General features: G+C 42.4%; 1 protein-coding gene and 2 pseudogenes across 1 annotated transcript; 1 reads left to right on the top strand and 2 right to left on the bottom strand.

The window, feature by feature from the left end:
- Window positions 1-7,212: 7,212 nt before the first annotated feature.
- On the bottom strand, window positions 7,213-17,869 carry mad2l2 (mitotic arrest deficient 2 like 2). The gene is made up of 10 exons (XM_064957080.1): window positions 17,620-17,869; window positions 13,310-13,467; window positions 13,103-13,152; window positions 12,872-12,990; window positions 12,707-12,778; window positions 12,465-12,565; window positions 9,233-9,327; window positions 8,873-8,946; window positions 8,627-8,719; window positions 7,213-8,488 (listed from the first exon to the last, which is right to left on the bottom strand). Exons 1-10 carry the CDS (start codon window positions 17,644-17,646, stop codon window positions 8,447-8,449), a joined length of 831 nt encoding a protein of 276 aa, XP_064813152.1. The 5' UTR covers window positions 17,647-17,869; the 3' UTR covers window positions 7,213-8,446.
- Window positions 17,870-23,714: 5,845 nt separating this feature from the next.
- On the bottom strand, window positions 23,715-38,882 carry LOC135527456 (leucine-rich repeat-containing protein 47-like; annotated as a pseudogene).
- Window positions 38,883-39,707: 825 nt separating this feature from the next.
- LOC135528179 (centrosomal protein of 104 kDa-like) lies at window positions 39,708-46,988 on the top strand (annotated as a pseudogene).
- The last annotated feature ends 20,951 nt before the right edge of the window (window positions 46,989-67,939 follow it).

Raw genomic sequence — 67,939 nt, 5'->3', positions numbered from 1 at the left:
ACACCTGGACAGTCTACCACTGACCTGCCTTCAGAGCCCTGCTCCTCACACCTGGACAGTCTACCACTGACCTGCCTTCAGAGCCCTGCTCCTCACACCTGGACAGTCCACAACTGTCCTTCAGAGCCCTGCTCCTCACACTTGGTCAGTCCACAACTGTCCTTCAGAGCCCTGCTCCTCACACCTGGACAGTCTACCACTGACCTGCCTTCAGAGCCCTGCTCCTCACACCTGGACAGTCTACCACTGACCTGCCTTCAGAGCCCTGCTCCTCACACCTGGACAGTCCACAACTGTCCTTCGGTGCCCTGCTCCTCACACCTGGACAGTCTACCACTGACCTGCCTTCAGAGCCCTGCTCCTCACACCTGGACAGTCTACCACTGACCTGCCTTCAGAGCCCTGCTCCTCACACCTGGAAAGTCCACAACTGTCCTTCAGAGCCCTGCTCCTCACACTTGGTCAGTCCACAACTGTCCTTCGGTGCCCTGCTCCTCACACCTGGACAGTCTACCACTGACCTGCCTTCAGAGCCCTGCTCCTCACACCTGGACAGTCTACCACTGACCTGCCTTCAGAGCCCTGCTCCTCACACCTGGACAGTCCACAACTGTCCTTCGGAGCCCTGCTCCTCACACCTGGACAGTCTACCACTGACCTGCCTTCAGAGCCCTGCTCCTCACACCTGGACAGTCTACCACTGACCTGCCTTCAGAGCCCTGCTCCTCACACCTGGACAGTCCACAACTGTCCTTCAGAGCCCTGCTCCTCACTCCTGGACAGTCCACAACTGTCCTTCAGAGCCCTGCGCCTCACACCTGGACAGTCCACAACTGTCTTTCAGAGCCCTGCTCCTCACACCTAGAAGGTCTACCACTGACCTGCCTTCAGAGCCCTGCTCCTCACACCTGGACAGTCCACAACTGTCATTCAGAGCCCTGCTCCTCACACTTGGTCAGTCCACAACTGTCCTTCAGAGCCCTGCTCCTCACACCTGGACAGTCCACAACTGTCCTTCGGAGCCCTGCTCCTCACACCTGGACAGTCTACCACTGACCTGCCTTCAGAGCCCTGCTCCTCACACCTGGACAGTCTACCACTGACCTGCCTTCAGAGCCCTGCTCCTCACACCTGGACAGTCCACAACTGTCCTTCGGTGCCCTGCTCCTCACACCTGGACAGTCTACCACTGACCTGCCTTCAGAGCCCTGCTCCTCACACCTGGACAGTCTACCACTGACCTGCCTTCAGAGCCCTGCTCCTCACACCTGGACAGTCCACAACTGTCCTTCAGAGCCCTGCTCCTCACACCTGGTCAGTCCACAACTGTCCTTCAGAGCCCTGCTCCTCACACCTGGACAGTCTACCACTGACCTGCCTTCAGAGCCCTGCTCCTCACACCTGGACAGTCTACCACTGACCTGCCTTCAGAGCCCTGCTCCTCACACCTGGACAGTCCACAACTGTCCATCGGTGCCCTGCTCCTCACACCTGGACAGTCTACCACTGACCTGCCTTCAGAGCCCTGCTCCTCACACCTGGACAGTCTACCACTGACCTGCCTTCAGAGCCCTGCTCCTCACACCTGGACAGTCCACAACTGTCCTTCAGAGCCCTGCTCCTCACACCTGGACAGTTCACCACTGATCTCACACAGATTTAGATAGTGTTTTAAATATATCAGTACCAGACAAAAGTTAGGACACACCTACTAAGTTCATAATTTTTTCTTTATTTTGACTATTTTCTGCATTGTAGAATAATATTGAAGACATCAAAACTATGAAATAACACATATGGAATCATGCAGTAACCAAAAAAGTGTTAAACAAATCAAAATATTGTTTATATTTGAGATTCCTCAAAGTAGCCACCATTTGCTTTAATGACAGCTTTGCACTCCCTCAACTAGCTTCATGGGGGAGTCACCTGGAATGCATTTAAATTAAAAGGCGTGCATTGTTAAAAGTTAATTTGTGGAATTACTTATCTTCTGAATGTGTTGTGTTGTGACAAGGTAGGGTAGGGGTATACAGAAGACCAAGTCCATTTTATGACAAGAACAGCTCAAATCAGCAAAGAGAAATGACAGTCCATCATTACTTTAAGACATGGTCAGTCAATACGGAAATATTTCAAGAACTTTGAAAGTGCAGTCGCAAAAAACATCAAGCGCTATGATGAAACTGGCTCTCATAAGGATCACCACAGGAAAGGAAGAACCATAGTTTCTTCTGCTGCAGAGGTGAAGTTCATTAGAGTTACCAGCCTCAGAAATTGCAGCCCAAATAAATGCTTCACGGAGTTCAAATAACATACACATCGCAACATCAACTGTTCAGAGGAGACTGGGTGAATCAGGCCTTCATGGTCAAATATCTGCAAAGAAACCACTACTAAAGGACACCAGTAATAAGAAGAGACTTGCTTGGGCCAAGAAACACGGGCAATAAAAATTAGAATTAAAATTTAATGATCACGAAAATCCATCCTTTGGTATGATGATTCCAAATTTGCGATTTTTGTTCCAACCACCGTGATGCATGGAGAAGGAGGTGTGATGGTGTGGGGTGCTTTGCTGGTGACACTGCCTGTGATTTATTTAGAATTCAAGGCACACTTAACCAGCATGGCTACCACAGCATTCTGCAGCGTTACGCCATCCCATCTGGTTTGCTCTTAGTGGGACTATCATTTGTTTTTCAACAGGACAATGACCCAACACACCTCCAGGCTGTGTAAGGGCAATTTGACCAAGAAGGAGAGTGATGGAGTGCTGCAGCAGATGACCTGGCCTCCACCATCACCCGACCTCAACCCAATTGTGATGGTTTGGGATGAGTTGGACCATAGAGTGGAGGAAAAGCAGCCAACAAGTGCTCAGCATATGTGGGAACTCAAGACTGTTGAAAAAGCATTCCAGGTGAAATTGGTTGAGGGAATGCCAAGAGTGTGCAACGCTGTCATCAAGGTAAAGGGTGGCTACTTTGAAGAATCTAAAATCTAAAATCTATTTTGATTTGTTTAACACTTATTTGGGTTACTATATGATTCCATATATGCTATTTCATAGGTTTGTCTTCACTATGTTTCTATAATGTAGAAAATAATAAAAAATAAAGAAAAACCCTTGAATGAGTAGATGTGTCTAAACATTTGACTGGTACTGTATATCTATACTGACATGTAAAGTGTTGGTCCCATGTTTCATGAGCTGAAATAAAATATCCCAGAATTGTTCCATTCGCACAAAAAGCATATTTCCTACTTGCCAAGATAATCCATCCACCTGACAGGTGTGGCATATCAATAAGCTGATTAAACAGCATGATCATTACACAGGTGCACCTTATGCTGGGGACAGTGCAGTTTTGTCACACAATTACAATGCCACAGATGTCTCAAGTTTTGAGGGAGCGCACAATTGGCATGCTGACTATAGGAATGTCCATCCGAGCTGTTACCAGATAATTAAATGTTAATTTCTCTACCATAACTTGCCTCCAAAGTCATTTTAGAGAATTTGGTAGTACATCCAACCGGCCTCACAACCGCAGACTTTGTGTAACCACGTCAGCCCAGGACCTCCACATCTGGCTTCTTCACCTGCAGGATCGTCAGAGACCAGCCAACCGGACAGCTGATGAAACTGAGTATTTCTCTATAATAAAGCCCTTTTGTGGCAAAAAAAAATAATTCTGATTGGCGGGTCCTATGCCCTCCAAGGCTCACCCATAGCTGCACCCCTGCCCAGTTATGTGAAATCCGTAGATTAGGGCCTAATTAATATATTTCAATTGATTCATTTCCTTATATGAACTGTAACTCAGTAAAATCTTTGAAATTGTTTGTTGCATTTATATTTTTGTTCAGTGTACTATTTACTTTGTACTTTTCAGTAGATTATATAAAGGTACACTTTAAAGATGTGTTTCATGTTCAAACTATATTGTCAATCTATGGTTGTGCTCTCCGCTTATGAGTCGTAAAGGCATACTTTAATGATGCCTTAGCACTGATGTGGCACAGTAGAGTACCCAAAACATGAGCACCAACTCATTGCTGTTATCACAGTAAACATCTTCACAGACCTGATGTTGAGAAAGATAATGATGCTAATGAATCTTTGTTTTCCTGGGAGGTCCAATCAGAAATCCTACAGATGGCTGCTGCATGTAGCGTTCAATCAGAGTGCATTACAAGTAGAGCGACCAGATTCTAAGAAAGAGGAACAACCTCCCACATTCCTCCAATCACCAGTCACGGTACTAACGGTACTAACAGGATAATGACCAGTAGCCCTTTCCTGCAGTCAAATGACCTAGTGGACTCATGGGTGGAATGTTATTCATATTTTTCATAATATCATAATTAAACTTGCTTTTTTATGCACAAAATCTGGTGTTTCTGTTTTTTATATTTCAGTCTTCTGTGATGTCTGTATATAAAGTGTAATTTTGGGATGTAAACTGAACACATTTCATCTCCATATCTGACAATGTACAGTTGTCTTCTTTTCTTTAAGCCCATAACCATGTGTGGTGTATACTTTTGTTTCAAAGTAGATTTGTTAATGACTACCAAGAAACACTGTGTGTGACCCTGATTTAGCCCACTGCAGTTAAAGGTTAAACAAAAATATTCCTTAATGAAGGAGTGTTGTGTAATCAGATTTGGTATATTTATTTTACTCCATGTTACATTTCTTTGGCACGGTTAGATTGTTAGATCATAGCCTCAATGGCACTGGTCATTGTGTGGAACAGAGCTGAGGTAATGTTTGGCCTAACGTAGCACAACATTTGGCAGATATCGCCGCCAGCAGAAGCAGTGGAGCACATTTTGCTGATCTTTGTCCCGAAACGGCATCGTGAAGGAGCCGCCTGCCTTGCGCTTTGCCAACATCCTCATTACCTACCCCGACATTCCCAAACCCACCGTCACTAATAGGTTGCTGTCTGCCATCCTCTGTTTCAAGGCTGTCCATCAACATCGTCCTCAATGTTTTTTATTGCGAAACTGAAATCTCAACAATGGAGTCTTTGTTTGATCCCACAGATGTTCCCAGACCACCACCTCTTCATGCTCTAGCTCCTCCAGCTACAGAGCCCAGAAGCAGGACCCTGAGTCACAGGCTCCCCGCCCCTCCCTACAGAGGCCACGTACACAGCTGATGTCAGCTCCACACCCTGGCCCTTTGTTATGGCTATTACAGAGGCATTACGTGTATTCCTTATCATTGACATTGTGTTTAAGGGGGGTGGGGGGCTGTTTTCATGTCATCTAACCATAGCACTGCCTGGAGTTTGCTAAACAGCATTGGCACTTGGATTGAAACCAGTGCTGTGGTCATATGACACAAAAATAGAGGTCTTTGGCCACAGACACCACTTCTTGGTTTGGTCTTTGAAAGAGAAATGCGTATGCAGAAAATACCTCATCCCTCCTGTAAAATATGGTGGTGTATCTTTGATGTTATAGGGCTCGTTTGCTTCCACTGTACTTGGGGCTCTTGTTAATGTCAACGGGGGTGGCAGGTAGCCTAGTGGTTAGAGCGTTGGGCCTGTAACCGAAAGGTTGCTAGATTGAATCCCCGAGTTGACAAGGTAAAAATCTGTCGTTCTGCCCCTGAACAAGAAAGTTAACCCACTGTTCCCAGCCTGTCATTGTAAATAAGAATTTGTTCTTAACTGGCTTGCCTAGTTAAATATAAAAAAATAAAACAGCATCATGAACTTCAGCCAAAAACCTGTTTGCCTCTGCCAGGAGGCTAAAACTTGGTCAGAAGTGGATCATCCAGCAAGACTATAACACCAAGCACACATCAATGATCTGGAAAGATTATGTATGGAGGAATAGTCTAAGGGCTTCACAGGCAAAAAGGGCTTCACAGGCAAGGATATTGCTGCCAGTAAGATTGCACCTAAATCAACCATTTGTCGGATCATCAAGAACTTCAAGGAGAGCGGTTCAATTGTTCTGAAGGCTTCGGGGCGCCCAAGGAAGTCAAGCAAGCGCCAGAACCGTCTCCTAAAGTTGATTCAGCTGCGGAATTGGGGCACCACCAGTACAGAGCTTGCTCAGGAATGGCAGCAGGCAGGTGAGAGTCCAGTTAGGCAAAGACTTTTGGAGGATGGCCTGGTGTCAAGAAGGGCAGCAAAGAAAACATCAGGGACAGACTGATATTCTGCAAAAGGTACAGGGATTGGACTGCTGAGGACTGGGGTAAAATAATTTTCTCTGATGAATCCCCTTTCCAATTGTTTGGGGCATCCGGAAAAAGCTTGTCCGGAGAAGACTAGGTGAGCGCTACCATCAGTCCTGTGTCATGCCAACAGTAAAGCATCCTGAGACCATTCATGTATGGGGTGGCTTCTCAGCCAAGGGAGTGGGCTCACTCACAATTTTGCCTGAGAACACAGCCATGAATAAAGAATGGTACCAACACATCCTCCAAGAGCAACTTCTTCCAACCATCCAGGAACAGTTTGGTGACGAACAATGCATTTTCCAGCATGATGGAGCACCTTGCCATAAGGAAAAGGTGATAACTAAGTGGCTCAGGGAACAAAACTCCCCAGACCTTAATTCCATTGTGAACTTGTGGGCAATCCTCAAGAGGCGGGTGGACAAACAAAAACCCACAAATTCTGACAAACTCCAAGCATTGATTATGCAAGAATGGGCTGCCATCAGTCAGGATGTGGCCCAGAAGTTCATTGACACCATGCCTGGGCGGATTGCAGAGGTCTTCAAAAATACCTTTGAAAAAGCCTTTGACACTTATGAAATGCTTGTAATTATACTTCAGTATTCCATAGTAACATCTGACAAAAATATCTAAAGACACTGAAGCAGCAAACTTTGTGGAAATTAATATTTGTGTGATTCTCAAAACTTTTGGCCACGACTGTACACTAGATGCTTTAGACCCTAGCATGGGTAACACTTTATAATAAAGTTAATAAACCATTTATTAGGCATGCAGAGTTCTCATCAAATGTTAAGCTAGTTATTTACACAAACACGTTTAAATTACGTATTAATGATTCGTAACATAAGATCATTTATAAGATGTTTAATATAGGTCCTTATAAACCGTTCCCTAATCATTAGCAGTCTTTTTGCAGTCACTAATCGAAATAATTTAATCTACAGTGCATTTAATATCGTAACACACTACATAAAGTAGACAAAATATAGACACATGAATAAGAATTAACATTCATTTTAAATGAACAGGATGAAAAGCTAATACAATAAAATAGTAAAACCAAAGAACAATAAAATGAACAGAAGGTGTGTTTGATATACAACCCTCAATGGTATTGTAGATACCCCTACCTGCATTCTCCATCAAATAATAAACAGAGCAAGTGCACTTCTGTCAGGTCAAATGTTATTTGCATTGTACTCAGTCCATCCATTAGATTTACAAACCCTCCTTGTGTTAAGCAATTCTAATCAGTATCCGAGATTTAAGGAACTTTTTTGGTAAGGTGCATTACAGTGGAATGGAACATAACTTGACAAAAAAAGTATTACAGTCTCCTAAACACTTTATTTTCCAAAGTAGAATGCATTATGAAAAAACTAAACTCAAATATTAAAATCAAAAACGCTACATCCACATTTATTCACAAAGCATTTTTACAGTTTGGGTTGGGTACTTTCTTATGGACCATGTCAATGTTCAACACTTACAATATCAAACCATGCAACCTGTTTGGTCATCCCTGTTATCGACTGTCTAGAATCAAGGCTATCCAACTCTGTTCATCGAGAGCTGCCGTCCAAGAACAGGGTTAGAGAGCCCTGGTCTAGAACTTTAACCGTATCCACCTGAGACTGCCCCAACAAAACATGTTTTAGTGAACACAATAATTAACAACATAGTGTAAACATAGCTTCAGACAACACAAAAGGGCTGCATTTAGACAGGCAGCCAAATGCAGATCTTTTTGTCACTAATTGCTCTTTTGTTTAACCAGATCAGCTCTGAAAAAAGATCTGTCAAGAGATGTGATTGGTTAAAAAACCAATTAGGGGAAAAGATATCAGTATTGGGCTGCTTGTGTAAACGCAGCCTATGGTACATTTAAACATTGCTTTATACACCAACTGGAAACAAATAGAATGGGAACAAAAGTGCCCACTATACCACAGATCATTCCCCTTAGGCTTTGCTGTAATAACTATGTACATACTAAATGATTTTCATTGTGATGAGCAATGATACAGTGCTGAACCGATAACTGACTCTGCCTACCCCCTCTTGCCAAGTCAAGCTATGACAAAAAAAAAAGTTTTTTTCTCAAAGTTTTCACAGTTCAAGCATTAGAATGAAGATCCAGAGATCCCCACTTTCCCAAATGCACACCTCAACTAGTTGATTATTGTGGCAGCTGCAGTGCAGAGATTGCCATCTTTTTTAGTCAAGCTTGATCTATGAAGCCTTTTGTGCCCTCTCCTCCACATACAGTTGCATCTAAACAAAGAAAATATGTTGTTACATACAAATTTTACACAACATGAAATTATTCACATTCAAACAATATTACCGTCTATTAGTATGGTCTTTCATACAAGTGTCGTAATCTTCACAAAGAACCATGCCAATGCTTACTTTCACAATGTCTGATGTCATGGTCTTCAGGGGTATGAGTCTGGGCTCCTGCATGTGTACTTCCTGCTCATCTGCAACTATCCATGGAAAATCCTGGAGGGGAACATGACAACATCACATGTGGAGTGTACAGGCCCACACACTGGAATACAACATATATGATTGAATGTAGGGACACAAACAAGTCAGTGTATTACAATAAACACACATACAGTATTGAAACGTCATGTTTGTGACAACACTGACCTTGATGACCTGAACCTTCTCCATGTTGCGGGTGGCAGCCTCCCTGGTGTGGACCAGCACTGTAAACGTACATCCTGGGACAGTGGAAAGTAAATAGACATATTATACTACTATGACCGCTGCTAGACAACAACAGAAATTGTATACTGTATGTATAATGTGTATTTTTATATTGTATAATACAGGGCACATTTGGAAAAGAGATATATAAAGATATATAGATATATATATTCCTTGTCATGGACTCCACAAGGGAATTTGTTTGGGAACGCTAGACTTATATAGCAGCAGACCTCCAGCTATCGATTTTTACACAGAGATGTTTCTCAGAGTGTCTCTCCATTCTCTTTTCCATCTTACCCGGTGGGTTGTTTTCCAGAACTGCATCACATACACTGATCTTCAGGATAACCGCCCTCAGTAACTGTTCCACGTGTGACAGCAATGTATCAGAGCTGTAGAACCAGAAGAGTAACTCCTAAAAGCTCAAGGTATCGAAAAGGGCAATCTAACAACAAACCATATTAAATCAAATAAAATTGTATTCGGCGCATGTGACAAATACAACAGGTGTAGACTTCACCTCGAAATGCTTAATTACAAGCCCTAAAAAGTAAGAACATTTGAGAAAAAAAATACATAAAGGAAAATAGTAACACATTAAAATAACAAGGCTATATACAAGGAGTAACGATACAGAGTCAATGTGTTTGGGGTACAAGGTAGTTGGTGATTGAGGTAATATGTACATGTAGGTAGGGGTAAAAGTGACTCGGCAATCAGGATAGATAATAGCATTAGAGTGTGTGAAGAGTGTGAAAGTGTGTCTATGTGTGAGTATGTGGCGTCAATATGCATGTGTTTTGTGTGTGTGAGCATATGTAGTGCGTGTGTGTGTTTGTTGGAGTAGTGCGTGAGTAGATTCCAGTGAGTGTACATAGAGCCAGTGCCAGTGTAACAGAGTCAGTGCAACAAAAAAAGGGGACAATGCAAATAGTCCAGGTGGCCATTTGAATAACTGTTCAACAGTCTTATGGCTTGGGGGTAAAAGCTGTTCAGGATCCTTTTGGTCCCAGACTTGGCGCTCCAGTACTGCTGCCGTGCGGTAGCAGAGAGAACAGTCTATGACTTGGGTGGCTGGAGTCTTTGTAAAAGGTTTGGGCCTTTGTCTGAAACCGGCTGGTACAGAGGTCCTGGGCCGTACGCACTACCTTCTGTAGCGCATTACGGACGGAAGCCAAGACATTGCCATACCAAGCAGTGAAGCAGCCAGTCAAGATGGTCTCATTGGTGCAGCTGTACAACTTTTTGAGGATGTATTTCAGCCTTCAACCTTCTGAGGGGGAAGAGGTGTTGTCATGCCATCTTCACAACTGTGTTGGTGTGTATGGACCATGACAGGTCCTTAGTGATGTGGACACAGAGGAAATTGAAGCTCTCGACCCACTCCGCTACAGCCCTGTTGATGTGAATGGGGGTGTGCTCAGCCCCCCATTTCCTGTAGTCCATGATCAGCTCCTTTGTCTTGCTGACGTTGAGGGAGAGGTTGTTGTACTGCCACCACACTGCCAGGTCTCTGACCTCCTCCCTGTAGGCGGTCTCATCATTGTCAGTGATCAGGCCTACCACTGTCGTATCATCTGCAAACTGAATGATGGCGTTGGAGTTGTGCGCGGCCACAGTCGTGGGTGAACAGGGAGCACAGGAGGGGACTAAGCACGCACCCCTGAGGGACCCCTGTGTTCATGGTCAGCATAGCTGATGTGTTGTTGTCTACCCTCATCACCTGGGGGCTACACATCAGGGGCTGCCCATCCAGGTGCAGAGGTTCAGTCCCACGGTCCTGAGCTTAATGATGAGCTTAAAGGAGAACTATGGTGTTGAACGTGATGACATTGGTGTTCCTTTTGTCCAGGTGGGAAAAGGGCAATGTGGAGTGCAATATAGATTGCATCAGAGATTGCATCATCTGTGGATCTGTTGGGGCGGTATGCGAATTAGAGTAGGTCTAGGGTGATGGGATGATGGTGTTTATGTAAGCCATTACCAGCCTTTTAAAGTATTTCATGGCTACAGATTTTTTTATTTCACCTTTATTTAACCAGGTAGGCTAGTTGAGTACAAGTTGAGTACAATCGATGTTGGCTAGTTGAGTACAATCGATGTCGGTTATGATATTGTTTAGGACCTTGAGCGTGGCTGAGGTGCACCCATGACCAGCTCTGAAACCAGAATGCATATTGGAGAATGTACGGTGAGATTCAAAGTGGTTGGTAATCTGTTTGTTAACTTGGCTTTCAAAGACCTTAGAAAGGCAGGGTAGGATAGATATAGGTCTGTAGCAGTTTAGGTCTAGAGTGTCTCCCTCTTTGAAGAGGGGGATGACCGTGGCAGCTTTCCAATCTATGGGAATCTCAGACGATACGAAAGAGAGTTTGAACAGGCTAGTAATAGGGGTTGCAACAATTGCAGCAGATAATTTTAGAAAGAGAGGGTCCAGATTGTCTAGCCCAGCTGATTTGTAGGATCCAGATTTTGCAGCTCTTTCAGAACATCAGCTATCTGGATTTGGGTAAAGGGGAAGTGGGGAGGTTTGGGCAAGTTGCTGTGGGGAGCGCAGGGCTGTTGACCGGGGTAGGGGTAGCCAGGTGGAAAGCATGGCCAGTCGTAGAAAAATGCTTATTGAAATTCTCAATTATTGTGGATTTATCTGTAGTGACAGTGTCTCCTAGCCTCAGTGCAGTGGGTAGCTGGGAGAAGGTGCTCTTATTCTCCATGGACTTTATAGTGTCCCTGGAGTTTTTGGAGTTTGTACTACAGGATGCAAATTTCTGATTGAAAAAGCTAGCCTTAGCTTTCCTAACTGCCTGTGTATATTGGTTCCTAACTTTCCTGAAAAGTTGCATATCACGGGGGCAATTCGATGCTAATGCAGAACGCCACAGGATGTTTTCGTGCTGGTCAAGGGCAGACAGGTCTGGAGTGAACCAAGGGCTAGATCTATTCCTGGTTCCATTTTTTTTAATGGAACATGCTTATTGAAGATGGTGGGGAAGGCAATTTTAAAGAATAACCAGGCATCATCTACTGATGAGATGAGGTCAATGTCATTCCAGGATACCCCGGCCAGGTCGATTAGAAAGGCCTGTTCGCTGAAGTGTTGTAGGGAGATGTGAGTGCTACTGGACAAAAAGTAATTTAGACACATAACCTTGACGTTCTTGGGGACAGGGACTACGGTGGTCTGCTTGAAACACGTAGGTATTAAAGACTAGGGTTGTCATGATGCCAGTTTCGTGATACAACGATACCGGATTTTCCATGGCAAAAACAAAAACACAAATCAGACTAAACACTTTGGTCCCTTTAAAAAATCTACTGTACGTAAAATATTATGTTCTATATCTCAGAAAATTAATGTGATTCTGGGTGACAACATAAAGCTTTCCAACATTAAGACTGTTTTCCTCCGAAAATGTTGCCCGTTTCATGTTTTTTCCCCTTGCCATGACACATCGGAGTATCGCAATACTGGTATCATGTCAACCCTATCAGAGAAGTTGAAAATGTCAGTGAAGATATATACACTCACCTGATGGATAAAAGAGGAGGCTGTGAAATCTCAAAGACAAATCTCTCAACTGGATGATGCTCTTTGTCCATGATGACCACAACCACTTTTTCTGCATCATTCTGAGGGAGAAATGTAGAACGTCATGCGAGTAATATGTACTCAAAAAAAGGTGTGCCCTCGTGCAATAACATATTTAGCATGGTGAGCCATTGGGTTTGCAAAACTATGTCAATCATATGTAGGCTAATGTATTCTCTCACCTTCTCAATGAGGGGTTTTACACAGTGAAGAGTATCATGGATGTATTGGTTCAGCTCTGGGTGGCAAGACATCTAGAAGGTAATGCAACATGAGTGATGGATATTTTGCAGATAACCGTTAATAGTAGCTGAATAGTTACTACCCCAGTGATATTATAACCTTACCTGTACAGGTACATTGTATTTCTTTCTCTTCTGGAATATTCCAGATGGGTACACCTCTCGTACATAGAGGATGAGATGAATAGCCACTTCCAAAAACTCACACAAGATGTCAGCCACCACTGCAAAAGAAGACAGGCAGTAACGAAGCTTGAGTCTATATGAAAATGAAATTGTTAATTGAAATGCACATTTTACAGGTCGATAATAATAATAATTTATATAGCTAGCTACCTTGTCCAAAATTGAGGTCTTGTCTTGTTAGCGTTGTCATTTTCTGGTGGCTGAGAGACGAGAACACAAATAATGTCGAATGATATGAGGCGTCAAATAAAGGAATTGCAACATGGAAGAATTCAAACTCTGAAAAACGTAAGACTGTCGTTTGTAAATCTGTTCTCAGGATTTAATCATAATATACAGCAAAGATGCGAATAATACCTGCAACGTCTGTATATTTGTTTACATCCACTGCTTCTTGTCGTCGCTTGGTTATGACGTTTACATGGCGCACACTGATATCTTGAAAACCCACTAGTTGACGTAATGTGTGCGCTGTGTTGAAACCTCCGTTCCCCCATCTTGGCACTCCCCCACCACTGTAAAAACATATTTCGGAAGCTATAGAATACATGTATTAATTTCTACATTCGTTTTGCAACATTTATTATATTAAGATCCCTTAATGCATACCTTAAAAGTATAGTATGTGATCTAAGCATATGTATATGCTTAGCTCACATATATACAGTACCAGTCAAAAGTTTGAACACACCTACTTATTCAAGGGTTTTTCACTATTTTTTACATTGTAGAATGACAGTGAAGACACCAAAACCATGAAATAACACATATGGAATTATGCAGGAACCCAAAAAGTGTTAAACAAATCAAAATATATTTTATATGTGAGATTCTTCAAAGTAGCCACCCTTTGCATTGATGACAGCTTTGTACACTCTTGGCATTCTGTCAACCAGTTTCATGAGAAGTCACCTGGAATGCATTTCAATGAACAGGTGTGCCTTGTTAAAAGCTCAAATAAGCTAAGAGAAATCACAGGCCATCACAGCTTTTAGACATGAAGGTCAGTCAGTACGGAACATTTCAAGAACTTTGAACGTTTCTTCAAGTGCAAAAAACATCAAGCGTTAGGATGAAACTGGTTCTCGAAGGACCGCCACAGGAAAGGAAGACCCAGAGTTACCTCTGCTGCAGAGGAGAAGTTCATTAAGAGTTACCAGCCTCAGAAATTGCAGCCCAAATAAATGCTTCACAGAGTTCAAATAACAGACACATCTCAATATTAACTGTTCAGAGTAGGCTGCCCTTAATCAGGCCTTCATGGTTGAATTGCTGCAAAGAAACCACTACTAAAAAGACACCAATAAGAAGAAGATACTTGCTTGGGCCAAGAAATACGGTGGAAATCTGTCCTTTCGTCTGATAAGTCCAAATTTGAGATTTTTGGTTCCAACAGCCGTGACTTTGTGAGACGCAGAGTAGGTGGACAGATGATCTCCGCATGTGTGGTTCCCACCATGAAGCATGGAGAAGGAGGTGTGATGGTGCTTTGCTGGTGACACTGTCAGTGATTTATTTAGAATTCAAGGCACACTTAACCAGCATGGCTACCACAGCATAATGCGGCAATATGCCATCCCATCTGGTTTACGGTCAGTGGTACTATCATTTGTTTTTCAACAGGACAATGACCCAAAACACACCTCCAGGCTGTGTAAGGGCAATTTGACCAAGGAGAGTGATGGAGTGCCGCATTAGATGACCTGGCCTCCACAATCACCAGACCTCAACCCAATTGAGATGGTTTGGGATGAGTTGGACCATAGAGTGAAGGAAAAGCAGCCAACAAGTGCTCAGCATATGTGGGAACTCCTTCAAGACTGTTGGAAAAGAATTCCTCATGAAGCTAGTTGAGAGAATACCAAGAATGTGCAAAGCTGTCATCAAGGTGGCTATTTTGAAGAATCTAAAATCTAAAATATATTTTGATTTGTTTAACACTTTTTTGGTTACTACATGATTCCATATGTGTTATTTCATTTTTAAATGTATTTATTTAACCTTTATTTAACCAGGAAGGGCTCATTGAGATTTAAAATCTCTTTTTCAAGAGCGTCCTGGCCAAGATAGGCAGCACCAAGTCATTACAAAAATTACAGACAAACAACAAGAAAAACTACAAGTAATCTAGTAAAAACCATAGAATTCACAAGAGTATAACAAAATCAAAAATAGCAAATTAAAAACATTGACAGGTCAGGGAATCAGTCTCAAGATCATTCATCAGTGATTTAAAAATACCAATCAGGACAAGTTCTTCCAGTTTAAAAGTATTTTGTAAGGTGTTCCAAGACGATGGCGCAGAGTACATAAAAGCCCTTTTACCAAATTCAGTTCGGACATTTGGAACAGTTAGCAGGATAAAGTCCAGCGAACAAAGAGAGTACCCACCACATTTCTGAACAATAAAAATGCCCAAATAAAAAGGTAGGAAACCCAAAATGGCTTTGTAAATAAAAGTATACCAGTGCCTGAGCCTACGAGTGACTAGAGAAGGCCAGCCAACCCTGGTATACAAAGTGCAGTGGTGGGTAAGGGTTTTGCAGTTTAAAATAAATCTCAAAGTGCCATGGTAAAGGGTGTCAAGTGATCTCAAACACTGAGCGGAAGCATTCATATATAAAATATCTCCATAGTTGTCATGTCCTGGCCATAAAGAGGCTTTTATTCTCTATTTTGGTTAGGCCAGGGTATGACTAGGGTGGTCATTCTATGTTCCTTATTCTATGTTTTTGTATTGCTTTGTTTTTGGCCGGGTATGGTTCTCAATCAGGGACAGCTGTCTATCGTTGTCTCTGATTGAGAACCATACTTAGGTAGCTCTTGCCCACATGGGTTTTGTGGGTAGTTGCTTTCTGTTTTTTGTGTCTGCACCAGACAGAACTGTTTTGGTTGTTCTTGTTGTTTTGTTAATCAGTGTTCAGTTCCATTAATAAAGGATGAACACGTACCACGCTGCACCTTGGTCCTCACCTTCTTCATACGACGACCGTTACAATAGTCCTGTAAGGGTATTCATGTAGCTGATAATAGCTTCCTTCTGGCTCCAAATGAAAAACAGGCCTTATTCCTGAAATAAAATCCCAATTTCAGCTTCAATTTTTTTGTAAGTTGTTGAATATGCAATTTAAAAGAGAGGCCGCCATCAATTAAAATTCCAAGATATTTATATGAGGTTACAACCTCAATCTCCTTGCCCTGACAGGTAGTAATAGGTGAAAGGTTCAGAGGTCTATTTCTTGCTTTAGAAAACACCGTTAGTGTAGTTTTGTCAGTATTGAGGATAAGCTTCAATTGACACAAGGTATGTTGAACAGTATAAAATGCGGTTTGCAAGTTCTGGAAAGCTTTTGTAAGAGATGAGGCACAAAAGTAAATAACAGTATCATCAGCATAAAAATGAAGTTGCGCATTTTGGACATTTTTGTCTAAATCATTTATATAAATAGTGAATAAGAGAGGACCAAGTACAGAGCCTTGGGGCACACCATTAATGACAGACAATTTAACAGACATAAGCCCATCAAATTGAGTACACTGAGTTCTATCATACAGATAATTAGCAAACCATGCAACTGCATGCTCTGAAAGACCTACACTCGACAATCTCTGCATTAGCATAGCATGATCAACTGTATCAAAAGCCATAGAGAGATCAATAAAAAGTGAGACACAGTGCTGTTTTTTGTCAAGGGTTTTGATGTCTTCACTATTATTCTACCAGGTAGAAAATAGTACAAATTAAGAAAAAGTCTTGAATGAGCAGGTTTTGTATTAAAACCATTTAAATTAAAGTATACTTTTTTTTAGATTACTGTTACTGTCCCTACCACAAAAATATATATACTTAAAATAGATAGAATTTTGTCCTTGAAGCATTGATTTGAAATACTGTATAATTCCATCCATTTCTTTGGAGGACTGCTCCTATTGGGGAATGCCAAATTATGGCCGACAGGTTGCTTCAAAGCCTCTCAATGGCCAATATACCGTATAGCATCAGCAATCCAGGGTTATATCCATCATTAGCACACAAAAATAGCCAATGCACAAAAATGACTACACTTTTGAGCTCCATGGGGGCATTCTCATGTGGTAGAGAGAATCCCCTGGTCACCTGTAGAGACCTGCTAAGAGGAAGGATGTTAAGTGCCACATGCCTTTCAATGCATGACTTTGAACACCTTGAAATGTATTTGTTGTAAGAAATGTGCAATATAAATAAAGTTTGATTTGATTGATGACATTACAGCAGTAGAATAGAGGACAAGTGCAGTTTTTCCATAAACTAATTGATAACTTTTATCACTTGACATATAAATCATATAGTGGGAAGGATCCTACAAATTAAGACTGTGTGAATGCATGTACCACTTCAAATAAGCAAATACAGTTCCTTTGAATATTTGTATTTGGTCATGAAACTACAACACAGGTTGGATGTCTAAACAAAGTCAATTCTGAATGTCAATAGATTTTTAGATTCCTTGTGATCCATGACAACATTCTAGAACTGAGTTAACACTCATCTAAGTCTGGTATCCGGGGTAGTCTCGTTAATATTAATAACATTGATTAAGTGTCTCTTTCCTTGCAGAATATTGACAGCAGTATAGAACACATTGTATTGCTAAGATGCTCAAACGTAACATAATAGCTACACTCACCGACACAGGATAAACTTTATCCTTCATGCTGGCTCTGACTAAACCGATAAGTTACCCCTCACAATAGCTACACTTCTCCACATGGCCAGACTTTTAGTGGTCTTCCCCTTTTAATGCTCTAATGCTCATCCTTGAAAAATGTCATAAGGTCTGAAATAAAAGTCAACATACTGTACAAACAATTATCTAGGCTAAGTAATACAATATTATTTTTTGATCTACTGTTCTGCTAACTAGCTAGCTAAAGTGTCGTCAGTGGCTTGCTAAGACAGAGAAAAGAGACGGAAGAGGGTCAACACTTTATTAAATGAATTTCAATACAGCACATGGATTCATCATAGATTGGGCAAAGGTCTCTGATCGCGCTGGTGAATGGTAGCTGACAATGTCGGCTAGAGATGACGTGAGGAGCTTCCTGCAGGGATTTGAAGTCTAACTGATGTTTTCTCTGTAGCTAATTAGCATATGTTTTAAAGTAAATTGAGGCAAATATATTGATAAAACTCACCTTGCCTGAGAGATAATTAAAGCGATTATCAAAACGCCACGCTAAGCTAAGCCTACACCAAACACATACTTAGTTTGAAGTGTTTGTAAAGTTCACTATCTGAAAAATGAATGGTGAAAAAATGAATCAAACCATCGAGAAGGATAAAATAATGTTTATCATCATTGGAAAGAGCCATATAACTACTATCGCATAAGCCTTATCAATTTATGACCAGGTGATGAATGCTGACCTTGATGAAATCATGAACTTTGTTCAAGGCGTGATAATTATAGAGCAAGAGGCACACTTTTCAAGACTATCTGCCTTCAGTCCTCGATAGAGCACAGTGCTGCTGCCTGTACAATATAATAACTGACTTCCAGTTATTTTCAGGTTAATTTGGGTGACTAACATGCTGACCACACTGCTAAAATAGAACTTGGTTCTTGAAGGGCTGCAAGTCCCACCTCTCCCATCCCTTCATTGGTTTTTAGGAACATATACCGACATGCCATCTCCTCATTGGTTTTTAGGAGCATATATCCACTTGGGTGATTGGAAGATAAACTGAGGTCCAAACTCCAGTCCAGTTGGTGTGGGTAATGCACCTTAAAGTTGGTTGCCAATCACCATATAAAGTCCAAAGAAGAAGAAGAAGCCTGAAGGAGGAGAGATTACTAGAAACAAAAACTTCCACTTCTGTGGATTAATTGGATTAATTATATCCTTTTATCTGTGGATTAATTGTCAGAGGACCTTGTGCATTTCAGGTAAAATAACACCCAATGTTTATGACCCAGGACAAATGATCTAGCAACAGCAAGCTAGCTAGCTAAATTGCCATAAATGTTTAAATGCTTTTCGACCTGTCCCCAAATTATGGTTGGTTCAGAGTTAATTTTGATATTTCAACCTGAGTGTCCTGATCGCGTCTGGTGTGGGTGGACAAAATCAACATGCGTACGCGGACGCGCTCAAGCGGTCTGGGCAGCATGTACTGTAACAACAGGAATAATTTCCAGCTGATAATTTTTGAGCAAGCAGATCAATGTCCCACAGCTCCAGACACTTGTTTTGAGTTTTAATGTGTCATAGAAATACTTATTTTATGATACAATTACATACAATAAGATACACAAACTGTATGGAACTTTAAGTTGGCCTGAATGGGAGGGACTGAATTGTGGTAAGACAATTGAAAGACGTGTAAAAATGTCTTATGAAGCTGTTCTGTGTCCATATTGCGCAACTCCATCACTATCTTCTCTTCACGGGCTGTTGAAGAAGTATTTGCAGTATATAACGTTCAGGGAAGAATGACTTCTGAAACGGACCCCAACACTGCTGGCGTTCAATACAACCGCTGGAATGAAGACAACATCAACCTGAATGTGGCTGGAACAGGGGTAACAGGGTAAGCTGTGAATAAGACACTTACTTTACTTTCAATTAAGGTGTATCACATTAAAATTATAGTCAGTGCACATTGTTTTTCCTCCATTAAATCCCATTTCATTAACTTCTCCACATTCTGACATCTTGAGTTTACTGAGAGTGTATGTAACTGACCACAACAGTAATCACTGGCCATATTTATTACATGACATGTTCTGCTTATCAAAGGCTCTACAACAGGGTCTGCACTGGCACCGTGGGCGTAGCTATCAAGGTGGCCGGAGCTTTGGCTGCACTAGTGGCTGTTTACATCATAGGATACCTCATTGGATATTACGCCCACAAATGCTGACCAGCCACTGACCGAAGGACCCTTGTTCAGAGAGGAAGGACCCTCAATGGATGGAATTATGCTATGTATCAATTATATGTTATGTATCAATTATATATGGTTTTTAAATGACCACATAATGGCTGTATGAGAGGATCAAAGTTTATTGGAGCCACACTTTCAATAATAGTCAGGATTTTTTGTTTCCTTTTATAGAAATGTTGTGATTGCAGTTTGCTTGTTGTAAAGTGGTTTTCCAGCTTCCCCACAGCTTTGTCTTTTATGTGAAAAGCCAGGGCAATTAAGTCCAAAAATATGAACAAAATGTTTTACTTTTGGTATTCAATATGTTCTTCTCAGTAAGTGATATTACAGTACCTTCAGAAAGTATTAATACCCCCTGACCTATTCCACATTTTGTTGTGTTACATCCTGAATTTAAAATGGACTACATTTTTACCACATAATGACAAAGTGAAAACATGTTTTGACAAAATTGTGCTAATTTATTGAAATACAGAAACATTTAATTTAGGTAAGTATCACACCTCTGAGTCAATACGTTAGAATCACCTTTGGCAGCGATTACAGCTGTGAGTCTTTCTGGGTAAGTCTCAAAGAGCTATGAACATCTGGATTGTACAATATTTGCACATGACTATTTTTTTAATTCTTCAAGCTCCCTCAATTTGCTTGTTGATCATTTCTAAATACACTTTGACATTAGGGGCTATTGTGTAAGCCAGTGACACAAAATCTCAATTTAATACATTTTAAATTCAGGCTATAACAACAAAATGTGGAAAAGGTCAAGAGGTGTGAATACTTTGAGGGCACTGTATTAATTCCTGTAGTTTTAAGATTGTACTATTGGGCATGTTTTGTAAGCCTATTCAACTGTGCATCAAGGTCATGTGGCTTCAATATTTATATGAAAGGAAACAGTGAATACTAATAGTAATAAAAAGGCTGTTGAAAATATCTTGATTCCATGTGTTATTCAAACAAGATGTTTTCCTCTTGAAAAGGACTGGAAACAATGTTATTCAGGTAGATGTACAATTGATTTCAGTATTGAGGTGTAATCATCTGCATCTGTCTTCTGCAATGGTCCCCTCCCCAATGTTGAAGTCAACCTATGCGACTGCTCATATAGAGAGTGTAATGTCCACAATGTCAATGATGACTGTGAAAAATAAAAAATCTGTCATCTATTTTGTTCTTTCTCATTTACAACTGTGACTTGGCCAAGATACGTAGAATGCTTATTGACATTTTCAATTATTGTGGATTTATTGGTGGTGACAGTGTTTCCTAGCCTCAGTGCAGTGGGCAGCCGGGAGGAGGTCCCAGAACTTCTTTTGAGTTAGGCTGAACATTTCAGCTTGAAAAAGCTAGCCTTAGCTTTCCTAACTGCCTATGTATATTGGTTCCTAACTTCCCTGAAAAGTCGCATATCAAGGGGGCTATTCGATGCTAATGCAGAACGCCACAGGATGTTTTTGTGCTGGTCAAGGGCAGTCAGGTCTGTAGAGAACCAAGGGCTATATCTGTTCCTGGTTCTATTTTGTTTTTTAAATGCGGCATGCTTATTTAAGATGGTGAGGAAGGCACCTTTAAAGAATAACCAGGCATCCTCTACTGACAGGATGAGGTCAATATCCTTCCAGGATACCCCAGCCAGGTCGATTAGAAAGGCCTGCTCGCTGAAGTGTTTTAGGGAGCCCCATATACTACCCACCACTGCGACCTGTATGCTCTCGTTGGCTGGCCCTCGCTTCATATTCGTCGCCAAACTCACTGGCTCCAGGTCATCTTCAAGTCTCTGCTAGATAAAGCCCTGCCTTATCTCAGCTCACTGGTCACCATAGCAGCACCCACCCGTAGCACGCGCTCCAGCAGGTATATCTCACAGGTCACCCCCAAAGCCATTTCTTCCTTTGGCCGCCTCTCCTTCCAGTTCTCTGCTGCCAACGACTGGAACGAACTGCAAAAATCACTGAAGATGGATACTCATATCTTCCTCACTAGCTTTAAGCACCAGCTACATCTGTAAATAGCCCATCCAACTACCTCATCCCCATACTGTATTTATTTATTTATCTTGCTCCTTTGCACCCCAGCATCTCTACTTGCACATTCATCTTCTGCACATCTACCATTCCAGTATTTAATTGCTATATTGTAATTACTTTGCCACCATGGCCTATTTATTGCCTTACCTCTCTTATCCTACCTCATTTGCACACACTGTATATAGACTTTTTCTACTGAATTATTGACTGTATGTTTGTTTATTCCATGTGTAACTCTGTGCTGTTGTATGTGTCAAACTGCTTTGCTTTATCTTGGCCATGTTGCAGTTGTAAATGAGAACTAGTTCTCAACTAGCTTACCTGGTTAAATAAAGATGAAATAAATCAAATGTAATTACAATAAGACTCCTGAACAGCTAATCAAATGGCTACCCAGACTATTTTCACCCCCCCCCCCCCCCTTTAACACTGCTGCTACTCTGTTTATTATCTATGCAGTCAATTTAACTCTACCTACTGTACATGTACATGACTCAATTGCCTCCTCTAACTGGTTCCACCACACATTGCTCTGTACCGGTACCCCCTATATAGTCTCGCTATTGTTATTTTACAGTTGCTCTTTAATTATTTGTTACTTTATTTTTTACTTAACACTTATTTTTCTTAAAACTGCATTGTTGGTTAAGGGCTTGTAAGCATTTCACTGTAAGGTCTACACCTGTTGTATTTGGCGCATGTATCAAATGCAATTTGATATGTAACAGTACCCCCGTGCTTTTCTAGTTAACCTGTAAATTCCCAAGCTGTTTTACAATTCAGTCAAATGGCCGTGCACAATGCATGCACAGCAACTGACCATAGAGGCATTTATGAAACCAACTTTCAGGGGTTTCCTGTGTTATTGAGGCCAAACACGTTTCTACGTAGAACAAAGCACTGGCTTTCAACATGTGCAATAAAGAAACGCATAACCACTGCTGCCTTCAAGGTTCAATTTATTTGAAAGATCTTTTAAATATTAAACATTATACATTTAATTAAAGAGGGGAATGGAAAAATGTTTTACACTTGTTTCAATGGTCATTATGTCTACACTCTACTGATCACAGGCTCGCTACAGGCGTATACAGTTATTGTACATGTCAAAAAGAATAATAATCTTAAACAAACGAGTTGCCTTTAGTGTGAAACTGGTCTGGTGTTCAACCTTCCCAAGTTCTCACGTCACCCCGCTCCTCCACTCTCTCCACTGGCTTCCAGTTGAAGCTCGCATCCGCTACAAGACCATGGTGCTTGCCTACGGAGCTGTGAGGGGAACGGCACCGCAGTACCTCCAGGCTCTGATCAGGCCCTACACCCAAACAAGGGCACTGCGTTCATCCACCTCTGGCCTGCTCGCCTCCCTACCACTGAGGAAGTACAGTTCCCGCTCAGCCCAGTCAAAACTGTTCGCTGCTCTGGCCCCCCAATGGTGGAACAAACTCCCTCACGACGCCAGGACAGCGGAGTCAATCACCACCTTCCGGAGACACCTGAAACCCCACCTCTTCAAGGAATACCTAGGATAGGATAAAGTAATCCTTCTCCCCCCCCCTTAAATGATTTAGATGCACTATTGTAAAGTGGCTGTTCCACTGGATGTCAGAAGGTGAATTCACCAATTTGTAAGTCGCTCTGGATAAGAGCGTCTGCTAAATGACTTAAATGTAAATGTAAATGTAAATGAAACAATATAAAAGTATAAAAACATATTTTAAGTTGGATAGGTAGTTTAATTATTTTATACCTTAAAATAGCAGAAGCTGCAAATAATAATCAAGAACATTAAGCAGGGCTATAATACACTATTTCCATGTTTGAGAAATGAGTGGCTGGAATCGATAATGCTACAAAAGAGAACCTGGCAATCCCAACACATTGAACATCTCATATACAGTACTGTGATTTTAACTGTGTGAGACTGTAATTGTATAAATCAAAAAAGGCGCAACTGTGGCACAACTACCAGATGACGTTCAGGTTGCCGACATCCGTGGAGAGGTCCATTTTGGACGGGTAGACGACCTTGAGGTTCCCATCAGGGTCCACGGTGCGAACCTGCTGGATGATCAGCTCTCCTGAGGTGGTACCATCTGAGGAGGGGTCTGGGGGTAAGTCTGATTCCCCCTCTGACCCAGCCTCCTCTCTGTGCTCCAACGTGAACTTGTTCAGCTCCGCCATTTTCTGAGAACGGAACAGAGACAGATGTGTTAATTGCTGACCATTGGGACAATGTGCTTCAGGTCTATTTGAGGAAGGAACTATGTGGAAAGGAACGCCTGGAGCCCTCATATTCAACTTTGGATCCCGAAGCCAGTTCCACTTTTTTTTCATTGTTCCCCTCTAATCAGGGACTGATGCAGACCTGGGACACCAGGTGTGTGCAATTAATTACCAGGTATAATAATGTTGTGTCTTTGGCTATGCCGGATTAAGTGATATGACATGCTATTCTATAAAATAATTGATCCGTAATTAATATTACCTGATTGAGCTAATCATGTAAATGTAATTAACTAGAGAGTTAAGCACCACAAAATAATATTTATCTTCCGAATAAACTCTTAAAGACCTAGTAATATTTTACATCAATAGCAGTCAATATTAATCGTCATCTTAATTCAGTCTCATCTGAAAGTTGTAAATTCTTGGTTATCTGCACGAACCCTGGCTCATAAGTTGAATCAGCAATACAAAATTGAGTTTAATTATTTATTTACGAAATACGTAACTAATCACACAGAATTACACATACACATAATTAAATCATAACTTGATTACAAATTACGTCATAAAGGAAAACGTCCCTAGCGGGCGGAACAGATATGACAGCTTGTTACACAAAAGAAAAGGGGCTGGGTGAAAGTGAAAGAGCGGGAAGACTGAGGAACAAAGGGCGAAGCTGTGCTATCGTAAATACAGTATCTTATGCATTCTAAATTACCGCCCATTTGGAAAAGGTAAATGCAATAATTATTTACTCTGAGCTGCACTTCGATAGGTTGATGGTAGATGGAAGGCCGTGTTGCCCAACCGAGTCCTTTGAAGACTGTCTCTGGTTGTCAGTTGGATATGTTCTAATAATGTCGTTGGGTGATAGACGGGATACTCTGTCTGTTCCTTCTTAACCCTCGTTTGCATCTGCTGTTGCTAACTCAACGGCTAGGAGGTATCACTTCTGTAGTGAATAAGAGTTCAAAGTTCATACCATTCGCAACCAAAAATCACGCTGATTTTGGCTTCGTTCTGTAAATATTATCTGAACCATTCTGACATCGGACGGTCGTCCTCACATCCTCGGAACAGGAGGTTATATTGTCGTCAAGGGCTTATATAAGAAGGGAGAGGAGGGCGTGTTTGAAAAGTTTTATAGCCCATGTCCCTTCACAGGGGCAGGCCACTGATTGAGCAGAGCCCTATCTTATGAAAACCCAAATCTCACATTTTAGAAGCTAAAAACACATTTCATCCCATCACGAATAATTTCATATTCAAACATTTAAATTCAACAACAATTCCATGTGAATCCGATAACTCTGATGTGTATACTTCCACTGTAGAGTTTATGTCAAATCAAAATCAAATCAAATTTATTTGTCACATACACATGGTTAGCAGATGTTAATGCGAGTGTAGCGAAATGCTTGTGCTTCTAGTTCCGACAATGCAGTAATAACCATCAAGTAATCTGGCTAACAATTCCAAAACTGCTACCTTATAGACACAAGTGTAAGGGATAAAGAATATGTACATAAAGATATATGAATGAGTGATGGTACAGAGCGGCATAGGCAAGATACAGTAGATGGTATCCAGTACAGTATATACATATGAGATGAGTATGTAAACAAAGTGGCATAGTTAAAGTGGCTAGTGATACATGTATTACATAAAGATGCAGTAAATGATATAGAGTACAGTATATATGTATACATATGAGATGAATGATGTAGGGTATGTAAACATTATATTAGATAGAATTGTTTAAAGTGGCTAGTGATATATTTTACATCATTTCCCATCAATTCCCATTATTAAAGTGGCTGGAGTTGAGTCAGTGTGTTGGCAGCAGCCGCTCAATGTTAGTGGTGGCTGTTTAGCAGTCTGATGGCCTTGAGATAGAAGCTGTTTTTCAATCTCTCGGTCCCAGCTTTGATGCACCTGTACTGACCTCGCCTTCTGGATGATAGCGGGATGAACAGGCAGTGGCTCGGGTGGTTGTTGTCCTTGATGATCTTTATGGCCTTCCTGTGACATCGGGTGGTGTAGGTGTCCTGGAGGGCAGGTAGTTTGCCCCCGGTGATGCGTTGTGCAGACCTCACTAACCTCTGGAGAGCCTTACGGTTGTGAGCGGAGCAGTTGCCGTACCAGGTGGTGATACAGTCCGCCAGGATGCTCTCGATTGTGCATCTGTAGAAGTTTGTGAGTGCTTTTTGGTGACAAGCCGAATTTCTTCAGCCTCCTGAGGTTGAAGAGGCGCTGCTGCGCCTTCTTCACGATGCTATCTGTGTGGGTGGACCAATTCAGTTTGTCTGTGATGTGTACGCCGAGGAACTTAAAACTTACTACCCTCTCCACTACTGTTCCATCGATGTGGATAGGGGGGTGTTCCCTCTGCTGTTTTCTGAAGTCCACAATCATCTCCTTAGTTTTGTTGACGTTGAGTGTGAGGTTATTTTCCTGACACCACACTCCGAGGGCCCTCACCTCCTCCCTGTAGGCCGTCTCGTCGTCTCATCTTATCATTGATGAGAATGTCTCAGATGACAACCGAACTGACATCATATTCATTAAGTACCACTGCATATGTTCAGTTGGTCGGATTACCAGAATATAGTTCATTTCCCCACACCTTCTGATGTTCACAGAATCTCTATGTTAACCAAGGATTTTGCAAATGTAACCTCAGTAGGGTAGAGAGAGGAAAAAGTGGGGAAGAGGTATTTATGATTGTCATAAACCTACCCCCCAGGGCAACATCATGACAATACCAAACCAGCAGGCTCCAGTGTAAGAATGTAATACCCCTGCCATAGAGATTGGTTGTTGAATAGAGATTTAAAGGCTGGATTGAAATATGTACACATTCAATTGAAAAACAAAATAGATAATATGTATAAACTCAAAGTCTTTACATTACATTTACTTTCTTATAAAAAAATAGGTTAATGTAAAGACTGAGGTTATACATACTGTATCATCAATTTTGTTTTTCTATTTACACAATGAAATGTGTATGGTGGCAAATTGGGTTGAAGGTTTTCTAAACTTCTCACAGACTTGCCCTGCTCAACTCCTGTTTGCTGACACGGTAAATTATTCAGGGGGGCATATATATGATCTGTCAGTGAGATTGTGGAAATACAGGACATGCATTCCCAGAGCAGGAAGTCGCATCTCAACAGCGCAGAGTTTTACCTTTCAAGTCATTCTCCTCCAAATGCCCTCTCTACCAGTCAATTCAAGTTCAGCTAATTTCAGTTCCATTTCAGTTAGTCATTTCAGGAAATGAATGATTCAACACATTCACTAAATTCTCAAGATCAATCCCAAACTGACCTTCCAGCCTTCCATCACCACACCAAATCCAAAATGTACCCTACCACAATGGCTATTCTAGAATAGGAATCATAGTGTGGATTAAACCCTTATCGGCTGCTTTGTTTCGACAAAGCTGTCATTGAAATGCATCTGCTGCTGTGTGTACTGTCGTGGACAATCTTAACAAAATGTAACACTTACAAGAACTTGTGAATTCAATATAGGCTTTTAATACAAACATATCAGAAGCCTAGATGGTCCGCGGAACACACACTTGTCCAGAGCACTGGCTCTGATTTATACACATACAACATATGAGTCCATCCCACATGCAAATGAAGTTACTTCCCTCAGTCCATCTGCCACCATTATATCCCAATCTGTGCATCCTGCTTGTTCAGCTCGATAACGCACATATCTGCTTTCAGTCAAGTTATAATGGTGACAGGACCTCTTCATGTCCCAAAAATAATACATGCCCATCTTATGCTATGGGCCCCCTTACGTTCAGCCTGGTGTGTTCTTTGGTATGTCTGTCCTTATTAGGACTCGTAGACTATGTGTCTCTTCTGACATTCCTTCAGCATCTTCATGTCCTAAAAATATATGGCCTATGTCTATAGTCCATCAGTTGGTCATTTGGCTGACCCCCTCCTTTGTATGGCCCTCTGACCTTGGTTTGTTCAGCTGTACTATGCTCTCATGGCCTTACACAATAGCCAATGCATTTTACCAGAATGGCAAATGCACTCTAAGTGTATCTTTCTCTTCTGTTACAGTATTATGTTCCTCCCTATATGTACATCTTTCTCCCACAGTACCGGTGGGTGTGAGGCACACAGGCAGCTCTAGGGTTGCAGCTGTATTATGAGCTGTATGTTTAGGCGGTGACATCGTACACCGCCGGGCCAGTCATGCCAGGCCAATGAGCTCACTGATTCCATTGGGAGCCAGTGGGGCCAGGGTACAGATGTCAAAACAGCATGACACCCTGAGACTGAGCAAGACTTTTCTGCTCTCGCCAATCGCCACTGTGTGTGTCTGACCAATGCATTTATGTGCAAATGCTGTTTAATTCATGCAATCAAATGCAGTTTGTGTTATGTATGTGCATTGCAAAGTAGGATTCAGCCCTACTGTATGTCTCTTTGTATACAGAGAAAGAGATGAGCTTACCACTATGAGGCCAACCATCACATCTTTACAGATCTGCAGGCTGGTAGAACTGGTAACTTCTAAGAACAGCCCCTTAGTCGTCTTCCTGATCTAGAATACGGGATAAAGGTACTGTACATCAATTGCATGTAATATTGTCTACAGCTAAAGCATCAAACAATTTTTTATTATAAAATCGATTAAATATGTAAAATATATGAACATGTACAGTACCAGTCAAAAGTTTGGACACACCTACTCATTCAAGGGTTTTTCTTAATTTTTTACAATTTTCTACATTGTATAATAATAGTGAAGACATCAAAACCATGAAATAACACATATGGAATCATGTAGGAACCAAAATCATGTATTAAACAAATCAAAATATATTCTTCAAAGTAGCCACCCTTTGCCTTGATGACAGCTTTGCACACTCTTGGCGTTCTGTCAACCAGTTTCATTAGGTAGTCACCTAGAATGCATTTCAATTAACAGGTGTGCATTGTTAAAAGTCAATTTGTGGAATTTCTTTCCTTCTAAATGCATTTGAACCAATCAGTTGTGTTGTGACAAGGTAGGGATTGGGATACAGATGATAACTCTATTAGGTAAAATACCAAGCCCATATTATAGCAAGAACAGCTCAAATAAGCAAAGAGAAATGACAGTCCAACATAGCTCTAAGACATGAAGGTCAGTCAATACGGAACATTTCAAGAACTTTGAAGGTTTCTTCAAGTGCAATCGCAAAAACCATCAAGCGCTATGATGAAACTGGCTCTCATGTGGACCGCCACAGGAAAGAAAGACGCAGAGGTTCCTCTGCTTCAAATAATAAGTTCATTAGAGTTACCAGCCTCAGAAATTGCAGCCCAAATAAATGCTTCACAGAGTTCATGTAACAGACACATCTCAACAACTGTTCAGAGGAGACTACGTGAATCAGGCCCTCATGGTCGAATTTCTGCAAAGAATCCACTACCAACGAACACCAATAAAAAGAAGAGCCACTAAACACGAGCAATGGACTTTAGACCGGTGGAAATCTGTTCTTTGGTCTGATGAGTCCAAATTTGAGATTTTTGGTTCCAACCACTGTGTCTTTGTGAGATGCAGAGTAGGTGAACAGATGATCTCCGCATGTGTAGTTCCCACCGTGAAGCATGGAGGAGGAGGTGTGATGGTGCTTTGCTGCTGACACTGTCAGTGATTTATTTAGAATTCAACGCACACTTAACCAGCATGGCTACCACAGCATTCTGTAGCAATACGCCATCCCATCTGGTTTGCGCTTAGTCGGACTATCATTTGTTTTTCAATAGCACAATGACCCAACACACCTCAAGGCTGTGTAAGGGCTATTTGACCAAGAAGGAGAATGATCGATTGCTGCATCAGATGACCTGGCCTCCACAATCACCCGACCTCAAGCCAATTGAGATGGTTTGGGATGAGCTGAACCGCAGTGACAACAAGTGCTCAGCATATGTGGGAACTCCTTCAAGACTGTTGGAAATGCATTCCAGGTGAAGCTGGTTGAGAGAATGCCAAGCGTGTGCAAAGCTGTCATGACGGCAAAGGAGGGCTACTTTGAAGAATCTCAAATATAAAATATATTTTGATTTGTTTAACACTTTTTCAGTTACTACATGATTCCATATGTGTTATTTCATAGGTTTGATGTCTTCACTATTATTCTACAATGAGTAGGTGTGTCCAAACGTTTGACTGGTAATGTATATATATTTTTAAATATATAATTTAAAAGAAAAAAATCTGGGAGTGCTGCAGGACCCTCAGCACCCATACTTCCCGTGGGCAATATGCTCACTCGCACACACACTTTAACTTGGTTTTCTCGCTGTTGGTGATTGGTGGAAATGAGATCACATGATCCTCTGCATCCACCAGACATGGGTAGAGTTCTTTTCCATCAAGAAGCTGCAGGTATCTGAGTAAAATAAAAAAGCCAGGTAACTTAAGCTGAGAAAATTTGAATAATTATTCTCATGCCAACGATGGCTACAATTAAGCAATAAGGCCCGGGGGGGTGTGGTATATGGCCAGTATACCACAGCTAAGGGCTGTTCTTACGCACAACGCAATGCGGAGTGCCTGGATACAGCCCTTAGCCGTGGTATATTGGCCATATATCACAAACCCCCCAAGGTGCCTTATTGCGATTATAAACTGGTTACCAATGTAATTAGATCAGTAAAAAAACATGTTTTGTCATACCCACGGTTTATGGTCTGATATACCACGGCTTTCTGCCAATCAGCATTCAGGGCTCGAACCACATAGTTTATAATAGCCAATATAACCCTTTAATAACAGCATAGTGTTAGTAGAAGGTCCACATCTATACTCATTGTGCAGATTGAAACCAAATAAACGTGACAGTGGTTTGAGCTTTTTTAAAACCGCCCAAAATACTGTGGCATGTTATTTACAAGTTGTCAACCTTGCCTTTTACCATATCTAATCTTATTTGATTTAGCTAACCGAAACTAAGGAATTGCTTGATAAAAACAATGTATAAGCGAGTAGGAAACCACACCAACATACTGTAAATGAAAAATTAAATAATATAAATGTTTAATTTAAGAAGACGGGCATCAACCGAGAGGCCACTTTTCGTGAATTTGTTTTTTGCCATCTCCCTTTAATAAAAAATAAAAAGAATGGGCATCATCAATTTGGTTTAAATAATGCAAAAACAAAGTGTTGGAGAAGAAAGTAAAAGTGCAATACGTGCCATGTAAAAAAGCGAACTTTTAAGTTCCTTACTCAGAAGAGAACATATGAAAGCTGGTGGTTCCTTTTAACACGAGTCTTCAATATTCCCCGGTAAAACGTTTTAGGTTGTAGTTATTATAGGAATTATAGGACTATTTCTCTCTATACCAATTGTATATCATATACCTTTGACTATTGGATGTTCTTGTAGGCACTATAGTACTGCAAGCCTTATCTCGGGAGTTGATAGGCTTGAAGTCATAAACAGTGCTTTGCTTCAAACATTGCAAAGAGCTGCAGGCAAACGCAGGAAAGTGCTGTTTGAATTAATGCTTATGAGCCTGCTGCTGCCTACCACCGCTCAATCAGACTGCTCTATCAAATATCAAATCATAGACTTAATTATAATATAATAAACACACAGAAATACGAGCCTTAGGTCATTAATATGGTCAAATCCGGAAACGATCATTTCGAAAACAAAACGTTTATTCTTTCAGTGAAATACGGAACCGTTCCGTATTTTATCAAACGGGTGGCAACCCTAAGTCTAAATATTGATGTTACATTGCACAACCTTCAATGTTATGTCATAATTATGTAATATTCTGGCAAATTAGTTACGGTCTTTGTTAGGAAGAAATTCACACAGTTCGCAACTAGCCAAGTGGCCCAAACTGCTGCAAATACCCTGACTCTGCTTGCACTGGAACGCAAGAGAAGTGACACAATTTCCCTAGTAAATATTTCCTGCAAACATGAATTTCTTTTAACTAAATATGCAGGTTTAAAAAAAAGATATACTTGTGTATTGATTTTAAGAAAGGCATTAATGTTTATGCTGACCAACTGGCAGGTGTCTTCACTGACATTTTCAACATATCCCTGATTAAGTCTGTAATACCAACATGTTTCAAGCAGACCACCATAGTCACTGTGCCCAAGAACACAAAGGCAACCTGCCTAAATGACTACAGACCCGAAGTACTCACATCTGTAGCCATGAAGTGCTTTGAAAGGTTGCTAATGGCTCACATCAACACCATTATCCCAGAAACCCTAGACCCACTCCAATTTGCGTACCGCTCAAAAAGATCCACAGATGATGCAATCTCGATTGCACTCCACACTGCCCTTTCCCACCTGGACAAAAGGAACACTTATGTGAGAATGCTATTCATTGACTACAGCTCAGCGTTCAACACCATAGTGCCCTCAAAGCTCATCACTAAGCTAAGGATCCTGGGACTAAAAACCTCCCTCTGCAACTGGATCCTGGACTTCCTGAAGGGCCACCCCCAGGTGGTGAGGGTAGGTAGCAACACATCTGCCACGCTGATCCTCAACACTGGAGCTCCCCAGGGGTGTGTGCTCAGTCCCTTCCTGTACTCCCTGTTCCTCAGATGACTGCATGGCCAGGCATGACTCCAACACCATCATTAAGTTTGCAGACAACACAACAGTGGTAGGCCTGATCACCGACAACAATGAGGCAGCCTATAGGGAGGAAGCCAGAGACTTGGCCAGGTGGTGCCAGAATAACAACCTATCCCTCAAAGTAACCAAGACTAAGGAGATTATTGTGGACTACAGTAAAAGAAAAGGAGGACCGAGCATGCTCCCATGCTCATCTACGGGGCTGTAGTGGAGAAGGTTGAGAGCTTCAAGTTCCTTGGTGTTCACATCAACAACAAACTAGAATGGTCAAAACACACCAAGACAGTCGTGAAGGGGGCACGTCAAAGCCTATTCCCTCTCAGGAAACTAAAAAGATTTGGCTAGGGTCCACAGATCCTCAAAAGTTTCTACAGTTGCAACATCGAGAGCATCCTGACTCGTTGCATCACTGCCTGGTAAGGCAACTGCTCTTCCTCTGACCGCAAGGCACACATCACTGGGGCCAAGCTGCCTGCCATTCAAGACCTCTACACCAGGTGGTGTCAGAGGAAGGCCCTAAGAATTGTCAAAGACCCCAGCCACTCCAGTCATAGACTGTTCTCTCTACTACCGCAAGGCAAGCGGTACCAGAGTGCCAAGTCTAGGACAAAAAAGGCTTCTCAACAGTTTTTACCCCCAAGCCATAATACTCCTGAACAGGTAATCAAATGGCTACCCAGACTATTTGCATTGTGTGCCCCCCCACCCCTCTTTTTATGCTGCTGCTACTCTCTGTTTATCATATATGCATAGTCACTTTAACTATCCATTCATGTACATACTACCTCAATTGTGCCGACCAACCAGTGCTCCCGCACATTCGCTAACCGGGCTATCTGCATTGTGTCCCACCCACCACCCCATCTTTTACGCTACTGCTACTCTCTGTTCATCATACATACATAGTCACTTTAACCATGTCAACATGTACATACTACCTCAAACAGCCTGACTAACCGGTGTCTGTATGTAGCCTCGCTACTTTTATAGCCTCGCTACTGTATATAGCTGTCATGTCTTGTTATGTCTGTTCCTGTCCTTTCTCTTCATTCTCTCTCTCTGCTGGTCTTTTTAGGTTACCTTCTCTGTCTCTCATCCCTCAGCTGTTCTACATTTCCCCTAACTAGCTCATTCTCTCTTTCCCCACCTGTTCTCTCTTCCCCCTCTGATTAGGTCTCTATTTCTTTCTCTGTTCCTGCTACTTTCAGTGTCTGATTCTTGTTTGTGTTTTTTGATGCCAGAAGCAAGCTGTCGTCTCGTTTGCTTCCACCTTGTCCTGTCCTGTCGGAGTCTGCATGGCAGGTGCAACCTGCATTATACTACGTTCTTTTGTTCCATTGACTACGTTGGAAGAGGATTTATGCCATTCCTGTTTTTTATTAAAGAACTCTGTTTTCTGTTAAAACCGCGTTTGGGTCTTCACTCAAGTTCATAACAATAGCCTGTCTTTTACTGTTGTTTTATTTCTTTACCTACCTATTGTTCACCTAATACCCTTTTTGCACTATTGGTTAGAGCCTGTAAGTAAGCATTTCACCTTAAGGTCTACTACACCTGTTGTATTCAGCGTACGTGACAAATAAACTTTGATTTGATTTGAGGTACATTGGCAACGATAGTGCTTTTTTGCGAATGCACTTTTGATAAATCATCACCCGTTTGGCGAAGTAGGCTGTGATTCAATGACAAATTAACAGGCACCGCATTGATTATATGCAACGCAGGACAAGCTAGTTAAACTAGTAATATCATCAACCATGTGTAGTTAACTGGTGATTATGTTAAGATTGATTGTTTTTTATAAGATACGTTTAATGGTAACTAGCAACTTACCTTGGCTCCTTGCTGCACTCGCGTAACAGGTGGTCAGCCTGCCATGCAGTCTACTCGTGGATTGCAATGTAATTGCCGTCCAAAAATGCCATTTACCGATTGTTATGAAAACTTGAAATCGGCCCTAATTAAATCGGCCAGGCCATGCCGAATAATCGGTCGACCTCTAGTTTGTATCATTCACAACTAAATTTTCCATATCTCTAAATCTAGCGTACAGGACCTGTTTCAAATGATCACATTTACACTCAACATAGCCACTTCATATGCACACTCCGGAATAGGAAACACATCCTTTGTATTTTATTCGGCCAAGTTCAATTATTTTCTTCTTACTGTACAATAATGGCACCGGAATTATAAGCATATTTTGTCTGCTAAATTTTGTCTGCTAAATAACAAGCCTACCACCTACGGCATGGCACATAGCCAGATAACATACAGTAGGCCAACTCATTCTGTTCTTCTGAAATACATTTTCTTTACGTTTCTTTAGACCTGCCAAAAATAAGTAATGGATTTATTGTGATGTTGTATATTCAATTGATTTATTCGACTTTTCTAAATGTAGCTGTTCCAAAGACATGCATCAGCTGTTTGTATACAGCCTGTACGCGTAGAGGCCTCGAGATGCTAAATGTGTTCATGTTAATGAATGATCAATTACCGTTAGACCGGCAGTCTTTTGCATGACAGTAACCGGCTGACAAAATTTCATGACCACCACAGCCCTATAGAGCCCCAGCGGAGGTGCCATAATACCCATAAAACCTGGTGGTGAAACAGGGAAATGGTTCCAATCGTTTTTCCACCATTCCTTTTTCCCATAGAGGATTTTAGAAACACTTAAAATAATGATTGTGTTTCGTGTAAGTTTACCCTGGCATGACGTTTTGATAACCATGTTAATCTCTCAGGCATGGTGACTTTAATCAATATATGTGTCTCTCCAGCTGACACTCCACATCATTTTGCATAAAAAGTGTAGCTAGTTAGTGCTGTTTGTTTAGGCGATTTTACAGCTATCAATTTAGGAGTCTACAATCTCACCATGTTTTTATTTAGTTCTGTCCTTGAGCTGTTCTTTTCTATTAAAGGGATACTTCGGAATATTGGCAATGAGTTTCAAGGAAGTTACTAACTAGCGCTAGCGTACAGTATGGGTATCTACCATAGACTTCCAGTTTTTTTAAACTAATGCTAGTTAGCATTGTCTCGCAAAACTTTAACTTCCTTCATACTGGACACAGAGACATAAAATGGTATCCACAAGTTTATCTGATACTGGGGAAGTATGTAAAGGCCTCATTGACAAAATCCCAAAGTATCCCTTTAATGTTCCATATTATGTCATGTTTCAAGTTTTGTATGCACCCCAGGAAGAGTAATGGGGATCCAAATAAAATAATGGGGATCCAAATAAATTACCAAATACGAAATGACCATGCAACGGCATCATGCAATGCACCTTGGACTGAAGAGGCAGACAAATAGGACAAATGTTGTGAAACCTCGTTAAATTACACATTTCTTGAGGTAGGAATATCGCAAAAATATGATCAATGGCTCATTCGAGAGAAGACAACATCCTGTGTTATGACATCACCCGGTATTGAAATCTGACATGTATGATAGACGTTTTCGCAATCTAAAAGTCGTATTCCTATTAACTTCCAGTGTAGTGAGAGACGCTTTATCGCAATGCTACATCATCCCTGTCAAATTTCTGCCTGCTTGAGTGGCAATAGCTCAGAACACATGAAAACATGAAATGACCCCAGGAATCGACAGAACATTGTTCAGAGATGCACAAGAACAATATAACATTCAAAATGGGTGAATCTTTCCTTTAAAGACAGGTGCTAATACTCACTTGTGGAGGCCAGAAACATTCTGCCTCTTCCTCAGTTACCTCTGGTCTTCTCCCACTCCAGCTGCAACTGCTCCACCGCAGTCATCTCCTTACGGCCCAGGGGGACTATCTAGTGAACAACAGTTTATGAGAGAGTTGTGCTCCTTTCAAAATATTATTTGCTTGTTTAAATGACCTTGAATGGAACTGAAATGCATTGACACAAACCTGAATGCAGTTTTTGAATACAATGATTTGCCAAGAGTGACGGACAACAACTAGCAACAATGTTATTTTGTGAAGACATATGCAGGTCTTTCAATAAGACTGATAATTCTATTGCCTGGCTTTGACATAACATACAGCAAAAAGGATAATGTATTATTAAGAATGGAATAATGTGATGGCTCACAATTGCTGATTAGAGTGTCCTTCAAAATACTGGATTCTACAAAAAAAAACTGAGTTACCATGTCCAATAGAAAATCAGCCTTCTCTAGAGACCTTTATAAGACTGTCTGCATAAACTACTTTAACAAAGACATGGGACAAGGTCCTGAGAAATGTCATCATAAACCAATCCAATGCAAAGAGTTTGAAATACATAGCTAAATAGCTCAAGCCAGTTGACTTGAATATTTGTGGCTGTCTAACGTGGTATGAGGAAAATGTCATGCAATGTTGCATCTTACCTTTAATATGGGAGGACACCTGGCATCATACATGAGAGGTCCTTTGAGTAGCTGCATGTCGTGAGTTGCGATGGTTGCAGTTGTCCTTTTACCACATAGGTCATCGTGAAGTTTGGTCTGAACCACAACAGACAAGAGAGAAAGAGTTGTGAATAATGCAAGAGGCTATTGAGGATGGTGAGTTTATGTCCATTTATGTGCTTGAGTTTATTTTGTAAACTTTTCTTAATCTGGGTCCCATACTGCACTAAGAAACTTCGAGCCTACATTGTTACCTTGCCAAATATGACTGTCAAAGACAGCAACGTAAGAGTCGGCTAACGCAGAAACAGACTGGCTCCTAGATGAACATGTTCTCATCTCAAAACAATGTTACCTGAGCAGCCAGGAATCTCTTTAGTGCATTCCCGGACCTGAAGTTCATGCCTCTGACCACACAGCACACCAAGTATGGCCTCACATCCTCCAGCTCGTTGGCGACCTTTACAGTGAATGCCCCGGGGTTGTCAGAAATGTGAAGCACCTTCACCACCAGCCGGTTCAACTTATCCACCTCATCCTCGTCCTCCTCCACATTCTTCTTCTTCTGCTTGCGCTGCTTTTTGGTCTGGGTCTTCTCTGCGTTCCGGCCCCCGTCGGCCTGCTTGCTGCCTTTGCCTCTGCCATCGGCCCGAAGGTGGTCCAGGATGGACTTGGTCTAGCAACCGTTGACCATCTTCTCCAGCCGCTTGTCTTTTAGTTTGTTTCCCTTGAAGTTGATCTCCTTCAGCCTGGAGCAGTCGCTCAACTCATAGGGGATGTCACGGAGCTTGTTGTTGGATAGGTCAGAAACCTGGAGAGGAACATTTCATATTTTTGTTGTTTTTAGTTCATGTTATTACATTCAGTGTTACATGCGTGTTACTGCATTCAACTAAGATGAATAACCAAACGGGGCTTCATCCAGTTCTCAGTTGTCTCACCATCTAAAAGGCCTTTGTGCAAGGAAAATGTCACAACAGTCTCAGGTCCGTTCAATACATTGTTGATGAGTAGAACTGAGAGAGGTACCTTGTCAATCATGACCATAATAATGCAGAAGGAATAAACAAGATGCAAGAATGCATATTTTAGGTAGCAGTACAATATATGACCCATCTATTTTAGTCACACACCTTTAGAGCAGAAAGCATGTGAACATTTCCACTCGGGTCTTCAATGTAATTCTCAGAGGCAATGACAGTGCTGAGGAGATCCAGGCGATAGATGTCATCAGGGAACCGAGTGATGCCATTTTTTGACATGTTGATGATGGAGAGCTTCGTGCAACGACACAGTCCACCTGGCGGTGACTGATATTGTTGCAGCTCACGTTGAGTGTATTGAGCTCGCTTATCTGGGTTATCTCATCAGGCAAAGCTTTCAGGGTGTTGACTGAAATGTCGAGGACTTTCAGTGACTTCAATTTTCCAATGATTTTTGGAATAGAGGAAAGCTTATTCCTACAAACAATCAAGCTTGTAAGGGTGGTCAGATGTTTTATGTCTCCATGAATTTCTGTCAAACTTGGGCATTGGATGATTTCTAGGTCATTTAGGAGCTTGAGAGAATAGATTGCGGAACATAGACCTCCATTCGAGGATATCTTTTCATCGATAACTGCACCTTGCAGGACCAGTTCGCGTCTCTTCTCTTTTGCGGCTTTCTCTATTTCTGGCCAACTATCTTGAACATCCATGATGCTATACCAGACCCGGAAGAAAGCAAAGTCATGCCTCCTGGAAATACTTGAGCACAGACTCTTTAAAACGTTTATATGCCAAATGGAAGACGCAGTGAAACATGAAACCAGCAGTGGAGATAAAAAATGCACAGTGCACGTGCAGACTGGATGCTCCAAATGTTTTGGATGGAAGATGTAACGGACTACAGTCCCACACGCACCTAGGTGGACTAGTTGTTGATAGCGGTGGTTATAGAGATGAAATGGGACATTAGCAAGCTGTATTTTTTTATTTCAATGTTCATGGTAAGATATACTTGATATATTAGTAGTTATACCATACTTTAATAGAGAATACTTTGTATTAAAACTGTGGTTTTATTGTGCCTCAGATTTTTACAATTCTAAATAGAAAAACTAAACGTATTCCTTCCCACCGCAGGGACGTCAAACGCAAACAATGAAATACGAGCTGAAATAATAGTTTAGAGCATTTAAATGTATGCTACAGTATTTAACTTTTTTGAAGGGGCATACATTCGACATTTGAAAATATTATGGCAGAATGATATCCCAGGTTAGCCAACACATCTATGCTAGATAGCTTTATGGATAATCTGAATATTACTATGTCAATTCATTGTAGAGTGTAGTTAGCTATCAAGGTTTATCCAAATCCCAGGATGAAGATTTCTTCCATGGTTTATGAGTTTAAGTAGCTAGCTAATTACAGTGTAGCATATCTATTTGAGAAGGGAAAGATTCTTCAGATAACTCAGGTGATATTCAGTGGTAGATTATGTTAATGTTTCTCCATATTTGATAGGGTACAGCAGCAAGATGCCCCGGAAGATAGAATTCACGGTGGTCAGCTCCTTCGATCACGAAGATATCTTTAGTGCCAAGGAGCTGATGGTCCATGCACATACTGTCAATGGCTGGAGATCTGCCAGGTAGACACACACAATTGTCTCGAAACTCTGCTTGGCTGAGCTGGAATACCAGAAATTAATGTAACAAAATAATGAGTTTTAATGGTATATTTACTAGGCCCACTGATTACACATGTAATGATAAATTGATTTTTTTTATCAAAGGGCAAACATTTCACTAATAAACAATTAATGTGCCACAGTGGAGCACATTCTGGAGAGCTGAGTGCATGCATTCTGGAGAGCTGAGTGCATGCATTCTGGAGAGCTGAGTGCATGCATTCTGGAGAGCTGAGTGCATGCATTCTGGAGAGCTGAGTGCATGCATTCTGGAGAGCTGAGTGCATGCATTCTGGAGATCTGAGTGCATGCATTCTGGAGAGAGACGCACATATCTTCACCACACATTCCTCCTTGTCTCAACATTAAAAAATAATAATAATATCCTAGACACATTATCTTAACACATTTAAGGTGCTTTACACTGACAGCTGCAACTCAATAATCAGCTAGGCCTATTGCCACGCGAGGTGCCCAAATTGCTGGCTTCCCAAATAGGTATAGACCTATGCACTTGTGATTTGAAACAATCCACAGGAAAATACATTTAAGAAACTAATGATCTTCTGTAGCTAAGTCAAGCTCTCTTGTAAGGTATTTTGAATGATTTTATTTAGACAGGAGTAATTATATAATTTTGTCAAAACATTCATTTACTTTTGGAGAAGCCTATAATGACGAGATGCTCATTTCTCCGCCCTAGCAATGCGAGTCCTTGTCCCAAAGGCGTGAATGCAGGCGACAAGTTTAGGCCTTCATATTATTACAGATTGACAAGAGTGAGCCCTCTCGCTTCGCCTCTTCCTCTCTGCTGAAACTACTGAGCGAAACAGTGGCCCTCTTGTCTTACTAAATGTAGCCCAGGCATCTAAAACGGTACCGGAGCACCAAGTGTAGGTCCAAGTGGCTGGGGCCGGACGCCGCCGGAGGAGTGGGTTGAGTCGTCGAAGTGCGCTGGGGCCGAACGCCACCGGAGAAGTGGGTTGAGTCGTCGAAGGAGGAGCTGGAGGCGATGTAGGGAGACCACTCCTCTCCCATCGGTCCATTCTCTCCGTCATTTGGTCCATCACTGACCCGATGCGATGGAGGATGGCCGTATGATGGAGGACGCGCTCCTCCATAGATGGGAGGGGGGTTGCCGCTGCTCCTGCTGACTTACATGGGTGGTGCGGGCTTCTGTTACGACTTCCAGGAGTAGTGGGGGCGGAGTCAGGCGCAGAGAGCAAAGGGTTTTAAGGACAACCGTATTTATTCCGGTGACAGAAAGGTCACGCCGAAACACCAGGCGCATACAATGACCGGCCCAAAAAACAGGACACAAAGAAAATACAAAAATAACACATCCACAAAACGAACAGAGAAACAAGCCCGAACAAAAGCAGGTGGGCATAACCCGGCTTAAATAGCCCTAACCAAACCCCAAACAAGAAACAGGTGTAACCTGTGGTGTTGATTTTTGGGAGGTTTTCGTCTGTATGTTGTTTTGTATTATTTAATTAAAAAATACAAAAAAAAAGTTCCAACCTCACTTGTTTCTTCCACAGGATCTGTCCATATCCTCAGGAGGTCACTCTGCAGTTGGCAGGGCAGAGTCGGTCCGTAAGTTGCAGCTGCTGGCCCACCAGTACCTGAGTTCCACATCGGCGACAGACTACCAGAGGCCCACTCACCTAGTCTCTTTGGAACCCTCTGCAGATTAGGGTGAGTCAGTAGAATCAGCGAACAGCGATGTCTGACCAACACGAACAGGGGTCATATCCATTAGGCACCAAAAGGAAGAAAATGGACTGAAACAGGGAGGGACTACCTGACCTTGTCCCATAGAAAATGTGTGCCCTGATGTACATGTGTCTGGCTTACTTGGATGGAGCATGTAGCCTGGATTGCAGTCTGTTTCTGCTGTTCTCTATGTTGTTGTTGTGGTTATGATTCTATGGAGCATGGTGGCGGGAACACCAAGGTTGTAGGTTCAATTCCCACTTGACGCACATATAGTGATTGAACATGGTGAACTTCAGCATTGGTTATTGCTAAGTAACTATATTACTATTATGATATACACTGGGTGTACAAAACATTATGAACACCTTCCTACCCTTTATCCCTCAGCACAGCCTCATTTCATCGGGGCATGGACACTACAAGGTGTTGAATGCGCTCCAGAGGGATGCTGGCCCATGTTGACTCCAATGCTTCCCACAGTTTCACCTGGATTCACCTGGTTAGTCTATGTCATGGAAAGAGCAGGTTTTCCAAAGGTTTTGTCCATTCAGTGTGTAGGCCTACATTGTCATCATTTACAGCATTTTTGTTATAAGAAATGTTCACAGTAATAGGAATTGGTATGCAAATTTTGCCATAGGTATGTTTCTCTTTATATGTTTCTCTATGTTTCTCTATAGTCTGTTCACATGGATGCCATTGGAACATACCTCCGGGTAACCTTTCACAGAAACCATGTCAACCGCTACAACCTTTACAACCAGGTACTCCACTATGTCACACTCACAGTCAATAATTTCCTACCGGTACTACACATAAAGTAATTCCCCATCACCTGTTGATTGAACTTAGGTACTACCACATTCATATCATTTAATTGTTTATTCAATTTTTTTCATAGGCTTTTGTTTATAATTTCAGGTTGCATTGGTTGCCATAAATGTTTTGGGAGATTTTGTGGATGGCAATGCTATTGACACTATTGTAAGTGGCTGCTCTTTAACGTGTGTACGTGTTCTTTCATGTTTTATTTTACTGGATATTTAAGGTGCAGTACTACTGTGACACACCAGATAGAGCTGCTGTGTTTGTGAGGTTGCCAATGTGAAGTCATTATTGTGTCCGGATACCCATACTAGTGTACTTAAGTGGGTGGCAGGTAGCCTAGCGGTTAACAGCGTTGGGCCAGTAACCGAAAGGTCGCTGGTTCCGAGCCGGCAAGATGGAAAAATCTGCCGTTCTACCCCTGAGCAAGGCAGTTAACCCCCAACAACAACTGCTCGGGCTCCGATGACATCGATTAAGCCAGCCCCCCCGCTCCTCTCTGATTCAGAAAGGTTGGGTTAAATGCGGAAGACACATTTCAGTTTAATGTATTTTTGTGCAACTTTCCCAAAAATAATGTTTTATAGTATGTTGACATTTTGAAAATAGTACTCTGAATTGATCATCTAATGTGCGATTGCATTGACTTCCACCATTTGTTCATTATGGTACAGCGCGTAACTTTATCTGATTAGCAGCTGTACATAAGTCGGAAAATACGAGTGATTATTAAACGCAGAAATGTAGTACTCTAGTATGTGTATTCCGACACAGCCATTTACATGTGCCATGTTTTTATTGACATGACTGATTACTTGACTTGTCCACAAGCATTTAACCCAGGACAGTGAGTATAGCACATGACGTGTTAGTCTATGGTACAGTAAAATCAAAAACATTTTGAGTTTCATATAACTATAACCATATACACATTATAGGCCTACATTGATCTGCAGATAATCATAGTTGATATTTCTGAATATTATTGATGTTATAATATGAGTCCATAATGTGTTTATGTAAAAAAAAAAAAACGATAGAAAAATACATTTTCCACTGTTTATGTAACTGTGTGTCAGTGTATGTTTACAGTATGCACACAGACACAGCTTTTCTTTTGTTAGAGTGTTGCCTGGTTCCATGGTGGTCACTGTGTGGGCCTGTATTGCCGTGTGGGTGTGTATGTTTACAGTATGCACACAGACACAGCTTTTCTTTGGTTAGAGTGTTGCCTGGTTCCATGGTGGTCACTGTGTGGGCCTGTATTGCCGTGTGGGTGTGTATGCGTGTGTGTTTGCCCTGACGGACATGGGACAGGAATGTGGTAATCAGACTCAGAGGGCAGAGTAATCACAGAGGAGGCCATAGCCAGTGTAATCAGATAGACCTGCGGATGGACAGCCCCTGGAGGAGAGTGGCCCAGCTCAGGGTTGAAGTTTCCCCTAGCTGCAGATCCAAGATCAGCTTCCCCTCCCCCAAGCCTAACCTTAACCATTAATTAGGAAAATGCTAAACTGACTATAGATCAGCATCTAGGGGTAACTTCACCCTACAACGAGTGGTCCAGCCTTACCTCTCCAACACACAGGAAGGCAGATTCCACGGGACAAGCTCCACATTGTTGCTCTCTAAACTCACGCATAAGTACCTCCACCATGGCCACAGTGTTAGCTGGCCTGGTTATCTCTCAGGGTTTTAGTGTTCTCACTGTTCAATGTATGTTGTGATTGTACATATGAAACATATAGAGTGACATATTGAAGTATATTGAGTGCTGCATGCAGTACAAGTTCTGGTCATATCATTGAGATGTGTAGATATACGTGAATTGACGAGACTACTTGTGGTAGATCACCTAGCTCTGATGACTTGCCTCATCAATTATATACAGAGTTGAGTAGTCCTCATATCGTCCATGTTACTGTTCTCTAATTTACAACTGGAAAATGCCCCATTTGGGTTTCCATAATAATGAGTCAGTTGGTTGTGATTGTTGTGCTTTACTGAGCAGATGACCTTTTCGCTGTGTGTTTTGAGACCTGTCATTGAGAGAGGTTAATTGTACCTCTGTTTGCCCACAGCTAAGCAGAGAGAAGCTGATTGAGCACTACCTTAACAGCAGTCAGCACGTGACCGCCTTGGTTGCAACATACATGAGGTAAGGTTGAAGGCTCATTGGCCTGTGAAGTGCTTTGTGACAATGCTGTTTAATAAAAAATAAAAAAACATTAGCCTGGAAGTTGACATGATCGCTACTAGAGGTCTTCACGGATCCACCCGAACCTGAGTACCTGAGACCTGCACCGGGACACAAGGCCAAAATTGTTAATTTTCCCTCGGGTTTGATTGTCATCCGAGCTATGTAACTACAGCTGATAGACCCGAATGGACCCGACCACGGCTCTGCATAGCCTGCAGCATATTTATTTTACGCTAATAAGGTGAATTCATTAGCTTATAGAAGGGCTAGCCAACATATAAAGACAGTTTCATTAACCAGAAGAGCAACTTGGCGTATAAACATTGTCAGTCGGGTCTAGATTATTTTTGGGTACGAGAAGAACTCTAAATCACCACTGTTTGCCATTTCGATTGTTATGTTTTTCTCTTTAGCTTGGGCTACAGTCTGTTAATAGAAATGGCTAACGTAGAAGCCCAGGAATCCAGGCTAAAGAGAAACACAAATGACACTTAAATTGGAATAGTTGTCAAACAGTCACTCTGAGACTCATTCAAATGTATAAAAAAATAGCAATATCCCATAGAGGTCAAAAAAAATATATATAAAAAAAAACATGGAAATGACTGTACTAACAATACTCTGTACATTTCAAATGTACAGAATATTTGTTTACCTAATCACACAATTTCAGGTAATAATTTGTCTAATACCTAATAATCTACGAGGCTACAGTATGTTCTATGCATGAATAGCGTCTCTATCCCATTGTCTCTTTCAGTAAGTGTGAGTCCATCTCTCCTCTGGATGACCTGGCTTTTGATATGTACCAGAACCCCGAGGTAGCCCACATCATCCACCTACTGGATGACAAGAAGCAGGAGATGGTCCGTCAGGAGAGATAAGAGTTCTATCGCTGACCTGCAGAAGGTGCTTCAAGGGTCTTTCTGTGTGGAAATGGAATAAAAATACCCACTACCCCATTTCCCCATGGAACTTGTGTAGATCTGAAAATAGCAGGTGTTCACATACTTTTGGTCCTGTAGTGTAGAGACACTATCATTACATTCCAAATGTACACATACAGTATACTCAATATCAAGTCTTTGAATTCATCTTTTGACTTTTTCACTTCCTTATTGATTTGCAATTTTGCAGTCTGATTTTGTCCGTGTCTGTAATCGTAGTCATTAAACATTGTTCAGATTCCTGTCACCAACCACCTATGTGTACTCGGTCGTCATACCAACCCTGAATACTTAATAAGCACAACAGCTGCGGTGAAGGCCAGTGAGTGTTTTTCTTTGTTGTGACAAACCAGACGCTAGCCTGTAACCAAAGAACGGTTTCTTTCCAACCCAAACGCCTCTTAGCATTACATACACTGCTGTTGCCAAGGTGATCTAGCCGAAACTCTCTCCATAGCTCCTTGATGGCATAACTCACATCTATGCAGGATTGATAGAAAAAGATATTACTTCATATTGTCACATACTTGAAATATGTCTACGACTAATTGTCTGTCACATTAGTAGCCAATCCAGTAACTTATATAAATATATGTGTTACCAGTCACCGACTAGCAAGCTCCCTCAGTTCTATGAAATTTCCCAGTAAAATTACACATTGGACTTACTGGAACCTATGGTCTGTGTCCAAAATGGCACCCTATTCACTATGTAATGCACTACCCCATGGGCCCTGGTCAAAAGTAGTGCACTATAAAGTAAATATGGTGCCATTTGGGATACCCGCTAGTAAACATTAACAATTCCGTCCATGTAATACCGTGATGCTCTGGGGTTATGGCAATGAACTGTTGCATAGTAACCACAATTTAAGGAGGACTTAACTATTTTTTATTTCATATGCGGTCCTGTTGAACAACATAAGATATAGTTTGACATTTGGGCCTTTGGTTGTCCATTCATTGACATGAAAATAGTTAAACACAAAACAAAATCACTCTGTCTTTCTCTTTATCCATTCATGTGCCTCCTGCCTTCTCCATCTGTCCCCATGTGTGACTGGGCTAGGTAGGAGAATGCCTGGGCCGATCCAACGTGGAGAAGCACTGTGCCATTGAGTAGGAGGACTACGACACGGCCAAGAAGAAGAAGGTGCAGATGGAGGAGTACAGGACAGTGTACCATCATCTGGAGGTCCACAACCTACTAGACATGGGCATGGTTCGTGGCTCTTTGTGGCTTCTTGGGTCATTTCAATAGTTGTGATTGGGAACTTAAGTTAATGCCTTGTTTTGTTCATTTATCTTATTTCCCGAGCCTTTATCACAGTCAAGACACCTACAGTACAGCACCTTCAGAAAGTATCCTCTTTAAAAAATATTCAAAAACTTGCATCCTGTCTGCAACAAGGACTTAAAGTAATTACTGCAAAAAATGTGGCGAAGCAATTCACTTTTTGTCCTGAATAAAAACAAAAATCTGTTTAGGCCAAATCAAATACAACACATTACTGAGTACCACTCTCCATATTTTCAAGTATAGTGGTGTCTGCATCATATTATGGATATGCTTGTAACAGTTAAGGACTGGGGAGTTTTTCAGGATAAAAGATAAATAGAATGGAGCTAAGTAGAGGCAAAATCTTAGAGGAAAACCTGGTTCAGTCTGCTTTACACCAGTAGATGGTGAATGTTCCTGAGTGGCCAAGTTACAGTTTTGACTTAAATCTACTTGAATATCTATGGCAAGACCTGAAAATGGTTATCTAGCAATGATCAACAACCAATTTGGCAGAGCTTGAAGAAATTTGAAAAGAATAATGGGCAGGGCGAAGTACCCGCTCATCCCGAGGATCTGCCAGCTTCGGGGGTGGCTCTGGTGCGGGACGAAGAACCCACTCATCCCCCAGATCCAGCCATGGACCCAGGCTGAACACTGTACCTGGACTGGACCAAGTGCAGGAGAAGACTCCTGCCATGGAGCTGGACTGGACGCCATGTTCGGACTGGGCATCGGGGCAGAGAAGGGTTCCTGCCATGGAGCTGGACTGGACGCCATGTTCGGACTGGACATCGGCGCAGAGGAAGACTCCTGCCATGGAGCGGGACTGGACGGCGGAGGAGGTTCCGGACCGTGGACCGTCTCGGGAGGTTCCGGACCGTGGACCGTCTCGGGAGGTTCCGGACCGTGGACCGTCTCGGGAGGTTCCGGACCGTGGACCGTCTCGGGAGGTTCCGGACCGTGGACCGTCTCGGGAGGTTCCGGACCGTGAAATGTCGCCGGAAGCTCTGGACTGGGAACTGTCGCCGGAAGCTCTGGACTGGGAACTGTCGCCGGAAGCTCTGGACTGGGAACTGTCGCCGGAAGCTCTGGACTGGGGATCGTCGCAGGAAGCCTGGTGCGTGGGGCCGGCACTGGTGGTACCGGGCTGGTGACATGCACCTCAGGGCGAGCACGAGGAGCAGGCACAGGATGTACTGGACTCCCCAGTACTGGACTGGGGAGGCGCACTGGAGGCCTGATGGGTGGGGCCGGTACAGGTGACACGCACTTCAGGGCAAGCGGGGAGGAGGCACAGAACATACTGGACTGGGGACACGCACTTCAGGGAGAGTGTGAGGAGCAGGCACAGGACGTACCTGACTGGGGACACACACTTCAGGGAGAGTGCGAGGAGCAGGCACAGGACGTACCTGACTGGGAAAACGCACTTGAGGGAGAGTGTGAGGAGCAGGCACAGGACGTACCGGATTGGGGACATGCACTTCAGGAAGAGTGCGAGGAGCTGTCACAGGACGTACTGGGCTGTGAAGGCGCACTGGAGACAGCATCAATTGTACCGGAACTTTAACACAGGACGAGTACGGGGAGCTGACTCAGGTGGCATCGGATGGCTAACACGCTCCTCAGGGCGAATGACGTGCATACTACGCCAAACCAACAGCTCTCTCGCTTCATTCTCCTCCAATTTATCCAACAACTCCTCGAAGGTTTCTAACTCTCCCCTCCGTTCACTCTCCTCCAATTTATCCAATAACTCCTCGACGGTCTCTGACTCACTCCTCAGCTCCGCCGACCACCCCATGTGCCCCCCGCCCAAAAGTTTTTGGGCTGTCTTTTGGGCTTACTCTGTGGCCACGAACCCCAGCGTCGTCGCTGTCCTTCCTTCACCGCTTGCGTCTCCCGCCATGGAAGGCGATTCTGTCCTGCCAGGATTTCTTCCCAAGTCCAGGATCCCTTCCCAACCAGAATCACTTCCCAAGTCCAGGATACTTCCTCCTCCTGGGCACGCTGCTTGGTCCTTTGTTGATGGGATATTCTGTTACGTTCGTTGGAATGAATATTGGACCAAGGTGCAGCATATGTTGAGTTCCACATACTGTGATTTAATAAAGAATGTGAAAATTAGCAAAGACAAAAACAAATAAACAATAAACTAATAACGAACCGTGACTACAGAGATGCTACGTGCACTAACTCAAAGCAATATCCCATAACACACAGGTGGGAAAAAAATGCTACTTAAGTATGATCCCCAATTAGAGACAACGATAGCCATATATAATATATAAAATAAAATAGAATATTTTTCCAAATTACAAAACGTGCCATTGCTAAGTGATATGCCTTGTGTCTGGAACAGTTATTTTCAAAGTGATCATTTGAAGCGAGTTGGAAGACAATTTTTTCAGGGTTACAAACCCTTACTGGAAATACAGATACAGTGGGGCAAAAAAGTATTTAGTCAGCCACCAATTGTGCAAGTTCTCCCACTTAAAAAGATGAGAGAGGCCTACAATTTTCATCATAGGTACACTTCAACTATGACAGACAAAATGAGAAAACAAAATCCAGAAAATCACATTGTAGGATTTTTTATGAATTTATTTGCAAATTATGGTGGAAAATAAGTATTTGGTCATTAACAAAAGTTTATCTCAATACTTTGTTATATACCCTTTGTTGGCAATGACAGAGGTCAAACATTTTCTGCAAGTCTTCACAAGTTTTTCACACACTGTTGCTGGTAATTTGGCCCATTCCTCCATGCAGATCTCCTCTAGAGCAGTGATGTTTTGGGACTGTTGCTGGGCAACATGGACTTTCAACTCTCTCCAAAGATTTTCTATGGGGTTGAGATCTGGAGACTGGCTAGGCCACTCCAGGACCTTGAAATGCTTCTTACGAAGCCACACCCGGGCGGTGTGTTTGGGATCATTGTCATGCTGAAAGACCCAGCCACGTTTCATCTTCAATGCCCTTGCTGATGGAAGGATATTTTCACTCAAAAGCTCACGATACATGGCCCCATTCTTTCTTTCCTTTACACGGATCAGTCGTACTGGTCCCTTTGCAGAAAAACAGCCCCAAAGCATGATGTTTCCACCCCCATGCTTCACAGTAGGTATGGTGTTCTTTGGATGCCACTCAGCATTCTTTGTCCTCCAAACACAACGAGTCTATTTTGGTTTCATCTGACCATATGACATTCTCCCAATCTTCTTCTGGATCATCCAAATGCTCTCTAGCAAACTTCAGACGGGCCTGGACATGTACTGGCTTAAGCAGGGGGACACGTCTGGCACTGCAGGATTTGAGTCCCTGGTGGCGTAGTGTGTTACTGATGGTAGGCTTTGTTACTTTGGTCCCAGCTCTCTGCAGGTCATTCACTAGTTCCCCCCGTGTGGTTCTGGGATTTTTGCTCACCGTTCTTGTGATCATTTTGACCTCACAGGGTGAGATCTTGTGTGGAGCCCCAGATCGAGGGAGATTATCAGTGGTCTTGTATGTCTTCCATTTCCTAATAATTGCTCCCACAGTTGATTTCTTCAAACCAAGCTGCTTACCTATTGCAGATTCAGTCTTCCCAGCCTGGTGCAGGTCTACAATTTTGTTTCTGGTGTCCTTTGACAGCTCTTTGGTCTTGGTCATAGTGGAGTTTGGAGTGTGACTGTTTAAGGTTGTGGACAGGTGTCTTTTATACTGATATAAAGTTCAAACAGGTGCCATTTAATACAGGTAACGAGTGGAGGACAGAGGAGCCTCTTAAAGAAGAAGTTACAGGTCTGTGAGAGCCAGAAGTCTTGCTTGTTTGTAGGTGACCAAATACTTATTTTCCACCATAATTTGCAAACACATTCATTAAAAATCCTAAAATGTGATTTTCTGGATTTTTTTCTCTCATTTTGTCTGTAGTTGAAGTGTACCTATGATGAAAATTACAGGCCTCTCTCATCTTTTTTTTTTACTTTTTTGCCCCACTGTATCTGTTGGTCACAGATACCTTAACAAAAAGGTAGGGTCTTGGATCAGAAAACCATTCAGTATCTGGTATGGCCATCATTTGCCTCATAGCGCGACACATCTCCTTCACATGCAGTTGATCAGACTTTTGACTGTGGCCTGTGGAATGTTGTCCCCCTCCTCTTCAATGGCTGTGCAAAGTTGATGGATATTGTCAGGATCTGGAACACACTGTCGTACACGTCGATCCAGAGCATCCCAAACATGCTCAATGGGTGACATGTCTTGTAAGTATGCAGGGACTGGAACATTTTCAGCCTCCAGGAATTGTGTACAGATCCTTGTGTTATCATGCTGGAACATGTTGTGAGGGCAGCGGATGAATGGAACAACACTGGGCCTCAGGATCTCGTCACAGTATCTCTGTGCATTCAATCTGCCATTGATAAATTGCAATTGTATTCATTGTTCGTAGCTTATGCCTGCCTATACCATAACCTCACCATCACCATGGGGTTCACAACGTTGACCTAAGCAAACCGCTAGCCCACTCAACGCCATACACGTGGTCTGCGGATGTGAGGCTGGTTGGAGCTGGCATATAGTAGAGAAATTAACATGACATTTTCTGGCATGGCAACAGCTATGTTGCCTGCAGTCACCTGCAGTCACCATGCCAATTGCACACTCCCTCAAAACTTGAGAAATCTGTGGCATTGTGTTATGTGACAAAACTACACATTTTAGAGTGGCCTCCTCCCCCCCCCCAGCACAAGGTGCACCTGTGTAATGATCATGCTGTTTAATCAATTTATTGATGTGCCTCGGGTGGAGGGATTATCTTGAAAAAGGAGAAATGGCTACTAACAGGGATGTAAACAAATTTGGGCACAACATTTTAGAGAAATAAGCTTTTTGTGCGTATGGAAAATTCCGGGGATCTTTTGTTTTAGCTCATGAAAAAATGGGAATAACACTTTGGATGTTCCGTTTATATTTTTGTTCAGTGTAGTTTAGTATGCCTGTTTTGGGAATTAGCAATTCCACTTGAAAGTAAATTTAGGGAGAAGAACTGTGTGATGCTTGGCTTGGAACACTAGAGTCAAAGCAAATTAGCGTTGTCTTCAAGAAGACATAAACATTTTCGGGCCCAAGTTCACTTGCCCGTTTGTGCAGCCACTAAGCACATTCCACCAAATAGTTTTACAGTAAGTGAGAAAAAAAAAGATCTTTGGTTAAAGTTTTGAGTTTTGATGTCTGTTCGAGTACTCGATTACTCATGACCATCCCTAACACTGGGGCCCTCCTTTTAAGCTGCAGAGGTGTTTGGAACGATCAAACATGGGATTATGACCAAGCGTTTATATGGTTTACTCACCAGTGTGACCACAGACAGATTGAGTTTCACAATTTAATTAAAAGTGTGAAACAGTTGGGTGACTTTAGAGCGTGCCAACCTGGCTGGAAGGCTCGGCTTTTAGCCTTTTACAGAACAGGGGTATTGAGCCAGTTGGCTGGCAGAGTTGTACTTGGAATAGATATTATACCTTGGCTCTTCATAGAGGGAGTACTATAAATCATGATATATTCAATGACATTATAGTTAATGAAAGCCACATTTGTTTTAGTAGATCATCTAATCCAGTGGCTCTCAATCCTTGTCCTGAGTTTTTTTCCCTATAGCACTACACACTTGATTCAAATCATCAAAGCCTGATAAGGAGTTTGTAGTGCCGGGGAAAATACAAAAATATGCATCCCTTTGGGTCCCCAGGACCAGGAATGAGAACCACTGATCTAATCAATCAATCTTTTCAAGAGGCCTTTCTTTCACCAGTCTTTCCAGCTCAGTCTGTTTGGTCTCTTGCATGATCTGTTTCTCTTGAACACGGAACATTTCTCAACACATGAGATATCTTGGTGTAATAAATGTAAACATGCTTAAATGTTCTATCTAGATCTGTATAGAAACATTATCTAAACTAATCTCTCTGCCTTAATCTTTGGATCTAATTTTCCACAACAACATTAATTAAACAAAAGTTATACATTTGACATTGGTGTCCCATTGAATGACTATATTCACAGCTCACCACCCTGCCTTATGAACAGAGACCTCTACCTGCCCTGCAGAGGAAAGGGGGTGATAGATACATTATATAAAGAATGACAGTAAAAAGCTTTGAGGCACCTTAAATTTAATTTTGGGTAAAAAAGCCAACTCGGCTCCTTCATTCATTGAATCAGATGGCCCATTCATCACAAAGCCCACTGATATTGCCTACTACTTTAATTACTTTTTCTTTGGCAAGATAATAAATCTTAGGGATGACATGCCAGCAACAAATGCTGACACTTCACATCCAAGTATAATTATGAAATACAAGAATTGTACAGTGTGGAAGAGTGTGTTCGGTGTAGAAGAGGTGAAAAGCTGTTGTCTATCAACAATGACAAGCCACCGGGGTCTGACAATCTGGATGGAAAATTACTGAGGATAATAGCAGACGATATTGCCACTCCTATTTGCCACATCTTTAATTTAAGCCTACTAGAGAGCGTGTGCCCTCAGGCCTGGAGGGAAGCTAAAGTCATTCCGCTACCTAAGAACAGTAAAGCCCCCTTTACTGGCTCAAATAGCCGACCAATCAGCCTGTTACCAACCATAGTAAACTATCTGTTTGACCAGATAGAATGCTTTTTCACAGTAAACAAATTGACAACAGAATTTCAGCATGTTTATAGGGAAGGACACTCATCAAGCACAGCACTTACACAAATGACTGATGATTGGCTGAGATAAATAGATGATCAAATAATTGTGGGGGCTGTCTTGTTAGACTTCAGTACAGCTTTTGACATTGTCAATCATAGTCTGCTGCTGGAAAAACGTATGTGTTATGGCTTTACACCCCCTGCTTTAATGTGGATAAAGAGTTACTTGTCTAACAGAACACAGAGGGTGTTCTTTAATGGAAGCCTCTCAAATATAATCCAGTTAGAATCAGGAATTACCCAGGGTAGCCCCTTTCTTTTTTAAATTTTTACTAACAACATGAGTAAAGACAGTGTCTATGTATGCGGATGACTCAACACTATACTCGTCAGCTACTACAGTGACTGAAATGACTGCAATACTCAACAAAGAGCTGCAGTTAGTTTCAGAGTGGGTGGCAAGGAATAAGTTAGACCTAAATGTTTCTAAAACTAAAAGCATTGTATTTGGGACAAAACACTCACTAAACCCTAAACCTCAACTAAATCTTGTAAGAAATAATGTGGAAATTGAGCAAATTGAGATGACTAAACTACTTGGAGTAGCACTAGATCATAAACTGTCATGGTCAAAACATATTGATGCAGTAGTAGCTAAAATGGGGAGAAGTCTGTCTATAATAAAGCAATGCTCTGCCTTCTTAACACTATCAACAAGGCAGGTCCAACAGGCTCTAGTTTTGTCATACCTGGACTACTGTTCAGTTGTGTGGTCAAGAGCCACTTAGGAAAATTGCAATTAGCTCAGAACAGGACAGCACGGCTGGCCCTTGGATGTACACAGAGAGCTAATATTAATAATATGCATGTCAATCTCTCCTGGCTCAAAGTGGAGGAGAGATTGACTTCATCACTACTTTTATTTATGAGGTATTGACATGTTGAATGCACTGAGCTGTCTGTCTAAACTACTGGCACACAGCTTGGACACCCATTCATACCACACAAGACATGCCACAAGAGGTCTCTTCAAAGTCCCCAAGTCCAGAACAGACTATGGGAGGTACACAATACTACATAGAACCATGACTACATGGAATTCTATTCCACATCAAGTAACTGACGCAAGCAGTAACATTTTAGTTTTTTAAAAGATAAAAAAAACACCTTATGGAACAGCAGGTACTGTGAAGCAACACAAACACACACACATACACACACACACACACACACACACACACACACACACACGATAACATACGCACTATACATACACATGGATGTAGTACTGTAGATATGTGGTAGGGGCCTGAGGGCACACAGTGTGTTGTGAAATCTGTGAATGTATTGTAATGTTTTTAAAATTGTATAAACTGCCTTAATTTTGCTGGACCCCAGGAAGAGTAGCTGCTGCTTTGGCAGGAAATAATGGGGATCCATAATAAATACAAATACAAACCTGCCAGAAACTGACTGACTAACTTACTCTCCAATCCTCCCGCCGCACATCTGCCCTAGGTGGCTGGAGCATATTCAAAAACCTTAGGCAGCAGGGCATCTTCGCGGTAGGACATCTACAAGAAGCTGACAGAAGTATTGGACGGGGACACCCAAGATGGAACTGAGGGCAGCAGTTTTTCTGGTCAAGAAGGCCCTCCAGGATAAAGTATTGTCTGTGAGTTTCAAATGGCACCTTATTCGGTATTTGCGTGTGTCCTAGATGACATCGTATGAATAGGGTGCCATTTGGGACACCGACTCTCCCTATTTAGCCTAGGTGTGATAATTGACTGGCAGTTGTGATGCCTGGGGGGTCGTGTTCTTTATCACTCAGAACAGTAGGTTTACATGTTCACCTTTTAGTGCCTTTAACCACACTTGGCCCAGATTAAAGTTACATACAGCATGTAGAACATGAAATAAGGGCTAGCTACCTGCCCTGTGTCACAATGACTAACAGCTCTCTTGATATCTGGGGCTGATTTATGGAGGCCAATCAAACCCACGCTGTAGGAAACCTGCACTTGGGGAGGTGATTATGGTTACCTTTTCACAGTAATGTGTTTTTATGAACAGAGAATAAGTGTGTGCACTGAGTAGTTTGTGAACAAAGACTAAATATTGCTCAAGCAGTTTAAGTGGGTCGTTTGCACAGGGCATTTCCATCAAAAAGGACCCAACGTGAAAGCTAAGCATCTATATTTAAGGAAAATCAAGGCATTCAGCTGATTTGTATTTTTTTTATGACATTTTCCATCTTAAAAACTAGACATAAGAAAAGACGTTGATTTCTGGATAAACAGATGAAAGGGGGGATTTAGAAAACATCTGCCAGAAAAACTCTTAAAATTGATCAGAAATGCATCAAAATACAATCATGTTGACGTTAAAACCCCTGCCAACTAATATTAACACTTTTATTTAGTTTTGGAGAAATTGTTTACCTTCTGTAAATTAAAGAAATATTGCCTTGTGCCCTGTAATTCCATTATCAAAAAAACACATACAGTAACTTCTCATTTCTGATTCTCTCCTGCATGTGGAGAAAGGGTAATGAAAGTTCACAGAAGTAACAAGTAATGGTAGACCTACCAAATTAGTTATAGTGATTTTACTGATATCAATTTAGTTTATGAATTATTAAGTGATTCAAACAAATTGGTAATGGAATTACAAAATGTCAGTAACGGAATTACTGCAACTGAATTGGCTACAATGGGAAATCATTATTGTCACAAACCACAGTTGGGTGACCTGCTACTGTCCTCCCTTCCACTGGCATACTGTTATGTTCAGCTCATAACTGTTTTCTTTCTCTTTCAAACCGAGAGCGTTAAAACATTCTGAGTCTGGACAACTCCTCCATCTCTCTCTGCCACTCTCTCTGCCACTCTCTCTCTGCCTCTCTCTCTCTGCCTCTCTCTCTCTGCCTCTCTCTCTCTCTCTGCCTCTCTGCCTCTCTCTCTCTCTCTCTCTCTCTAGTTAATGCACCTATCCCAGCTCTTATTGACACTTACCCATGGGCCCCTTCTCTTTCCATTTATTTTAACCAGCAGGACGTCCATTAGCGTTGAAAAGTAGTTAAAATTTGGTCAGTCCATCCTGGACTTGATGTTAATGGACTAGACCAAATCTGAACCTATCAAAGATGTATGTTTCACATGTTTGGACAGCACAGTATTGCACAGTGAGTAGAGCACAGTACAGCATATTACTGTACAGTGAGTAGAGCACAGTAAAGTACAGTACAATACAGTACAGTACATTGAGTAGAGCACAGTAAAGTACAGTACAATACAGTACAGTACATTGAGTAGAGCACAGTAGAGTGCAGTCCAATACAATATGTGGAAATATTAATCACAAACATAATCAGAAATATTTTGAATGTATTTGGGAACATTTACAGGGAACATTTACCCTTTTGTGTTTTTTTGTGTGCAAACCATGCTCTTATTTGTGGACTTCCTTGTGGAATTGCCCCACACAAAAATAGACAAAACTTCAGAAATATTTTGAATGTGTTTATTCTTGCTTAACTTACACAGGGGAACATTTTACCCTTTTGTTTATTTTTGTCTGCAAACCATGCTCTTATTTGTGAACTTCCTTGTTCAGGGTGTTGTTTTTATGCAACTACCAAAGACTAGGCCTGTTTACGCTTCCTAAGGTTGAGCATGATGGTACCTGGTTTCTTCACGAAATGGATGGCATTATTTAGCATTGTGTGATGTTATTTGTGGCATTTTTGTCCTTGTGTTTGTTGAACTAATGTGATAGCTAGTCCCCCTTGCCCTGCCCTTCAAGTTCAAATACGTTTTCCCTTGAAAGAGAAGGAAAAGCCTTGTCCTTGTTTTGAAGGCAGGCAACCAATCAGGTTATCTATCTGTTGTTGCTGTCAGCTGAAAGTGGCTGGAGGATAAACTGAAGGACAGTGGGTCAGGGTGAGAACCAGAGGCTGATGTTGATTTCAGGCCTAGATAATGTCTAGAACAGAATAGTTGAATGGTAAACATTTTACCATGTCGGATTTCCCCATGTTTCAAAAGTCAAAACTGAAGTCAATATGTAACGTGAACAAACATTAATTCTCAGACATATATAAATATTACGGTTCCATGATACTGCACATTGTGTTCATCTCCAGAAAAATACATGGTGCCAAAGTTTCCACTAAAATTGTTCACTCATGAAGCTCTATTTTAGAACTGGTGATGAAAGGTGTAAGGTTTTGGTGTGAATTGAAAAGCTTTAAGCTGTGTAAAGTGAATTGAAAGGGGATAGTTTATTGGTCAGATACGTTTACATTGGACATTCCACTGCTGTCACAGGCTCTGATTGACCATGCTCTTTGAGTGCTTTACACTGCAGCTAGTCACTATTAGAGCTGGCTACCAACCGTTTACTGTTCACACACACAGACACACACACACACACTCTAGCCACCCCCCTAACAATGCTTCCCCTGTCCCACTCACATTCCCACTGCTCGCTGCTAGAGCTCTTTCCTTAAACAAATATTAGAGAGGATTGGTGACAACGCTGGCCTTGTAAGTTGCAACCACTTTCCCTGACTTGTCCTGCAATGAGAAAGTAGGCCTCAATAATCTACACAGTGATGTTATGGTGGGAATAAAATGTATACTATTCTATGTGATTGCTTTATGAATGGATTGCTCAGTGCTGGCTGATAGTAGGCTATAGAAACATCAAAGTCTGAGTTGTATTGTATGACATCTGGCATCCAGATTACCAAGCTAGTTAGAAACCAGTCTGTAACCACTAACTATGACCAGGCTAACTCAATAGTTGCCATGCTTGTGACATTGTTTTGTAAACAATTATTTAATGGTTTGCAATAAGAAACAAACGCATATAACACACAAAAACACAAACAATAAATACTACAATAAAACAGAAAGGAGGGAGGCAGGTAGCCTGGTGGTTAGAGTGTTGGGCCAGTAACCGAAAGGTTGCTGGATCGAATCCCTGAGCTGACAAGGTAAAACTGTGTCATTCTGCCCTTGAGCAAGGCAGTTAACCCACTGTTCCCCAGGCGCTGAAGACGTGGATGTCGATTAAGGCAGCCACCTCCACCTCTCTGATTCAGAAGGCTTGGGTTAAATGTGGAAGACACATTTCAGTTGAATGCATTCAGTTGTACAACCGACTAGGTATCCCCCTTTCCCAACCACAAAAGTTACAGTATGTAGCCTTGCCAGAGTAGCTCATAGGGCAGGTTTCTGTTGTGTGAACATCTCCCCCTGGACAGGATGCTAGTCTCTGTATGCTGAGTGCCAAGCATTTTTCAAGGCTGTGGTTTGATGAAACCGCAACCTTCAAATCTCAGAAAGGAAACTGCCACTGAGTTGACTAATGTTTTACTTAAAAAAAAAATACAACTAGAGTATGGCTCAAATGGTAGAGTATGGCTCAAATGGTAGAGTATGGCTCAAATGGTAGAGTATGGCTCAAATGGTAGAGCATGGCGCTTGCAAAGCCAGGGCTGTGGGTTCCATTCTCACAGGGAATCAGTATGAACATGTAATTCACTCTGGATAAGGGATGGAGAGAAATGTGCAGAATGGTTACGTAGAGGAAAATGTGGGAGGTTCATGCTTTTTCAATTTAATTAAGTCAATGGGATGGTTTAGTATATATTTTTTATCTAGTCCAGGGGAGGTTCATGTAATTTGTAATTGATGAAATGTCAATATATCTCAGTGTTTTCGAATTTTTACTTGTTAAGCTATATAAGCTATATCTCTCTCAGAGGACCTGAGCCCTAGGATCATGCCTCAGGTCTACCTGGCCTGATGACTTCTTGCTGTCCCCAGTCCACCTGGCCGTGCTGCTGTTCCAGTTTCAACTGTTCTGCCTGCGGCTATGGAACCCTGACCTGTTCACCGGACGTGCTACCTGTCCCAGACCTGCTGTTTTCAACTTTCTAGAGACAGCAGGAGCGGTAGAGATACTCTTAATGATCGGCTATGAAAAGCCAACTGACATTTACTCCTGCGGTGCTGACCTGTTGCACCCTCTACAACTACTGTGATTATTATTATTTGACCCTGCTGGTCATCTATGAACATTTGAACATCTTGGCCATGGTCTATTACCCTATTGCTAACAAAAAACACACAAATAAAACTAAATTGCACAAATCCTATATCACACAAATATAAAAATAGAATAACTCACTTATAAAGAAGAGAACCTGATTATTGCACTTCAAACAAGAAACACACAAACTAAATTGCACAACTAATTGCATTACTAATTCCATTAGTACTGTACAAAGTTAGAGGTGCGCTATTTGATAGATTCCCCCCTCCCCCTACCTCTGGCTTCCAGTGGGGAGGCCTGAGGTCAACCTACCCCAGCCCCCTCCCCATCTCGTACTTCTGAGTGGGAGACCTTCCCAGGCAGTAGCCTGCCTAGCTCACAAACATGTCATGCATGTTAACATCAGAAGCCTCCTCCCTAAGTTTGTATTATTCACTGCTTTAGCACACTCCGGCAACCCTGAAGTCCTAGCCGTGTCTGAATCCAGTTTAAGGAAGGCCATCAAAAATCCTGAAATTTCCATCCCCGACTACAACATTTTCCAACAAGTTAGAACTGCCAAAGGGGGCAGAGTTAGCCTGCAGAGTTCTGTCATACTATCCAGGTCTGTGCCCAAATAATTTGAACATCTACTTTTAAAAATCCACCTTTCCAGAAACAAGTCCCTCACCATTGCAGCTTGTTATAGACCACCCTCAGCCCCCAGCTATGCCCTGGACACCATGTATGAATTGATTGCCCCCCATCTATCTTCAAAGCTTGTACTGTTAGATGACCTAAACTGGGATATGCTTAACATCCCGGCCATCCTACAGTCTAAGCTAGATGCCATCAAACTCACACAAATTATCAAGGAACCTACCAGGTACAACCCTAAATCCGTAACCATGGGCACCCTCATAGATATCATCCTGACCAACTTGCCCTCCAAATACACCTCTGCAGTCTTCCAGGATCTCAGCGATCACTGCCTCATTGCCTGCGTCCGTAATGGGTCCGCGGTCAAATGACCACCCCTCATCACTGTCAAATGCTTCTTAAAACACTTCAGCAAGCAGGCCTTTCTAATCGACCTGGCCCGGGTATCCTGGAAGGATATTGACCTCATCTCGTCAGTAGAGGATGCCTGGTTGCTCTTTAAAAGTTCTTTCCTCACCATCTTAAATAAGCATGCCCTGTTCAAAACAAATTGAACTAAGAACAGATATAGCCCTTGGTTCACCCCAGACTTGACTGCCCTTGACCAGCAGAAAAACATCCTGTGGCGTTCTGCATTAGCATCAAATAGCCCCCGCGATATGCAACTTTCCAGGGAAGTTAGGAACCAGTATACACAGTCAGTTAGGAAAGCAAAGGCTAGCTTTTTCAAACAGAAATTTGCATCCTCTAGCACTAATTGTAATCCTGTAGCACACATTGTAAAGTCCATGGAGCATAAGAGCACCTCCTCCCAGCTGCCCACTGCACTGAGGCTAGGAAACACTGTCACCTCCAATAAATCTACAATAATCGATCATTTCCATAAGCATTTTTCTATGGCTGGCCATGCTTTCCACCTGGCTACCCCTACCCCGGCCAGCAGCTCTGCACCCCCTGCAGCAACTTGCCCAAGCCCCCCCCCCCGCTTCTCCTTCACCCAAATCCAGACAGCTGATGTTCTGAAAGAGCTGCAAAATCAGCTGGGCTAGACAATCTGGACCCTCTCTTTCTAAAATGATCTGTCGAAAATGTTGCAATTACTAGGCTGTTCAAACTCTCTTTCGCATCATCTGAGATTTCTAAAGACTGGAAAGCTGCCGTGGTCATCCCCTTCTTCAAAGGGGAGACACCCTAGACCCAAATTGGTATAGACCTATTTCCATCCTGCCCTGCCTTTCTAAAGTATTCGAAAGCCAAGTTAACAAACAGATTACCGACCATTTTGAATCCCAAGGTAACTTCTCCACTATGTTATATGGTTTCCGAGCTGGTCTGGGGTGCAACCCAGCCACGCTCAAGGTCCTAAACAATATCATAACCGCCATCGATAAAAGACTGTACTGGGGGGCCTCCCGGGTGGCGCAGTGGTTAGGGGCTGTGCCACCAGAGCCTCTGGGTTCGCGCCCAGGCTCTGTCATAACCGGCCGTGACCTGGAGGTCTGTGGGGCGACGCACAATTGACCCAGCGTCATCCGGGTTAGGGAGGGTTTGGCTGGTATGGATGTCCTTGTCTCATCGCACACCATTGACCCCCGTGACGGGCTGGGCGCAGTGCGCACTAACCAAGGTTGCCAGGTGCACGGTGTTTCATCCAACACATTGGTGCGGCTGGCTTCCAGGTTGGATGCGCGCTGTGTTAAGAAGCAGTGCGGCTTGGTTGGGTTGTGTATCGGAGGACGCATGACTTCCAACCTTTGTCTCTCCCGAGCCCGTACGGGAGTTGTAGCGATGAGACAAGATAGTAGCTACTAAAAACAATTGGATACCACGAAATTGGGGAGAAAAAAAGGGGCTAAAAAATACATACAGTGCCTTGCGAAAGTATTTGGCCCCCTTGAACTTTGCGACCTTTTGCCACATTTCTGGCTTCAAACATAGATATAAAACTGTATTTTTTTGTGAAGAATCACAAAACAAGTGGGACACAATCATGAAGTGGAACGACATTTATTGGATATTTCAAACTTTTTTAACAAATTAAAAACTGAAAAATTGGGCGTGCAAAATTATTCAGCACCCTTAAGTTAATACTTTGTAGCGCCACCTTTTGCTGCGATTACAGCTGTAAGTCGCTTGGGGTATGTCGCTATCAGTTTTGCACATCGAGAGATTGACATTTTTTCCCATTCCTCCTTGCAAAACAGCTCGAGCTCAGTGAGGTTGGATGGAAAGCATTTGTGAACAGCAGTTTTCAGTTCTTTCCACAGATTCTCGATTGGATTCAGGTCTGGACTTTGACTTGGCCATTCTAACACCTGGATATGTTTATTTTTTAACCATTCCATTGTAGATTTTGCTTTATGTTTTGGATCATTGTCTTGTTGGAAGACAAATCTCCGTCCCAGTCTCAGGTCTTTTGCAGACTCCATCAGGTTTTCTTCCAGAATGGTCCTGTATTTGGCTCCATCCATCTTCCCATCAATTTTAACCATCTTCCCTGTCCCTGCTGAAGAAAAGCAGGCCCAAACCATGATGCTGCCACCACCATGTTTGACAGTGGGTATGATGTGTTCAGGGTGATGAGCTGTGTTGCTTTTACGCCAAACATAACGTTTTGCATTGTTGCCAAAAAGTTACATTTTGGTTTCATCTGACCAGAGCACCTTCTTCCACATGTTTGGTGTGTCTCCCAGGTGGCTTGTGGCAAACTTTAAACGACACTTTTTATGGATATCTTTAAGAAATGGCTTTCTTCTTGCCACTCTTCCATAAAGGCCAGATTTGTGCAATATACGACTGATTGTTGTCCTATGGACAGAGTCTCCCACCTCAGCTGTAGATCTCTGCAGTTCATCCAGAGTGATCATGGGCCTCTTGGCTGCATCTCTGATCAGTCTTCTCCTTGTATGAGCTGAAAGTTTAGAGGGTCGGCCAGGTCTTGGTAGATTTGCAGTGGTCTGATACTCCTTCCATTTCAATATTAGCGCTTGCACAGTGCTCCTTGGGATGTTTAAAGCTTGGGAAATCTTTTTGTATCCAAATCCGGCTTTAAACTTCTTCACAACAGTATCTCGGACCTGCCTGGTGTGTTCCTTGTTCTTCATGATGCTCTCTGCGCTTTTAACGGACCTCTGAGACTATCACAGTGCAGGTGCATTTATACGGAGACTTGATTACACACAGGTGGATTGTATTTATCATCATTAGTCATTTAGGTCAACATTGGATCATTCAGAGATCCTCACTGAACTTCTGGAGAGAGTTTGCTGCACTGAAAGTAAAGGGGCTGAATAATTTTGCACGCCCAATTTTCCAGTTTTTAATTTGTTAAAAAAGTTTGAAATATCCAATAAATGTCGTTCCACTTCATGATTGTGTCCCACTTGTTTTGTGATTCTTCACAAAAAAATACAGTTTTATATCTATGTTTGAAGCCTGAAATCTGGCAAAAGGTCGCAAAGTTCCGAATACTTTCGCAAGGCACTGTATTTAAAAAAAAAGACAGTACTGTGCAGCCGTCTTCATCGACCTGGCCAAGGCCGCATTCTTATCGGCAGACTCAATAGCCTTGGTTTCTCAAATGACTGATACAGTTCAGTGTGTCAAATCGGAGGGCCTGTTGTCCGGACCTCTGGCAGTCTCTATGGGGGTGCGCAGGGTTCAATTCTAAGGGCCGACTCTTTTCTCTGTATATATCAATGATGTCGCTCTTGCTGTTGGTGATTCTCTGATCCACCTCTATGCAAACGACAAACTGGATGTAGTCTATCACAGCGCTATCCGTTTTGGCACCAAAGCTCCATATACTACCCACCACTGCGACCTGTATGCTCTCGTTGGCTGGCCCTCGCTACATATTCATCACCAAACCCCCTGGATCCAGGTCATCTATAAGTCTTTGCTAGGTAAAGCCCCGTCTTATCTCAGCTCACTGGTCACCATAGCAACACCCACCCGTAGCATGCGCTCCAGCAAGTATATTTCACTGGTCATCCTCAAAGTCAACACCGAATATGGCCGCCTTTCCTTCCAGTTCTCTGCTGCCAATGACTGGAACGAATCTCAAAAATCACTGAAGCTGGAGACGTATATCTCCCTCTCAAACTTTAAGCATCAGCTGTCAGAGCAGCTTACCGGTCACTTACCGAGTCCATCTGTAAATAGCCCACCCAACTACCTCATCCCCATTTTGTTATTTATCTTTTTGCTCTTTTGCACCCGGTATCTTGACTTGCACATCATCATCTGCACATCTATCACTCCAGTGTTAATGCTAAATTGTAATTATTTTGCCTCTATGGCCTATTTATTGCCTTACCTCCCTAATCTTCTACATTCGCACACACTGTACATACATTTTTCTATTGTGTTATGGACTGTGCATTTGTTTATGTGTAACTCTGTGTTGTTGTTGTTTTTGTCTCACTGCTTTGCTTTTTCTTGACCAGGTCGCAGTTGTAAATTAGAACTTTTCTCAACTGGCCTACCTGGTTAAATAAAATCAAATGAGCGATAGAAAACCAATCGCGCAAATGTCCCCATTCCCATGTCGCCTATGCCTAAATCCGCCACTGCAATGGATATTACAACCCTGAGTCCCGGCCTGCGCTGCTCTTGCTGATCAAAAAATAATTGGTGTGCTGCCTAAACAATGGTTGTGCTGTCTCGGTGGCTTTTCAGGAGAGTCAAAGGTTTACCCTGAAAATAATGTTTGATTAGGCCAGTCCCAAAAATGCATCTTGCTCGTGGACTAGCCTATAGCCTATGTTCTGTTCCGTTTGAGAAGTAGAGCGTGAAGATGAGAATGAGGACTGGAGGTCAACTTGGATAGCTTGTTACTACTATAATTGATTTGATTAAAACAATATGTTTCTTGCCCATTATCTATTTATCAGAGTTATTGACCTCACAATAAGCCAGGTTGGAGTCATTTACATTGTGGTGCTGAAACTTCAAGCAGCAGCCGTGGCACAATGAATCGGAAATGGACAGCTCATGGTTCTGCAAGTAAATAAATTCGAGTAGGCATAATTCATTTCAACCGTCTTCATTTTAATTAGACTTTATTAACAACAAGAGAGCTTTGTGTTGGAGCCTATTTCTTCCTTTTTAAGAAATAAGAGTTAGTCCTACCTGTTTGACTGACAAAATTAGGCTTTAGGCAGCAATATCCATAGATTTATCGGTCAATACCTCCACCCACCACGCACTCTTTAAATAGCCTACCTCCGTGTCAGTGAAGGGCTGTTAAGTTAAAAAACAAAACTCGAAATTGGGGAGGGTATGAGAGGTAGTGCCATAGGCCTACCTTTTATTAAAGTTATCTTAAGATTTTGAAGAAAATGAAACAGATCCGATGATATAATGTGAACTGTAACAGCGCTTTGGTCCGCGATGCTTTATGCTACAAACAAGCTGTAACATACCCGAGAAAGGCGTGACTCCAACGCATATGGGGATATCATTGTTTCGTTTCTTTGACATTCAGAGACTGACTTTGCTTGGGAAGTAATCTAATTGTGTCACTATCAATAGATTCATGTATTCACTTTCTGTACAATAGAATATGTTTAAACCCAGACAGATTTTAGAGAAACACTTGTGACCTTCTCTCGCTGGGTTAAGCCACAGAAGAAGAGTAGCCAGCAGTGAAACCTTACATTTTTCTCCATCAGTAAACCTAATCTGTCTGGGGTGGAAAGGTAGGCCTAACTTTTGAAGGTACAATTCTCAGATTCCTAATGACATCTCTTAATTATTTGCAAACAGGGACCATTTCCTTGCAAACAAGACACACTGATTTGACATTGAAGAAATATGATAAGATTAACACAGGCCTATCTCTCTGTCATTCTTAGCCTGTAATATTTTGCAAATACGATGATGGATTCATTGAATGCTTTTACTATAAAGTAGATCTTTCCACCCCTATTATTGTCCATGGTGGTCTGCGAACCCACAACCTTCTGGACAGCAGCCCTGTAAGTTATCAAAATTCCTGCGTTGCTATATAATGCTTACAGGATGAAGAACATTTAGTAACATTTACATTTACATTTAAGTCATTTAGCAGACGCTCTTATCCAGAGCGACTTACAAATTGGTGAATTCACCTTCTGACATCAGTGGAACAGCCACTTTACAATAGTGCATCTAAATCATTTAAGGAGGGGGGGGGGGTGAGAAGGATTGCTTTATCCTATCCTAGGTATTCCTTGAAGAGGTGGGGTTTCAGGTGTCTCCGGAAGGTGGTGATTGACTCCGCTGTCCTGGCGTCGTTGGAGGGCCAGAGCAGCGAACAGTTTTGACTGGGCTGAGCGGGAACTGTACTTCCTCAGTGGTAGGGAGGCGAGCAGGCCAGAGGTGGATGAACGCAGTGCCCTTGTTTGGGTGTAGGGCCTGATCAGAGCCTGGAGGTACTGCGGTGCCGTTCCCCTCACAGCTCCGTAGGCAAGCACCATGGTTTTGTAGCGGATGCGAGCTTCAACTGGAAGCCAGTGGAGAGAGCGGAGGAGCGGGGTGACGTGAGAGAACTTGGGAAGGTTGAACACCAGACGGGCTGCGGCGTTCTGGATGAGTTGTAGGGGTTTAATGGCACAGGCAGGGAGCCCAGCCAACAGCGAGTTGCAGTAATCCAGACGGGAGATGACAAGTGCCTGGATTAGGACCTGCGCCGCTTCCTGTGTGAGGCAGGGGCGTACTCTGCGGATGAGGTAGAGCATGAACCTATAGGAACGGGCCACCGCCTTGATGTTAGTTGAGAACGACAGGGTGTTGTCCAGGATCACGCCAAGGTTCTTAGCGCTCTGGGAGGAGGAAACAATGGAGTTGTCAACCGTGATGGCGAGATCATGGAACGGGCAGTCCTTCCCCGGGAGGAAGAGCAGCTCCGTCTTGCCGAGGTTCAGCTTGAGGTGGTGATCCGTCATCCACACTGATATGTCTGCCAGACATGCAGAGATGCGATTCGCCACCTGGTCATCAGAAGGGGGAAAGGAGAAGATTAATTGTGTGTCGTCTGCATAGCAATGATAGGAGAGACCATGTGAGGTTATGACAGAGCCAAGTGACTTGGTGTATAGCGAGAATAGGAGAGGGCCTAGAACAGAGCCCTGGGGGACACCAGTGGTGAGAGCGCGTGGCGAGGAGACAGATTCTCGCCACGCCACCTGGTAGGAGCGACCTGTCAGGTAGGACGCAATCCAAGCGTGGGCCGCACCGGAGATGCCCAACTCGGAGAGGGTGGAGAGGAGGATCTGATGGTTCACAGTGTCGAAGGCAGCCGATAGGTCTAGAAGGATGAGAGCAGAGGAGAGAGAGTTAGCTTTAGCAGTGCGGAGCGCCTCCGTGATACAGAGAAGAGCAGTCTCAGTTGAATGACTAGTCTTGAAACCTGACTGATTTGGATCAAGAAGGTCATTCTGAGAGAGATAGCGGGAGAGCTGGCCAAGGACGGCACGTTCAAGAGTTTTGGAGAGAAAAGAAAGAAGGGATACTGGTCTGTAGTTGTTGATATCGGAGGGATCGAGTGTAGGTTTTTTCAGAAGGGGTGCAACTCTCGCTCTCTTGAAGACGGAAGGGACGTAGCCAGCGGTCAGGGATGAGTTGATGAGCGAGGTGAGGTAAGGGAGAAGGTCTCCGGAAATGGTCTGGAGAAGAGAGGAGGGGATAGGGTCAAGCGGGCAGGTTGTTGGGCGGCCGGCCGTCACAAGAAGCGAGATT

Source organism: Oncorhynchus masou, chromosome 33, assembly GCF_036934945.1.
Source record: "Oncorhynchus masou masou isolate Uvic2021 chromosome 33, UVic_Omas_1.1, whole genome shotgun sequence".
In the NCBI taxonomy this organism is placed as follows: Eukaryota; Metazoa; Chordata; class Actinopteri; order Salmoniformes; family Salmonidae; genus Oncorhynchus; species Oncorhynchus masou.
Note: the sequence above shows the minus strand (reverse complement) of the source record. Positions and strands in the feature narration are given on the sequence as shown.

What these genes read in the sequence shown, in the direction of transcription:
- mad2l2 (XM_064957080.1), bottom strand. Translation starts at nt 17,646, where the DNA reads ATGAAGGATAAAGTTTATCCTGTGTCG. An exon ending in TAAAACCCCTCATTGAGAAG is followed by an intron (nt 12,566 to 12,706) that starts GTGAGAGAATAC and finishes TTTCTCCCTCAG; the next exon opens with AATGATGCAGAAAAAGTGGT. An exon ending in CCTCCTCTTTTATCCATCAG is followed by an intron (nt 9,328 to 12,464) that starts GTGAGTGTATAT and finishes CTGGTTCTACAG; the next exon opens with CTCTGATACATTGCTGTCAC.